The 69,167-nt window shown below is 47.5% G+C and overlaps 2 protein-coding genes across 10 annotated transcripts in view; both read left to right on the top strand.

The window, feature by feature from the left end:
• STK36 (serine/threonine kinase 36) overlaps positions 1 to 23,743 on the top strand; it is a 26,320-nt gene extending 2,577 nt beyond the window's left edge. For 3 of the 7 annotated variants that reach the window (XM_029933799.1, XM_029933797.1, XM_029933798.1), the window contains exons 5-27: positions 1,050 to 1,180; positions 1,394 to 1,643; positions 3,211 to 3,304; positions 3,605 to 3,774; positions 4,394 to 4,581; positions 5,095 to 5,194; positions 7,043 to 7,189; positions 11,864 to 12,043; positions 12,963 to 13,060; positions 13,471 to 13,576; positions 15,113 to 15,263; positions 15,457 to 15,584; positions 16,116 to 16,220; positions 16,542 to 16,640; positions 16,965 to 17,053; positions 17,338 to 17,401; positions 17,568 to 17,678; positions 19,358 to 19,441; positions 19,880 to 20,051; positions 20,267 to 20,414; positions 20,643 to 20,790; positions 21,338 to 22,084; positions 23,364 to 23,743. In XM_029933799.1, the coding sequence (XP_029789659.1) occupies positions 1,050 to 1,180; positions 1,394 to 1,643; positions 3,211 to 3,304; positions 3,605 to 3,774; positions 4,394 to 4,581; positions 5,095 to 5,194; positions 7,043 to 7,189; positions 11,864 to 12,043; positions 12,963 to 13,060; positions 13,471 to 13,576; positions 15,113 to 15,263; positions 15,457 to 15,584; positions 16,116 to 16,220; positions 16,542 to 16,640; positions 16,965 to 17,053; positions 17,338 to 17,401; positions 17,568 to 17,678; positions 19,358 to 19,441; positions 19,880 to 20,051; positions 20,267 to 20,414; positions 20,643 to 20,790; positions 21,338 to 22,084; positions 23,364 to 23,507 (3,654 nt within the window). In that variant the 3' untranslated portion in view covers positions 23,508 to 23,743. The remainder of the gene's footprint in view (positions 1 to 1,049; positions 1,181 to 1,393; positions 1,644 to 3,210; positions 3,305 to 3,604; positions 3,775 to 4,393; positions 4,582 to 5,094; positions 5,195 to 7,042; positions 7,190 to 11,863; positions 12,044 to 12,962; positions 13,061 to 13,470; positions 13,577 to 15,112; positions 15,264 to 15,456; positions 15,585 to 16,115; positions 16,221 to 16,541; positions 16,641 to 16,964; positions 17,054 to 17,337; positions 17,402 to 17,567; positions 17,679 to 19,357; positions 19,442 to 19,879; positions 20,052 to 20,266; positions 20,415 to 20,642; positions 20,791 to 21,337; positions 22,085 to 23,363) is intronic. The other 4 variants (XM_029933802.1, XM_029933800.1, XM_029933801.1 and 1 more) reach the window with 4 other exon arrangements.
• Positions 23,744 to 29,651: 5,908 nt separating this feature from the next.
• Positions 29,652 to 67,767, top strand: TTLL4 (tubulin tyrosine ligase like 4). 3 transcript variants are annotated; one of them, XM_029933795.1, is made up of 19 exons: positions 29,652 to 29,909; positions 47,493 to 49,083; positions 49,903 to 50,012; positions 50,368 to 50,431; positions 57,220 to 57,341; positions 57,781 to 57,891; positions 58,248 to 58,324; positions 59,025 to 59,189; positions 59,283 to 59,365; positions 59,585 to 59,713; positions 61,110 to 61,232; positions 61,513 to 61,611; positions 61,933 to 62,067; positions 62,467 to 62,652; positions 64,044 to 64,146; positions 64,803 to 65,013; positions 65,157 to 65,227; positions 65,631 to 65,722; positions 66,173 to 67,767. In XM_029933795.1, the coding sequence occupies exons 2-19, from the start codon at positions 47,594 to 47,596 to the stop codon at positions 66,429 to 66,431; spliced, it is 3,630 nt and encodes a 1,209-aa protein (XP_029789655.1). In that variant the 5' UTR covers positions 29,652 to 29,909; positions 47,493 to 47,593; the 3' UTR covers positions 66,432 to 67,767. The 3 variants fall into 3 exon arrangements, with proteins under 3 accessions (XP_029789655.1, XP_029789654.1, XP_029789656.1); XM_029933794.1 differs by having other exon boundaries at positions 58,998 to 59,189; XM_029933796.1 differs by having other exon boundaries at positions 29,653 to 29,909; positions 58,998 to 59,189; positions 62,497 to 62,652.
• The last annotated feature ends 1,400 nt before the right edge of the window (positions 67,768 to 69,167 follow it).

Raw genomic sequence — 69,167 nt, 5'->3', positions numbered from 1 at the left:
CCAGGTGCCCCTTATATAAAGCATTTAAAAGAATGCCTGATGTATAGTATTCAACATAGTTAGCTATTATTAGTGCTTTTGCTGTCACTAGACATGTTTAGGGGAAACAAGGCCCATGTGGTGGTACCAGAGAGGGCAGGAAGGAAATACGGTTGTTGTTAAGGCAGAATTCACCACCAAGACCTGCTGGATGGCAGTGGGATTTGGTGGAACACATTCCCCAGCCACATTCATTCTAGGGATTTCTCTGTACCCTAGCAAGTAGTCCCTCCCACCAACCCCCCTGACTTCCTATTGTAGCGATCCATTTCTTTCTAAACATTGTTGTTTGTAAGTCACCATCTTACTCATTTTGTCTAACTTATTTGTTGTCTGATCACTTGTCTTGAGAAAAAGGACTTTGTCTTGTTTAGTAACAGCTAAAGCATACTGAAGGCTTACTAAATGCCAGGCACCATTCTGAGCACGGCATGCTTTAACTTATTTAATCCTCACAAGAATCCTATAAGGGAGGGGGTGTTATTATCGTCAGCTCACAGATGATGGATCTGGGAGGCACGAGATGATTTGCCCATCCATGGTCATGCAGCTAGTGAGACTGGATACATGTTCCTTGAATGAGTGAATGAACAAATGAAAGAATGAGTGCATGGGAGGCAAGTGCTAAAGATGATGTCCTGGGAAGCTCTGGAAGAAAGAGAAAGAAGAGAAGATCTCATCGGGGGCGCCTGGGTGGCTCAGTCGGTTAAGTATCCGGCTTCAGCTCAGGTCATGATCTCATGGCTCATGGGTTCGAGTCCCGCGTCAGGCTCTGTGCTGACAACTAGCTCAGAGCCTGGAACCTGCTTCAGATTCTGTGTCTCCCTCTTTCTCTGACCCTCCCCTGCTCGTGCTGTCTCTCTCTGTCTCTCAAACATAAATAAAAACATTAAAAAAAAATTTTTTTTTAAAGAAGATCTCATCAGTAATTTAGGGAAGTGTCTTTGGGCTCATCAGTAGGCTTCTTCTTCTGACCTCTCCTTTCTTTCCCCTGCCTGTTTGATCTGTAGGTCCAGGCCATTGCAGCCCAGTTGGTGTCCGCTCTGTACTATCTGCATTCCCATCGCATTCTCCACCGAGACATGAAGCCTCAGAACATCCTCCTTGCCAAGGGTGGTGGCATCAAGCTCTGTGACTTTGGGTGAGGAGCCTGACCTTCCAGTTCTGCAGGGAGTCTTAGGCCATATGCTTGACTTACCTGGGCCTCATTTTAGAACCTGAGCTCAAGACTGGGGTTCCTGTTGGGTCTTTTGGAAGGTGTTCTCTGAGTCTGGAATATCTCACACCATGATAGGCCTGGCGTTTATTGAATATGTTTTCTCACTTCCCATCTTCGTTCTGTCATCTCCTGCAGGTTTGCCCGGGCGATGAGCACCAACACGATGGTGCTGACATCCATCAAAGGCACACCACTTTATATGTCTCCAGAGCTGGTGGAAGAGCGACCTTACGACCACACTGCAGACCTCTGGTCTGTGGGCTGCATCCTGTATGAGCTGGCTGTGGGTACCCCTCCCTTCTACACCACGAGCATCTTTGAGCTGGTCAGCCTCATTCTCAAGAACCCTGTGCGCTGGCCGACCACCATTAGCCCTTGCTTCAAGGTAATGAACTTGGAAAGGGAGATTACTTTTGCATCAGAAGCTTGTCTTCCTCTGCCCTGGTTCCCTTATCCAAAATATGGGGCAAGTCTCTGCAGTTACTGAACTAATGCAGGGGCTGAGCCATGCTGCCTTGCTTTTCCACGGCAGGGGCGTATTCTGGGAGGCTGTTCTACGCTCTGCCCCACTTGGGAATACCAGCCCCTCGTTGGGGTGGGCTATTCATATACATAACAAACTATTCATATATATATATATTTTTTTTTTGAAGTCTATTTGTTTTGAGAGAAAGCACACACATGTGCAGTGGGAATGGGCAGAGAGGTGGGGGGGAAGAGAGGAATCCCAAGCAGGCTCTGCACTGTCAATGCAGAGTCCAATGTGGGGCTTGAACTCACAAACCCTGAACTCGTGACCGGATCTGAAATCAAGTTTAACCCGCTGAGCCTCCCAGACGCCCCAGGGCAGGCAATTCTTTATCACAATGGAAAGGTAATTGCAAGCCATCAGAGACAGATACTGTCCTTTTACACATTCTCTCTTCCACTTACTTCTGATCAGATGCAAAGTCCAAATGATATCTGATTTGCCCACAGCTTTTAGTCTTCTTCCCGAAAGAAGGAATCCTCAGAAATCCAAAGGGCCAGAGCTAGTGGGGTGAAATCAGTGATTAGGGGCAAATGATAGAGGCAGTATCTGTGCCCTGCAGCTAAGTCTCAGAAGGGGAGGGAGGGAGAGTGAGGGTAAAGAGTTGACCCTTTTTATTTCTTATCTAGGGCAAAATTGGTGCCCTCAGTGGAATTTAAATTCATCCTTTTCCCAGAGTGCAGTCTCTTTATAATTTTCCCTTGCCCTGTCTAAGATGAAAAGGGACAAGTGTCTCCATAACCTATTTAGTTGAGGAGACTCAAGTAATTATCAAAAAGAATCTAAGCAAAAGAAATGTAAGTGGATAATCTCCATAGGAGGGTCATTCTCCCTTAGAGCAGACCAGCGGGTGTCTTCAGCAAGAGCCACAGTGCACTAATCACTTTGTTTTGGAACAGTGGTCATCATGATCGACTGGTACCTTCTATCCCCATTTTAGGCCCAACTGAGGATTTCCCCAAGGATACACCATAACAGATACACCCTATTCAGAGGCAGTCTCCCTTCCCTTCCACCATTTCAAGACTTGCTGAAAGATTTCTGTTTTCCTTCACACCATGACTTGTGTGTGAGTGTGCTTTTAACCACAAATGCTTCTGGTCCTACCTGCAAACAAACTTGCAAACAAAGGGAGGGCAGAGTGAGCAATTTGGACTCCTTTGAATGTTTGCTTTCTGAAGATGATTGTGAAGGTGACAATAAGTCTCTGGACAGGAATTAGGGCTCTCCAGGAGGTGAGGCAGGGAAGTCTGTCCTCAAAGCCAGGGAAATGAGGCCTAAGGATAGGGTTAGAGAGGGTGTGATCAAGACCAGCTAGTTCGCTGAAGGAACGGACTCAGGAGACTTGTTTCCTCTTTCTGCTGGTGACTTAGAGAGAGCCTATAGGAAAGCAATGACCCGTTGGTATTTTTTCTCTCCACAGAACTTCCTGCAGGGACTGCTCACCAAGGACCCCAGGCAGCGTCTGTCCTGGCCAGACCTTTTACATCACCCCTTTATAGCTGGTCGTGTCACCAGTGAGTCATTAGGGTTCCCAGGGCTTTTGCACATCCCTCATGCCCTTCCCAATCTACCGCCCTCTCCCAGTGTCTGGACGCAACATGTCTGCTTTGCCCTACCAGCCTGAACTTTCTTCCTAGCCCTTTGGCACTTCCCTGGCATTTGGCACTTCCCTGACAACCCCAGTCCCTCTTTGTCACGTTGTCAAAACAGCCTCCTCTCACGGAAGCCTGAGGACACTGACGTTGTCTCTGGCAGAGTGGAGATGATAGCGCAGCGCCAGTGTGATCGTGTATTCGCCATCTTCTTTCCTGCAGTAATAACCGAACCAGCAGCTCCAGATTTGGGCACCCCCTTCACCAGTCGCCTACCCCCAGAACTTCAGGTCCTAAAGGACCAACAGGCACATCAGCTGGCCCCCAAGGGCAATCGTTCTCGAATCTTGCAACAAGCCTGTAAGCGCATGGCTGAGGAGGCCAGGCAGAAGGTATGTGGGACAGAGGCGAATATGCGACATGACCAGTATAGTGATTGGGAGAATTGGAGAAGGATGGTTGAGAAAGGGCCATGAATAGGATTCATTCTGCCCTGTGGCAATCAAATAGTTTTTGTTTTGTTTTTATATTTATTCATTTTGAGAGAGAGAGAGGGCATGCGCAGGGGAGGGGCAGAGAGATAGAAAATCCCAAGCAGGCTTCAAGCTGTCAGTGAAAGTCTGATGCCGGGCTCAAACTCACAAATCATGAAATCATAACCTGAGTCAAGGCCAAGAGTTTTACGTTCAAATGACTAAGCCAAACAAATAATTAAAAAAAATTTTTTTAAGTTTATTTCTTTATTCTGAGAGAGAGACACAGAGAGGGGGGTGGGCACAAGCAAGGACACAAGCAGGGGAGGGGCAGGGAGAGGGAGAGAGATGAGAATCCCAAGCCAGCTCCACGCTGTCAGTGCAGAGCCTGAGGCAGGGCTCAAACTCACTGAACCTGTGACAAGATTATGACCTGAGCTGAAACCAAGAGCAAGACGTTATCCAACTGAGCCACCCAGGCACCCCTGCTCCCCAACCAGACAGTTTTGATTCAGTGTCTCCTGCCCATTTCCCACAGAAACACCCGAACACAGGACCTGCCCTTGAGCAAGAGGATGGGACCAGTAAGATGGCTTCTGGCACAGCCCCTCTGCCCCGACTAAGAGCCACTCCTCAGGAACCAGGCCTCTTGGCTGGGATCTTGGCCTCAGAAATGAAGAACAGCTGGGCTGAGTGGGGGGCTGGAGAGCCCCCCCCCATACCTCGGTGAGGAGGGGCTAGCCAGGGATTTATAGACTGAGGCACCTTAAAGATCTTTGGTTTTAGTGAAAACAAATACAACATGGCGCCTGTCACTAGCCACCACCTAAGTGTGGACGGGGCCCTTGGAGTCCAAGTCCCGTGTTCTTGAATTCCGATTCCGGATACTTTCCTGATTCATCAGTGGTCATGGGGATTTTCCTTTCTCTATGCCTCAGTTGTACATTAACTGAGAAGGAAAGAATTGTCTCCGTGTAAAAGGGAAGATATTTGAGTTGAGAACTACAGGTGCAAACCGCCAAGGTAGCCTTGAGAGGAAGATCCACAGTGGAAGGGCAGCCAGGGATATGTGTAGTGGCCCACATCCTGTCCCGGCCGTATCCTAGAAGAAAGCTCTCTCCTATCCAGTCCTGTATGGCTCGTTCTTCATTCTTATCTTGGGCTTAGAGAGAGGAGTATGTAGATGAACCCTAAGCCTCACAGGTCTGGAACTCTTCTTATTACCTGTTCCTCCGGCAGGGAAAACCAGGTCAGCCAGGATTCTGACCCTGCTCTCCCAGAGCAGAGGCCGGAGGTGGTGGGCCAGCAGAGCATTGATGCAGTGGACCTAGAAAATGAGGTGAGCCATGGGGGCCCTCTTGGCCTTGACCTTGCCATGGGATGTTGGGTGTGGGTAGATGTGTTTCTAGAACAGTGATTCCAAGCCATCCAAGAAACAGCCTCCCTGGTGTTAAAAATCTCTTTCTTACTATTAATTTATAGATTTTAATTGCATAGTATCTAAACATGTAATTATCAAAAATTGGAACACATGGGTAAAAATGAAAGTCCCTCTTGTGTCCTGCCCCAGTTCCAGAGGTGTCTGCTGTTATGAGTTTAGTCTTCCTTTTTCCAAACCTTTGCATTTTTACATATATGTAGAGACACATAGAAACCTGCAGTGTTTGGCTGCTTTTCTGTTACTGAGTTCATGCTATATGTACTGTTTTGCATCACGCCTCTCTTCCCAGATGATCTGTTTTGGAGGTCTTTCTACATCTGAACATATCATTCTACCTTAATCTTTTCTGGCTTTTTTTTGAGGGGGTGGGATTAACTTTTTATTTTGAAATAGTTTCAAGCTTCAAGAATAATTGTGAGGATACCACAAAGAATTCCTGTATGCCCTTCATCCAGATTCGTCAACTCTTAGAATTCTGCCACATTGGCTTCATGATTTTCTCTCTGTATATGTCCACATATGGTATATCCTCTTTCTTGAGTCGTTTTAGGGTAAGATGCAATCATGTCCCTTTACCCGTAAGTACGTTAGTGCATGTTTGTTAAGAACAAGATCCTTTTTTTTTTTGAATGTCTTATTTATTTTCGATACAGAGAGAGACAGAGCATGAGAGGGGGAGGGGCAGAGAGAGAGAGCTAGCTGTCAGTACAGAGCCGGACGTGGGGCTCGAACCCACGAACGTAAGATCTGACCTGAGCCGGTTGGAGGCTTAACTGACTGAGCCACCCAGGCGCCCCAAGAACAAGATCCTTGACCTTCTCTATTATAGTATAATTGCAGAAGTTAGAAAATTTTTTTTAATTTTTTTTTAATGTTTTATTAATTTTTGATACAGGAGAGACAGAGCATGAGAGGGGGAGGGTCAGAGAGAGAAGGAGACACAGAACTGGAAGCAGGCTTCAGGCTCTGAGCTAGCTGTCAGCACAGAGCCTGACGCAGGGCTCGAACCCACGAACGTGAGATCTGACCTGAGCCGAAGTTGGAGGCTTAACCGACTGAGCCACCCAGGCGCCCCTAGAAATTTAACCTTGATATAATTCTGCTACTTCATCTATGATCCATATTCAAAGTTTGCCGGTTGGTCCAATACTGTTCCTTAGAGCAAAAAATTTATTTCCTGGTCCATGATCCAATCCAGTGTTGTGCACTGCTTTAGTTGTTATACCTCATTAGTTTCCTTTAATCTGGAATAGTTCCTAGTCTTTGTCTTTCGTGATTGATAGTTTTGAGGTACACAGGCCAGTTACTTTGTAGAATGTTCCTCAATTGATCTTTTCTCATGATTAGATTCATGTGTGCAGTTTTGGTCGGAATACTACATAAGTGATACCTCAGGACTACAATCTTTTTAATAACGTCATCATATTTCCTACTATGGATATGCCATGATTTATTATTCCATTACCAATTGCCTTTATGACATTGCCAATTTTTTAAATTATAAAGCATGCTGCTGGGGACATATTTGTAGGTATCTCTATGAACGTGTGCCAGTATTCTCCAAGAGACTTTTCAAGACCCCTCACCTAGCGCCAAACTATACCTTTTTAATCTGGCGGTTGAAGCAAACACATCTGTGTCGAAGGATTCACTGGTTCTTGCATTTACTCCATGATCCTGCAGGTTGAGAACTACAACCCTTGAACCTCACACACTCCTGACCTCTTTCACTCCCCTGTGCCTCAGGAGCCCGACAGTGATGATGACGAGTGGCAGCACCTGCTGGAGACCGCCAGCCCGGTGCCCGTCCAGCTGAAGGCCCCTCTCACTCTGCTCTGCAATCCTGACTTCTGCCAGCGCATCCAGGGCCAGCTGCGTGAGGCCGGAGGGCAGGTGACGGGCAAAAGGGTACTGTGGATGGGGTTTTAGACCATTTTACTCACAGATGAGCCTTAAAAAACATAAGGAGAAAAAGAAAGTTTGTCCCTTTCCAATTCTCTTTCAATCCATCTAATTCAAGGAGATTTGCTAACCTCCTTTAGTAAGAGAGAAAGAACAGACCTCAGGTTTCTCTTTTTTTCTTTCTTCTTTTTAATGTTTATTTATTTTGGAGAGAGACAAAGACAGAGTGCTAGTGGGGGAGGGGCAGAGAAAAGGAGAAACAGAACTCTAAGCAGGTTCCAGGCTCTGAGCTGTCAGCAGAGCCTGACGTGGGACTCAAACTCATGAACCATGAGATCATGACCTGAGCCAAAGTCGGACGCTTAGCCAGCTGAGCCACCCAGGTGCCCCTCCTCGGGTTTCTCTTTCTGAAGGGAAAAAGCATTCAATCTAGAGCAGGGGTCCACAGACTCTGATGGTAAAGGTTGCAGGCATTGAAGAGCAAGGGGCAAAAATGGAGGGTATTAAGTACTTCCATAGTAAGAAAAGCATTTTCCACAGAATTTTTCTTGATTAAATTAAAATTTTAATTAAGTTAGAAATGGAATTTTTAAAGTAGATTAAATTAAAAATAAGTGCACAGTATTTTCTGATATAGACACGCTGATGAGAAAAATGAAATTCTTTTTTAAAGGATAGTATTTTGCTTAATTGGTATTCATAATGTTCGGTCTTACAAAGCCTTCCCTTTTATGAAACACTGTGATCTTCCTTCCTGGGAACTCACCAAGTTTAAAGTTTTTTTAATGATTTTTAGGAAATTTACCGAGTTGTGAAACCATCACTATAATCCAGTTTTAGAACATTTTTATCTTCCTCATACCCATTTACAGGTTATGATCATTCCCAGCCCTGGTCCCAGGCCACGACTAATCAACTTAAGTTCTCGTAGATTTGCCTGTTCCAGGTAGTTCATATAAATGTAACCATACAATATATAGTTTGGTTTTTTTTCTTTGTTTTTTTTTTAATTTTTTTAATGTTTTTTTTATTTTTGATACAGAGAGAGATAGAGCATGAGAGGGGAAGGGGCAGAGAGAGAAGGAGACACAGAACTGGAAGCAGGCTCCAGGCTCTGAGCTAGCTGTCAGCACAGAGCCTGACGCGGGGCTCGAACCCACGAACGTGAGCTCTGACCTGAGCCGAAGTCGGAGGCTTAACCGACTGAGCTACCCAGGCGCCCCTGTTGTTTTTTTTTTAATGTTTATTTTTGAGAGAGAGAATATACATGCGTGCACGTGTGCTCGTGTCAGTGGGGGACAGGCAGAGAGAGGGAGACAGAGGATCCAAAGTGGGCTCCACACTGACAGCAGAGCCTGATGTGGGGCTCAAACTAATGGAATCACAAGATCACAACCTGACCTGAAGTCAGATGCTCAACTGACTGAGCCACTCAGGCTCCCCAATCCACCGTTTTTACATCTGGTTCCTTTCACTTAGCGGAATGTTTTTGAGGTTCATTCTTCTTATGATGTGTATCATTACTTCATTCCTTTTTATTGCTCATTCTCATTAGCATTCTATCATATGGCTGTATCACGTTTTGTTTATTCATTCATCAATTGATGGACATTTGAATTGTCTCTACTTTTTGGCTTTTTTGAATAATGTTGCTATGAAGATTCATATGGAAGTCTTTTTGTGGATATATGTTTTCTTTTTTGTTCTGTGGATACCTAGGACTGCTGGTTGGATGTTAATTTATATTCAATATTTTAACAAGCTACTAAATTATTTTCCAAAGTGGCTGGATCATTTAACTTTCCCACCAGCAATGTATGAGGGTTCCCATTTCTCCTTATTCTTGCCAGCTTGTATTATTGTCTTTTTATCAAGGCCATTCTATTAAATGTGAAATAATGGCTTTTAACTTGCATTTTAACTTGCATTTTGCTAATGACTGAGTGGAGCATCTTTTCATGTGCTTATTAGCCATTTGTATATCTTCTTTAGTGAACTAGCTCTTCAATACTGTTGCTCATTTTCAAATTGGGTTCTGTCTACTTGAGTTGTAAGAATTCTTTGTATATTCTGGATAGGAGACTGTATCAGATGTGGTTTGCAAATATTTTTTTTCCAGTCTATGATTTATCTTTTTATTTTCATAAGAGTGTATTTTGAAGCACAAAGGTTTTGAATTTTGATGACCTCCATTTACCATTTTTTCTTTTTGTGTATGATGCTTTTCGTGTTACATGGAAGAAATCCAAACCCAACGTCTGGAATATTTCCTTCTATGTTTTTTCTAAAAGTTTTTTTAATGTTTATTTTATTTTGAGAGAGAGAGAGAGCGCGCACGCGCGCACCAGCGAGCGCCGGGGCGGGGGTGAGAGAGAGAGAATCCCAAGCAGGCTGTGCGCTGTCAGCACAGAGCCAGATATGGGGCTCCATCTCACCGGTGTGAGACCATGACCTGAGCCAAAATCAAGAGTCAGATACTCAACCGGTTGAGCCACCCACACGCCCCTGTCTGAACTACTCTTTAGCTGTGTGACCATTGTCTCCTTACTTAACCTGTCTAGAGGCTTTAGTTTTCTCATCTGTAAAATGGGTATTGCATTTCCTGCACAGTGTCATTGTGAAGAGGAAATGACCAAATAAGTGAAAAGATTTAGAAACACTGAATGGCATGTGATAAAGCACTTGATATAAAGCGTTACTCTCTTTTGAAGAGTATCCTTTTATATTTTTATTAATGTTTATTTATTTTTGAGGTGGGACAGAGAGAGAAGAAAGAGAGAATCCCAAGCAAGCTCTGTGCTGTCAGTGCAGAGCCCGACGCGGGGCTCAGTCTCACGACAATGTGAGATTGTGCCCTGAGCTGAAATCAAAAGTCAAATGCCTAACTGACTGAGCCACCCAGGCATCCCCTTTTAAAGAATAGCCATTTAAGGGGCGCCTGGGTGGCTCAGTCGGTTAAGCCTCCGACTTCGGCTCAGGTCAGATCTCACATTTGTGGGTTCAAGCCCCGCGTCGGGCTCTGTGCTGACAGCTAGCTCAGAGCCTGGAGCCTGCTTCCAGTTCTGTGTCTCCTTCTCTCTCTGCCCCTCCCCCTCTCATGCTTTGTCTCTCTCTGTATCAAAAATAAATAAAACATTAAAAAAAATTTAAAGAATAGCCATTTAAAAGTGTCATACTGGGACGCCTGGGTGGCTCAGTCGGTTAAGCACCCGATTTTCAGCTCAGGTCATGATCTCACTGTTTGTGGGTTCGAGCCCCGTGTCAGGCTCTGGGCTGTCAGCGTCAGCCCAGAGCCTGGAACCTGTGTCGGATTCTGTATCTCCCTCTCTCTCTCTGCCCCTCCCTTGTTCGCACTATCTCTGTCTCAAAAATAAACAAACATTAAAAAAAATTTTTTTCAAATTATAAAAAATAAAAAAAGTATCATACTGACCCTACTTTGTAGGCTGTATGAAAATAAGTGGCAGGCTAGATTTGACCTATAGGTCATACATAGTCAAGTCCTGATCTAGAGTTGGATGATATTGTTTTATCTGTCTAGAGTTGAATGACACTGTTTTGTGTCCATTGTTTTTAATCTTTGGAAGTGTATGTGTGCACATGCATGTATTTTTAAATTTTTTTTTTAATGTTTTATTTATTTTTGATACAGAGAGAGACAGAGCATGAGAGGGGCAGGGGCAGAGAGAGAGAAGGAGACACAGAACCAGAAGCAGGCTCCAGGCTCTGAGCTAACTGTCAGCACAGAGCCTGACGCGGGGCTCGAACCCACGAATGTGAGATCTGACCTGAGCCGAAGTCGGAGGCCCAACCAACTGAGCCACCCAGGCGCCCCTTAAATTTTTATTATTTATTTATTTATTTGCTTTTAAATTTTTTATTTTTATTATTTTTTTTAATTTGTTTTAATGTTTTATTTATTTTTGATACAGAGAGAGACAGAGCACAAGAGGGGGAGGGGCAGAGAGAGAAGGAGACACAGAACCGGAAGCAGGCTCCAGGCTCTGAGCTAGCTGTCAGCACAGAGCCTGACGCGGGGCTTGAGCCCACGAACGTGAGATCTGACCTGAGCGGAAGTCGGAGGCTTAACAGACTGAGCCACCCAGGCACCCCTGCTTTTAAATTTTTTAAATGTTTATTCATTTTTGTAGGAGAGACAGAACACAAGCAGAGGAGGGGCAGAGACAGAGAGGGAGACACAGTTATCTGAAACAGGCTCTAGGCTTTGAGCTGTCAGCACAGAGCCTTACATGGGGCTCGAACCTGGGAACAGTGAGATCATGACCTGAGCCGAAGTTCAGCACCCAACCAACTTAGCCACCCAGGCACCCCAGCATGTATTTTTTTTTTTAAAGTGAAAAGCCCTTTTTTAAAGGGCTGAAGAAGGGAGGGAACAAATAGGAATGGCACTGGGCCTGACAGAGATTCTGAGGGGAGGTCCTCTGTCCCTTGGTCACCATTGTTGTAAGTCAGGTGACCTGACCATCTATATTCTTCTGCTACTACTTCCCTTTTCCTTTGTTCTCCTTTGGGTTTCAGAGTCCCAAAGAAAGGAATGAGAACAGTTGGTTTGCTTTGCCAACTCCTTAGGGACTCTTAGTATTTGTGACTCTCCTTTTCCCTCTGGTAATATCGATTACTTTTTCTTTCCCTCGTGTCACCCAGATCCTGAAAGGCATGCTGGAGGGGGCTTCCCATATCCTTCCGGCACTCCGGGTCCTGAGCAGTCTTTTGTCTAGCTGCAGCGACTCTGTTCCCTTGTATTCCTTCTGTTGCGACACAGGGATCCCCGGGCTGCTGCTCAACCTGCTCAGACACAGCCAGGACAGCAGCAGTATCCAGCAGGTGAGCACGGGGCCAGGAGCCTTGAAAGACTCATAGGAATTTCTGCTCCTTGGTTTCTCTTCTTCAAAGTGCCATGTCTATTCGGCCCACTGCCTTTTATTTTCTTTCCTCCTCTCTGGTTAGTAGACCATGGATTGCATATTCCATTGCCTTCTGAGGCCACGCAGATCACATCAGTCCTTGAGGTAGACTCTGTGTGATTGTAGGAGTCGTGGAGAAGATGATAGACCAGAGATCTTGTGCCTAATCTGAACAGGACATGCCCTCAGCTTCAGCTCAGTGTTATCCCATGAGAACCTGGGCCTAGCGTTGCCAAGTCTTCCGGTTTTCTAAGAGAAGCTAGAGATCCAGATTTTTATGCACAATATTTAGAGCACTGTGGTTTGGAATATTAAATCCCAGGCTTCAATTGACCTGCTTGTATAGAACAGAGTACTGAAATTCAGGGATTAATAAACTTAATGGGCATTGGCTTGTCAGTGGCCACAGGGACAATAAATGGAGGAGGCAGGATAAACGGAGGAGGTAGGCGTGAGGCTCATTGTGTCCCAGGCCGGACCTCCGCTTGTCCACGCTCTGTTGTGCTGTGGCTGAGTGGAGGGGACAGAACACTGAAATGTGTAACAGGAAGCTGCATCCTGCTGGTGAGTGTTAACCTTATGTGTTTTTAAGGAATTTAGAAAAGAACTCGAGCTATTTTGAAAAACAGAGCCTCTCAGACTCCTAGATGCTATTCCAGCCAAGCAAGACACATTTTCAGGCTGTTGACAGCCCCCTGGCTGCCCCTTTGTTACCTCTAGACTTCCTTTTCCTGTCCAGAAGCCACCCTGTTTGGTCAGCCTGGCTGGATATCTGACACCTTTTTCACTGCTTTTTCTCTTCGCCTACATCGCCCTTACTCCGTCCTCTTCCCTGGCAGCAATGTTGGTATGGAACCTTCCTGCGGGACCTGCTGGCTGTGATCCAGGCCTACTTTGCTTGCACCTTCAATCTGGAGAGGAGCCAGACAGGTGACAGGTGGGATGAGAGCCAGTTTTGTTCTGTTGGCCACTTTTTTTTTTTCCATTTCTACTCCCATTTCTTCCCCCTCTATTAGGAGGAGGCTAAGTAAGGAGAAGCCAATAGGTTCGGATCCCCAGATTGTCTAGCTAATCCTCTTAAGGACCCTGAGATCACTCTACGTTCACCCCAAGACTTTGAGGTTCTAAGGGTCACCATACACTATACACACACCATACATACTACATTGAATAACATAGAGAAAATGCAAAGAAAGGCCTTGGAGGGTGTGTAAGACTGTGTGTGTGCTAGCAGGGAAGATGAGGGGGGAGCATTCTGATGTGTTCCCCTGCACAAATCTTCCTGTCTGCCCAGAACTGATGTTTACCACATGTGGACTTTTAGAGAGATGGGCTATTTTTTCCCAGCCTACAGGTGTTTCAGGAGGCCGCCAACCTCTTTTTGGATCTGTTGGGGAAACTGCTGGCCCAACCAGAAGACTCTGAGCAGACTTTAAGGAGGGATACCCTTATGGTAATGTGCTCCCTTGTCCAGATTTCTGTCTCTGATGTCTCTCCATGTTTCTCCCTTTCCCTTTCTTATAACTATACAGGGTTAGATAAGGTAATAGAACAAACATTTATTAATACTGACTATGTGCTATATGCCACATGAGTATGGGAAAGTCCTCATTGTCAAAGGACTAGTAGTCTAGTAGGAGAGATGGAAAAGTCTAGTAGGAGAGATGAAAAAGTCTAGTAGGAGAGATGAAAAATGAACAAGGAAAATGGCATGAAAAGTCCATTAGAACTTGTATAAAACTTGTATAAAGCACAGAAGCACCACTGAAGAAGATAATGAATAATACCCCTTGGTGGGGGCGTCATAGAAGAAGTCTCAAAGGAAATCATCTTTGCTAGGATTTGAAGAATGCATAGAACTTTGCCAGGTAGGTGAGGCAGAAAGTAGGGAGGACCTTCTATGTAGAAAGAGCAGCATGGACAAAGGCCCAGAGACATTAAGCACTGTGGCCTATTTCAGGGAGCCACAAGTAGAAGTAGCTCTTCTTTTTTTTTAATTTTTTTTTAATGTTTTATTTTTGATACAGAGAGAGACAGAGCTTAGAGGGGGAGGGGCAGAGAGAGAAGGAGACACAGAACTGGAAGCAGGCTCCAGGCTCTGAGCTAGCTGTCAGCACAGAGCCTGATGCGGGGCTCGAACCCACGAACATGAGATCTGACCTGAGCTGAAGTTGGAGGCTTAACCGACTGAGCCACCCAGGCGCCCCAGAAGTATCTCTTCTTGAAGAGACTTGCGGATAGACTAATATTTCCCAAACTTATTTGTCCTACGACTAGAAAACTCTAGTGGGTTCTAGCCCCCGGACTCTGGAAGTGAGGGACGGGAGAATGAAGGATTGAACGAGAAGATAGCTGAGTTCTGACTGATCTCCAGGGAGATACTTAGGGAGGAACATGAGCATGGAAATAAACAATTGCCTCCTCATTGTTCAGACTGGCAATTGGGAACATGGACCTGGGCTATATTGCTCTTCCAGCGAGCAGTCCGTTCAAACTCTTCTAGTCTGAGAGCCCATTTTCACCTCCCTCATCCTTTCAATTCAGAAAGTTTCAACATCTAACCTAAACTTTGGCCATTGGTGACTCACGTTATTGGCTAGCATTTATCATATGTCACTGTGCAGTGAGTGCATAGGAGGTTTGGAATTAACACCCCACCTCCTGAAATTCTGAATCAGTAGGGCTGGGTTGGAAGGGACCCAGGAATCCCCAGGAATTCTCATACTCATCGACTACAGGTAACACGTTCAGAAGCATCATCTAGGAGGCAGCTGGACAGAGAATAGGATTGATACCTAAAATTGCCATCCTGGAGATGTGAAGGCAGTTATAATGCATTTCTGTGCGAGGAGTACTTAGGATGGTCCACAGCCGGGTCCCCTGGATTTTCTCCTTTATTCTCGGGTTCTCTGAGGGATTCTTGCTCCTTACCCTAAACCCAGTCAGTTTTCTGCCACCCTAATGTTAACGCCGCCCTTATCTCCCTTAGTGCTTTACTGTTCTGTGTGAAGCCATGGATGGGAACAGCCGGACCATCTCCAAAGCCTTTTACTCCAGCCTGCTGACTACGCGGCGAGCTGTGCTGGACGGGCTCCTTCATGGCCTGACCGTTCCCCAGCTCCCTTTCCACACACCCCCAGGTAACCAGAGTAGGGAGCAGAGGTTCTCTTGACCTCTGAGTAACTCTGGCTCTACCCTCCCGACTGCCATTGCCTCGAAGAGTGGCTGGCATTTAGTGAGTGCTCAGTAACTAACTGTGTGCACTGAAAGAACAAATGGGGATCTGAGAGAAACAATCGGAGCCCACCCTGTGTTCTTTGCTTTTCTCCATAGGAGCCCCCCAAGTGAGCCAGCCACCACGGGAGCCGAGTGAGGACCTGGCTGGAGCCGTGTCCTCTGCGCTGGCAGCCATCTGCACTGCTCCTGTGGGACTGCCCAGCTGCTGGGACGCCAAGGAGCAGGTCTGAGCTGCGTTTTCCATTCCTGTCCTCCTTGTTGCAGGAGACAAGGAGGCTGGCCTCAGCTTCTCAGAAAGGCAGAAAAACAAGCAATTATGCTGCCCCTTACTCTGTACTTCCAGAAACAAGATGCTTCCACCCTGGGTCTGGGCCACTTGCAGAACATGGTGTTGCCAAAATCCCAGAGCCCTTGGCCAGCTGGCCAGAGAGCTCAGGGACAAACCACCCTTGTGGTAGGGTAGCTGACTCGAAGCCACCCATGATGCGGCTTAAGGGCCCGGGATTTAGATTTCCTGCTCCTTTTTGGCCAGCAGCACTTTCCTCTATACCTGTCTCCACTAGGGCTAAACTAGGCCATGACTTTCGGTTCTTCACTGGCCATGAAGACTGGGAATGGAATGGGGTCTGAGGTTCCTGGTGAACCTGAGGAAGAGTGGCTAGCAAGGAGTCGAAAGCCCTGAGCAGTTGGGACATGTGAGAGGAATAGCATTGGAATATGGGAATGGGATTGAGGCTTCAGGTATGTCCCTACAGATCTCTCGGCATTTGGCGAATCAGCTCATCGAGGACAACAACCACCTGAGGCTGTCCCTTGTCTCTGGCTTGCAGCATCCTGTCCTGTGCCTACACTTTCTCAAGGTACTGCCCTTCCAGAACTCTCAGCACTTCAGGTTTCTTTGTAACCCCCCAAAACCAAGAGAGAAAGACACTGAGAGAGATGAGAGCCCCCAGAGGGTCCCTTTCTGCTTTGAACCTGAGATGGCCTCACTGTTAGCCAGTCCTCACTGGAGCAGAGCAGTAGCCCCATCTCACCGCCTTATAGCAAGAAGAGGTGGAAGTGGCCTGAACCTCTCGAATCGAGATCTGCAGAGAGGCTAGCCTGCTTCTCAGAGGAGCCTTCCTGTCTAGGAACCCAGAGGCTGCTTGGCCTCACTGACAGACTGCTTTCTGCTCCCTCAGGTTCTCTACTCATGCTGCCACGTCAGTGAGTGCCTGTGCCATCTTCTAGGGCAAGAGCCCCTGGCCTTGGAGTCACTGTTGATGTTGGTCCAGGGCAAGGTAGGCCAGCAACACAGGCAGGCGTATCGTGGTGGTCCTACTGTCTCAATCAGAAGTCGGTCTGATAGGGGCGCCTGGGTGGCTCAGTTGGTTAAGCGTCCGGCTTCGGCCCAGGTCATGATCTCACGGTTTGTGGGTTTGAGCCCCACATTGGGCTCTGTGCTGACAGCTAGCTCAGAGCCTGGAACCTGCTTCAGATTCTGTATCTCCCTGTCTCTCTGACCCTCCCCTGCTCACACACTCTCTCTCTGTCTCTCAAAAATAAATTTTAAAAAACTAAAAAAAAAAAAAAAGTTGCTTTGATATCTTAGGTTTCCTTTGTAGGTAAAGGTAGTAGATTGGGAAGAGTCTGCTGAGGTGGCACTCTACCTTCTCTCCCTTCTTGTCCTTCGGCTGCAAGATCTGCCTTCTGGGTAAGCCGTAAAGTAGGGTCTCTCCACTGGAATCTTCCCTCATGATAGCTCACTCTGACGTAGAATATGGGGAATGGCAGCTTACAGCCAATCCTCGGAAGGGATGGGGATAGAGAGGGGGAAGTGTTCTCTGCAAAGAACAGAACAGACCTGGATTCCCACCAACATTGTGCCTCGGCTCAGCGATCATCCAGCCATGTGGAGAGTGCCATCCAGCAGGGAGGGAGGCCACTCCCTAGCCTCCTTTCATTTGGCTGCACCCTTTGATGTATCTTCTTTTCTAGAATGGAGAAGCTAGGCAATGAGACTGCTACTCTCTTTACCCATTCACACATCGTCTCTCTCGTGGTAAGTTTTCAGCTTTTCCTTTCTTCCCCTTTTCACCCTGCCACCCAGGCCTGCGGGGTCACGGGCGTCACGGTCTCATCAGGAACTGTCATAAGGCATTCTTCTCTGCCTGTTGTGACTACTGTGCAGATTCAGACATTCCTTCTTTTCCTCTAACTCCCCCCAGAGTGCAGCAGCCTGCCTGTTGGGTCAGCTTGGTCAGCAAGGGGTGACCTTTGACCTTCAGCCTGCTGAGTGGATTGCTGCAGCCTCACACGCCCTGTCTGCCCCTGCAGAGGTGAGATACACCGCAGAGGGCCCAGACCATGTTTTCTCTGAGTCAGATCCAGGACCTCACTCAGGGGGGAAAGACTGAAGTGCCAGCATGCCTGGGGCAAACTAAGGAGTGGGAAAGAGCCAGAGTCTTTCCTTTCCTCCCTGTCCTGACCCCTACCCCCACCCCCCGGTGACAGCTTCTCTGAGCCCAGACTGGGCAGACACTCCAAAGAGGGACAGAGGAAGGGGGATCCGAGTTACCTCCTGGAGGGTGAGATCTTCCGGCCTACTTAAGTCTCCTCCCCCAGAAGCTCCTGTTCCTGTTGTTAGGTCACTTCCCAAGCTGCCTCTCCTCCTCTCTGACTGCAGTTTGCCCTCCCTATCCCCACTCCTCCTTCACTGAGATGGAAAAGGTGGCTGGCATTCTGAGAACTCTTGAGGAACCCTGTCCATTGTATAGCCCCCTTCCTGCTTTCTCCTCTTCTGGGCTTTCTTCCCCCCTCTCCTTTTTAGATACTCTGGAACCCCTCTTTCTCTCATTTTGGAATAAGAAGGATAGACATCACATGCAAATGATCGTCATCCTTATAGATGCAGAATTCTTTATAATTTGGAAAGCCCTTCCCATCTCATCTCACAGCACACTTGAAAGACGTGCATGAAATGTAATGAGACTCAGGCTCATCTGCTTTTTCTAGATAAAGTTACACTTCAGAGAGCTGGCACCGGTAGTGATGACACTCACATTCATCCAGGAACCCCAGTCAGAAATCTGGGAGTCATCATAAACTGTGTCCTCTGCTCCATTATTCCCCCATCTAGACGGTTCCCCCAGGCCCCATGTGTTCCACCTTCTACCTGGCACTGTCACTGCCCTGCCTTTGTTTGCGTGCACACCATCTATCTTGCACTGTGGCACTTGCCCGCTGAAGGCTGTCTCTTCTAGGCTCTCTCCTCTCCAGTCCATTCTCTTCACTGCCACCAGGGAGAGCTTTCTTGATGGTCTAGTCATTTGTTCAACGCATAAGTATTTAGCACAGAAAAATCTGTTGAGTACTGAACACTATTCTGGGTTCTGATACTACAGCAGTGAATCACAGAGATGAAAATCTTGTCCACGTGGAGTTTGTGGAGCTCAGTGGCTTCCCACTGCTTCTGGGATAAAGTCCAAACTCCTTTACCTTCTTCTCAAAACTCATCTGTTACCTCCATGCTCTATAATCCTGCTATACCAGGAGTTACCACTTCCAAACTTCATGGATCAGTTTTCATGACCTGCCTTTATTTATGCCATGAGGAATGTTGTCCCTTCCTACAACCTCCTTTTCTTAACTGCCTTTCGAACTTTTAATTCATTGGTGTTCCACCTCCAGAAGGCAGAGTTAGGTGCTCTCAACTGTGTCTTGAACCCCAGCCTCTTCTCTAGCAAGTGTCTTCCGACCCAACAGACAAGGTGTCTTTAGGGCAGAGGCAGTCGTTGAATGAATAGTCAGGAGCCAGGACTCGTGTAGGTCCAGGAGAGCTCTCTCCACTACACCAGGCTGAGGACGAGCTCTTCACCCTGACCAGGAGTTGTAGGCATGGGTTGATGAGGCCCCCTTTTCTCTCTCTCTCTCTCTGTCTCTCTCTCTGTCTCTCTCTCTGTCTCTCTCTCTCTCTCTCTCTCTCTCGGGCATCTGCATTCTTCCTGCCTCTCTCCAGCAGGTGCGGCTGACTCCACCAGGTGGCTCTGGATTCTATGACGGCCTCCTCATCCTGCTGCTGCAGCTCCTTACCCAGGTTCAGGTGATCTGAGGTTGGATGGAGAAGCAGGAGAGAGAAACTAGGCATTTTGATGAACCACTAGACAATAGGAATGAAGAAGCCACACCAACTTGCCTCTTTGTCAAATATGGTGGCTGTGATAGCCTTTGAACGTCCCCCTCCCCCCGCCACCGCCCTCAGCGTGGACCCTTTCTGGGGAATCACAGCTGCATCCCTCAAGATTCAGTGGGGAGGAGAGCTGTAATTCCCTGGCTTCCAGCAGACACCCATGTGGGTTAAGATGTAATCAGAAAGGCAGCTAAGATAACAGGGAAATCCCAGGGTGTTGGGAAAACAGAGGAGTTATTTCTGCGACTCCCTTTCCTTAAAGGTCAGGGATAAGAGTGAAAAAAAGAGAAAAAGGCATTTTGAAATCTGACTTTGACCTCCCTATCCACCCTCTTTCAATTTCATCTCCAGCCAGGGAAAGGCAGCCTGATAAGGGACGTGGCAAACTCCGAAATGTGGACCGTTCTGTGGCACCGCTTCTCCATGGCTCTAAGACTCCACGAGGAGGTGTCTCCACAGGAAGAGCTGTCTCTGTCCAGCCCACAAAGCCCGGAGCCAGACTGGACGCTGATCTCACCCCAAGGTATCTTTCCATCAGCATGGCCTCCTTTGTTCCCTTCTCATAGGACGTGGCCTAAAACCAGATTAGCCCACAGTGACTGCAGCTGCTGCCACCCGAGGGGAGATGGCACAGCGTAGGCTGGATGGGAAAGGGACTAGATAGGTGGGGGCCCTGGAGAAGCTGGAGCATCCAGGCCCCTTCCTGCACCACTGGCTCTCCATTCTCGGTGTTTCCAGGCATGGCAGCCCTGCTAAGCCTGGCCATGGCCACCTTCACCCAGGAGCCCCAGTTATGCCTGAGCCACCTGTCTCAACGTGGAAGTATCCTCATGTCCACCCTGAAGCATCTGCTTTCCCCCAGCTTCCTGCACCAGCTGGGCCAGGCGTGAGTTCGAGCTAGAGGAGGGGGACCCGACAGTCCAGACAAGTCTGTGGTGGGGGATGGGGCGGGGTGGCAGGAGAGCAGTAGCTGACAGCTTGAGCTATGGGGCCACAAATGGGACTGGTGAGGCTGGGGAAGTGGGGCTGGACTGGGGGATTTGAGAAGCGGGCAGAGAATGATAAAGGGCAGATGAGTAAGACTGAGTAAATCCTTCCACACTGCCCTACTTAGGCCTCACGGGTCTGAGTTTCTGCCTGTCGTGGTGCTCTCTGTCTGCCAGCTCCTCTGCTTCCCCTTCGCCCTGGATGTGGATGCCGACGTCCTTGGAGGTGTGTTGGCTGACTTCGTGGACTCAGAAGTCACGGCCCACCTGCTGCAGGTATTTGGGAAAGCTACCAGGCGTGAAGGTGGAGAAGGAAGATGGCCGGCCTTGTGTATCGTAATTCACTTCCCAACAGCTCCAGGGCTCCCCTGGGCCCCTGGAAGGGTGCAGCATCTGGCTTGATGTAAGCGTTGGAGTGGAGAAAGCATTCAGGCCTGAGCGGAGGCACTGGTTGGAGCTGGGCCTGGCGCCTCCCGTCTCCATCAGTCCCTCGTCTGGATCTGTTGGAGCTCTGTGGGGAGGACATCCCAGTCTGGGCATGGAGACTCAGCTCCTCAGCCAGGGGTCACTTCTCTGCAGTCCTTGACCTTGAAGGCAGAGAGCCTGAGTCCTTGCAGAGCAAGGAGTGATCCTGCACCTGTTCTCTCGGGCTCTACAGCCTCACGTGGAGAGCTTGGGGCAGGTCTTACAGCTCTCTGCGGTATTTCTCAGCATAGCTTGGCTTTTCTCTCGGCCAGAGCTTGGGTCCCTTCTAGCTACCTTGCTATAGTCAATCCTCCCTCTCCCTGAACCACTTTGCTTGCTCCCCCCCGCTTTCTCCCAGGTCTGCTGCCACCATCTTCCATTGACGCAAGTTGAGTTGCCCATCAGCCTCCTCACACACCTGGCCCTCATGGATTCCACGTCTCTCAACCAGTTTGTGGACACGGTGGCTGCCTCCCCCAGAACCATCATCTCCTTCCTCTCGGTTGCCCTCTTGGGTGACCAGCCACTGCTGACCTCCGACATTCTCTCCCTGCTGGCCCACACAGCCCGGGTACTGTCTCCCAGCCACTTGTCCTTCATCCAGGAACTCCTGGCCGGCTCCGATGAATCCTATCGGCCCCTGCGCAGCCTCCTGGGCCATCTGGAGAATTCCGTGCGGGCCCGCACGTACGGGCTCCTGGGCCACTTGCTGCAGCACAGCATGGCTGTGCGTGGGGCACTGCAGAGCCAGGCTGGGCTGCTCAGCCTTCTGCTGCGGGGGCTTGGAGACAAGGACCCTGCTGTGCGGCGTGGTGCCAGCTTTGCTGTGGGCAATGCAGCCTACCAAGCTGGACCCCTGGGACCTGCCTTGGCAGCCGCAATACCCAGTATGACCCAGCTCCTTGGAGATCCTCAGGCTGGTATCCGGCGCAATGCCGCCTCAGCTCTGGGCAACCTGGGCCCCGAGGGGCTGGGGGAGGAGCTGTTACAGTGCCAAGTACCCCAACGGCTCCTAGAGGTGGCGTGCAGAGACCCCCAGCTAAATGTGAAGGAGGCCGCCCTCATTGCCCTCCGGAGCCTCCGGCGGGAGCCCTGCATCCATCAGGTACACCCCTGGGGACTTCTGGACCATGATGATGGGGCTGTATCTCATGACAGTTTTCTGAGATAGCCTTTAAGGAACCGGGACACTAGGAAACCCATGGGCGGTGTCTTGGAGATGAGAGTGCCATCTACCATCTCCCACCCTGGAAAAGGGAAGGAATGTGGGAGAGGGTTCCGATGAATGGCAAATTCCCAGGATCTCAAGGCCCAGGGTTTCTCCCCTCTTGAGGCTGTGTGGGAAGGAGGTGAGGCCAGATGACGTGATGTTGAGCTCTAGAGAGATTTCATTCTGGGCAGGGGCTATCTTTTTTATTTTTATTTTGTAGCACTTACCACGTGAAAAGCACCACACTAAGCATTTTACCTTTATTACTTGATTTAAGCTATTAGAGTCCTCATTTTGCAGGTGAGGAAACTGAGGTACTAAGAATTTAATAACTTGCCCAAGTTAGAAAGCTAGTTTGGGGGACTGGACTTCTGAGCTCAAGGGTCTGAGTCCTGAGCTCGTACCTTAACCACTGCTTTATTCTGCTTTTTCTGCTTGGGACATAAGTAGCCTAATGGGAATCACACATCTACCTACCGAAATATAATAAAGCAGTGTGGTAGCATTGGATGGTTCATGCAGAACAGAAATTCTGACAGCATCGTGATGATGTAAATTATAGGATTTTCTGGCAATCCATGTGGGGAAATAATAAATGAGACTCTTGGTGGTACTGAGGTGAAGACTCACTGGTCAAGACCCATGACTAGGAGTCGCACTTTCTGACTTACTGTCACTGCTGCATTGTGCATTGTCACTGCCCCTTCCTGGGACAAATTTATGGATCCCTTGGTGCCTCAGTTTGATGGTGTGTAACCAAAGAGAATGGCAGTAGAGCTCTGGTCCCGATGAGCCCTATCTCCAAAGTTTCTCCTTCCCCACATAATCTATATTGAGTCACCAAGAGCCCATTTTCTTTTTCTTTCTTTCCTTTTTTTTTTTAATGTTTTTTTAATTTGTTTTTGAGAGGCAGAGAGAGACAGTGTGAGCAGGGGAGGGTCAGAGAGAGAGGGAGACACAGAATCTGAAGCAGGCTCCAGGCTCTGAGCTAGCTGTCAGCACAGAGCTCAACGCAGGGCTCCAACCCACAAACAGATCATGACCTGAGCCGAAGTCAGATGCTTAACCAACTGAACCACCCAGGCGCCCCTCTTTCTTTCCTAGAGTGGGAACTGCTAGGCCAAACGAGAGTCTTCTGCATGTCATGTTCTGTCATCTGCTCTCTGTCCCACAGGTGCTGGTGTCCCTGGGGGCCAGCGAGCAATTAGCCATGCTCTCTCTGGGGAATCAGCTATTGCCGCCCAGCAGCCCGAGGCCGGCCTCTGCCAAACACTGCAGGAAACTCATTCATCTCCTGAGGCCGCCCCACAGCACGTGATCTCAGATTCCTGCCCTCCATCCACCCACCTTCATTCCCCCGCTATTGCCAACTTGTTCTTTTTTTACTATTCAAGCCACCAACTCAACCCAGAGCTAGAGACTACAAAAAGAGAGATAAGCTACAAGTCAAATGATTTAAGAATGAGAAACTAGAAGAGATTTATGTATTAAGCTCCCTCCTCCCCCCAGATTCAGGATGATTTCAATCAGTAAACTTCATTGCTGTTGGTGCCAGAGAAGATTCCTTCCTTTTCTACACCCGGGGGTCTTTCTCCAATAATGTGCCTTAAACCCCGGGAGCATGCCTTCAAGATCTCAGGGAGGTACCTTCTACCTGAGAGATCTCTTCCTTCCTAGAGCTCGTATAATCCTCCCTACAGCTTCTTGCTTTTGTGTACTGGCCCTAGGACAGTGACGAAGAGAGCCTGTCTCAGCTTTAGGCTGTGGGGACAAATGCTGCTGTGGATGTTTTCCTGACCCGTCGCCCCTATTCCCATCCATGTGTTAGGGTAGAGAGTCATCTTTTTTTTCTTTTGCCTTTTGCCTTTCCCTTCCCCTCCCCCCCACTCCTTTCCTCTTTCTGACTTCCTTTTTAGTCTTTCTTGTCTGGCTGTTGTTTTTTGTTTTTCCTTTCTTTCCTCTCCTCTCTCCATCCCTCCTTCCCTTCTTTACTTCCTTCCTTCCTCCCTTGCTCCCTTCCTCCCATCCACCCATCCTTCCACTGTAAACTCTTGTGGTAAAAGGTGTACCTCACCTCATGTGGAGATGCCAGGGTAAGAGCTCAGGGGCACAGCCCCTCTCTCTGCTGTTTGGTGCCGGCAGCTCTTGTGTCCTGTTCACGTGAGATCCTGGTTCGGGAGTTTATTTATCCTGTCTTTTCCTGTAGTCCAGCGTCCTCCATCCCAGATGAGCTACATGTGGTCACGTACTTCCAAGCCAAGACCAGTGGAGCTGAAATAGGGAGGGATAGGATTAAACAGAGTGGTACATTGGGTTGCTTTGTGATCCAGCCTTGGTGATGAGTTTTGATGTCTGATGGCATTTCAGTGTATAGGGAAACCCAGCTGCTTGAGAAGGGCAGCTGCTTAGGACGTCGTGCATGTCACCAGAAGAGATGGTTGGCAGATCCATAAGAATTGTGATCCAGCTGGAAATATACTACAAAGTTCCAATCCTGACTCACCGGATGGCTTGCAACAAGCGTCCCGGAGCCTTGGTTTCTCCACCAATAAAGTGGGGATATTACTTTTTGTCCTTTAAATTCCAACTGTTTTTGAAATGAAAGATGAATAAAGTGCCTTAGTTTTATAAGGAATTTTTTTTAGCCTTCATCTTCATTGTCCATCATCTATGTTTATACTTTAGCAAAAATAACATTTTTTTTCTAGAGACCACTAGAATTTGCTCCTATTCATGGGGCGCCTGGGTGGATCAATCAGTTAAGCAGCCAACTTCGGCTTGGGTCATGATCTCACAATTCGTGGGTTCAAGCCCCGCATCAGGCTCTGTGCTGACAGATCAGAGCCTGGAGCCTGCTTCAGATTCTGTGTCTCCTTCTCTCTCTGCCCCTCCCCCACTCATTTTCTGTTTCTCTCTGTCTCAATAATAAATAAAAACATTTAAAAAAAAAAATTTGCTCCTAACCAGATTGTGGCCAGGTACTGTTGTCGGCACTGGGGATAAAGCAGGTGCTTGTTTGTCATCGAGTTTCCTTTCTAGTTGCAGAGACAATGAACTTACTAAAATAAGGGCCTTCTGTATAGCATGCAGAGGGCCGATAAAAGCTCTGGAGAGCAATGTAACAGAGAAAGAGGGTGAAGAGTCTGAGTTGGAGGTTAGGGTAGGCCTCACCGGGATGACCTTTGAGCACAGACTTGATGGAGATGAGGGAATGAGCAGTGTAGCTATCTGAGGCAGAGAGAATAATCACTTCAGAGGCCTTAGATGAAAACATGCCTGGTGGGCTTGAGGAGGTGTGGTGAGGCCAGTTTGGATGGCAGAAGTGAAGAAGGGGGAGAATAGTAGGAAATAGGACAGAAAGGTAGTGGCGACCAGATGTAAGCCTGTAATAGACCTTGTACTTTGAGTAAAGTAGGAATGTGTTGGAGAGTTTTGACAGAAGAAGTGATGTAATCTACCTTATGTTCTGAAAGATGACTCTTCTGGGGTTGTGCATGGACTGTGAGGAGTGGAGGAGGCTGGGAAGCTGGGTGAGGGCTTAGGAGGCTGTGGTGGTACCAACGGAATGGTGAAAAGTAGTCAGATGTTGAATATATTTTGAACATGAAGCAAATAAGATGTCTTAGCTGATTGGATGTGGGGGTGGGAACAAAGGAAAGCAGACAGGATATGACTCCAAGGTTCTTGGCCTAAGTACTTGGAAGAATGGAATTGCCATTAACGAAAATGGAGGAAGCTATCAGTGGAGTGGTGGTGGGCGGGAGAATTCAAGTTCAGTTTTGAACATATTAAGTCTATTAGTTGGAAATTTTTATACACAAAAGTAGAGATATTAGTTCAGTGAACTCTATTACTGTTCCAACAGCTACCATATCTATTATTTAAAAACACACCTTGGGAAACATATGATGTTACCCACAGTACTTTGCTGTTTAACAGATCAGCACTTCTGTTTTTGTTTTTAACAAAGCCACAGCTGGGGCGCCTGGGTGGCTCTGTTCGTTGAGTGTCCAACTCTTGATTTCAGCTCAGGTCATGATCCCAGGGTCATGGGAGGCTCCAGCATGGAGCCTGCTTGAGATTCTCTCTCCCTCTGCCTCTCTCCCCCACTTGAGCTCTCTCTCTATAAAAAAATAAATAAATAAAAAGCAAAAACAAAGAAACCCACAAAGCTACAGTACTTCACTAAGACTTGTCTGGATTTAGAGAAATAACTATTGTGTTTTAAAATCTAGGTTTTCCCCCAAAAAAGATAAACTAGGAAGAATTACCTTAGGAAAGTATCCTTCTTTAGGAAATAATTATTCCTTCCCCCCCCCAATAATTCATAGCTAGAGATATCATTACTAGACTGGAATATAAAAAACTTGATGTAGAGAAATTAAGTATACCAACTTTTTAGGTTATCCCAGAAAGCAATAGTTAATCGTTTATTGAGGAAGCATAATAAGAAAATGTGTTTCCATCCTTGGGAGCATATAATCTAGAAATCTGTAAACAATTTTATATCGTTGCACAAAATATTGAGAGGATTTGAAGTGAATGGTGTGAGAAGTGCCTGGAATTCACAGACCGTCTGGAAGGTTTGTGCCTGTACTTCATTCTGCGTATGTATGAGTGCATGTATGTTTTAACTCTTTTGGTGGGAGAGGGAGGTTAACATTTTCAAACATAAAAATAGAATATCATAATAAGCTCCCAAACTCCGATCCCACAGATTCAGCTATTACAAACATTTTGCCACACTGGTTCTACCCATTCCATTAAAATTTTTTAAAAATGTTATTTATTTTTGAGAGAAGTGACAGAGAGAGAGAGACAAAGCACAAGCCAGGGAGGGGCAGAGAGAAAGGGAGACACAGAATCCGAAGCAGATTCCAGGCTCTGAGCTGTCAGCACAGAGCCCGACGCAGGGGCTTAAACCCATGAACCACCGTGAGATCATGACCTGAACTGAAATCAAGAGTTGGATGCTGAACCGACTGAGACACACAGGCGCCCTAAAATATAAGGGTATTTCCTTAAATAAGCAAAATATCAAAGAGTCCTGTGGCTGCCACAATAAAGTACCTCAAATTTAGTGGCTTAAAAACAAGAGAAATTTATTCTTTCACAGTTCTGGAGGCCAGAAATCTGAAATCATGCTGTCCTAAGGACCACATTCCCTCAGAAGGCCCTATGGAAGAGTCCATTTCTCACCTCTTCTGCCTCCTGGTGGCTCCAGGCATTCCTTGGCTTGTATCCACATCACTCCAGTTTCTTCCTCCTCAGTCACAACATCTCCTCCTCTTTGTCTTCTCTGTGTCTCTCATATCTCCCTCTGCTCCATGAAGGCCACTTGTTAAGGGATTTGGGGCCTCTCAGATAATCCAGAAAAATCCCTTAATTCTTCTAAAATCCTTCTGCCATATAATATTCGCAGGTTCGTGGAATTAGGATGTGGATATATCTTTTTTGCAGGGGGCACCATTCAGCTAACTGCCATAATAAAATTAATAATGGTTTCTTCTTTTTTTTAAAGTTTATTTATTTTGAGAGAGAGAGAGAGAAGGAGAGAAAGAGAGAATCCCAAGCAGGTTCCTTGCTGTCAGCTCAAAACCCAATGAGAGGCTTGAACTCAAGAGACCATGACCTGAGCGAAGTCAGACTCTTAACCAACAGAGACACCCAGGTGCCCCAATAATGGTTTTTAAAAAATGTTTTATTTATTTTTGAGACAGAGAGAGACATAGCATGAGTGGGGAGGGGCAGAGAGAGAGGGAGACACAGAATCTGAAGCAGGTTCCAGGCTCTGAGCTGCAGGCACAGAGCCCAACACAGGGCTTGGATCCACACACTGCAAGATCATGACCTGAGCAAAGTTGGGCACTTAACGAGCTGAGCCACCCAGGTGTTCCCACATCTGTCTTTGTTCTTAATGTCCCCAGTCCATATTCAGATTTCTCCATTGTCTCAAAAATATCTTGTACAGTTGGTTTGTTTGACTCAGGATCCAAACAAAATCCACTCATTGCATTTAATGATGTCTCTTAAGTCTCTTACAGTCTAGAGCGCTTCACTTTTTTTTTAATCCTCTGAAATTGTTGCAGAAATGAGGTCATTTGTCTGTACATTGGCCCACATTCTGGATTTGTTGGTTTGCTTTCTTGCAGTGTCATTATTTCTCTTTATTTCCTATGAACTGGAAGTTAGAGACAAAAGCTTGATTGGATTCAGATTCAACTTTTAAAAAAATGTTTATTTATTTATTTTGAGAGAGAGTGTGTGAGGAGGGGAGGGGCAGAGAAAGAGAATCCCAAGTGGGCTCCACACTGATTTGGGCTTGATTTCACCACCCATGAGCCAAAATTAAGAGTCTGACGCTCAACTGACTGAGCCACCAGGCACCCCAGATTCAACAATTTACTGACAAAAATACACTACTTCCAAAATATTGTCTAGTTCAAATTGCATCACATTAAGAGACATAATTATAGCTGTCCCAAAATACATGATATGAGATTGGTTAAAATCTATAGGAGATCCCTCCAGTATAAAATTCCCTCAATCAGTCCTCTAATGGTTTTAGCACTCATCAATACTGTTGCTGAAATCAATTATTTACTGTGCCTCCTTGCTCTGGTCCAGATTGTTTTCATTAGGGTAGTCTCACCTTTTATTGTGCCCTTTACTTTTGTAGCCTACTGTTTAGAGAAGATCTTTTCACCCTCTAGCTTTCTTTCGATTTTCAAATCCATTAAGTCTAGGGACATCTGAGACTGAGGACAACCCGGGCCATGGTCTGCCTTGCCAAGGGAGATAGTGAATTGAGTCGGTGTTTCCTAACGTTTGTACCTGAAACCTATAAAGCAGGAGGTTATAATAGTACTCTGAGTGGACTGGAGTTAGGGGAAAGTGGATTGGAGGGAAATAAGGGATGTATTGGTGTTTTCTTTCCTGGGGTCAAACTCAAAAGGCTTTTGCTGAGACTAAGAAAAAAAAATTTTTTTTAAGAAAAATTTTTAATAAAGCCTTAATTCTTTGATTTTAGAGAAGCGAATTTTCTTTTAAGTTTTTCTAAATGTTTTTTTAAAAAATTTATTTCTGATACAGAGACAGACAGAGCATGAGAGGGGCAGAGAGAGAAGGAGACACAGAACCGGAAGCAGGCTCCAGGCTCTGAGCTGTCAGCAGAGAGCCCGATGCTAGGCTTGAACCTACGAACTGTGAGATCTGATCTGAGCCGAAGTCTGAGGCTTAACCGATTGAGCCACCCAGGCGCCCCTAGAGGAGTGAATTAAGACACAGCCAAAGGGAGTCCATGGAGGTGAAGTGAAATCAGGGCCCAGAGAGGAGAGAATGTTGGAATCCCAGAAGGTAGTCATTCAGGGACTCAATCTCGGAACTACAACTCCCAGATTCCTTCTCGCCGGGGCTCACGCGCACCGAAGCGACTGCGCGTGCGCGAGGCTGCCTGCCTTCCCAGGTCTCACAGCCCCCGAGATTCCGCGCGCCAGCCCTCCTCCCGCCGGCAGAGATCGCCCCTTCCAAGCCCTCCATCCGTCCGCTGGGGGCGCGCGCAGTGCGTGGCAGGCGACAGCGGCGCCGGCGGCTGGGAGCGCGGGTCGCTTGGCAATGCGTGGTTGCTAGGGGCGTCCGAGGCCGCCCGATCGCCCCAGCAGGCCTAGGGAGGGAGCAGCGCTGAGCCGGCGCTGAGCCGGGGTGAAGCTGGGTCCGCTAGGTGAGTGTGGCGGGGAAGCCGGGGGGAATGACCGCCGCCGACCCGGCTCTCCCGCTCCTCCGTCTGCCCCCGGTCCTTTCGCGCGGGTCCCTAGCCCCCCGGCGGCTCCCGCCGCAGCCCCGCTTCCTGTCCGCCAGCTCTCCATCTCTGCGGGTGGACGAGGGGGCCACGGCCTTCCACCCGGCCAGCTCTTCGCGCGTCCTCTGGACCCTGCTCCCCCTCCGCCACGCCCCGTGAACTTAGTCCCGCCTCTGGGCGACCGAACCCTGCAGCATCCCCTCGCCCTGGGCCTCAGTGCTTCTTTCCCGCCGCGCTGTGGTTTAAATTCTCCTCGCCTGTGTGTGAGCCCAAGCCACTCTCAGGCTTCGTAGGTGACTTGAACATGAATATCCACTTTCTTAGTTCCCCACCTTCAGTAGGTATAGAGAGAGACTGTTCCTAAGCTGTAGAGTTTCAAATAGGATTTGAGATCCTGTAGATTTAACTCTTCGTTTATCCACCCTTTTATTTAATCCTTCATTCAACAATCTCGTACGTAATGAGCCCGGGACTGTGGGAGGCGCTGGAGAGGAATAGTGGTGAACAAGGCAGGCGTGTCTTCGCGGAGCTTGTAGTCTAGAGATTTTAATCAAGTAAACTAGCATTTGCCATACTGTGTGGTGTGTGCTCCGATAGAACATGAGAAAGATATTTAACCCAGACTTGCTTGGAAAATTATATTATCCCCCTTCCCTGGTCTTCACATTCTCTTTCTGGATCTAGGCAGTGTTTTCGTCCTTTTTCTTTGTTGAGTAATTCTTGCTCCCTCAGATACTCCAGATCCCTTCCTCAACTTTATCATCTGTTGATTTAGCTGATCAACCAGTAGCTGGGGGACCCTTTGGTACAGTGTTCCCTCCATCCTTCGTGTCTTGCAGTAAATATTGAGGCGCTGTCTGCATAAAATCCACCCCCTTGGCGCCCAGAAAGCAACCAGCTGCTTATTGATTGGTGGAATGGAACCTTGAAAAGTTATCAAATGTTTTTTGGGAGCAAAGAAGTGGAACACATTCCAGATACAAAATAGCTTTAGAGTAAATACAGCAAGGCCACAAAAGAGAACTGGAAGCAGTTTGACAGGGCTGAGGTGCGTTTGTAGGTAGCTCTCCAGGGACAGATAGGAAAAGGAAAATTAATAGGGGTTAGATCACAAAGGGCCGTGGATGTTTTGTTAAGGGGAACAGTATCAAGATTAGTGGTTTTTCAAACAGGGTAATTGGGGCCCAAGGCTTCCAAAGGATATACCTGCATATACAGCTTTAGAAGGATCCGTTTCCAGATCCTCAGCTTCCAAATGAACTCACCTGAAACTGATTTTACAGGAAAAGGCCAGGGTGGAGGCTGTCATATCCTTCGCACTTCCCTGTGTCATCCAAGTGTAAAAACCTCGGGCTGCCAAACAGTATTTGGAAATACTGATTTCAGGAAGGCCTCTTTTGGTGATTAAATTACCTTGAAAACCCAGAATGCTTCCTCTCTTCCCCTAATAACACATTGGTGTTAGGGTGAAGTTTGTTCCTGGTTGTGATATTCTGAATTCAGAAGACCCAACAGTTAAATGTGATTAGAATGTTTTTTGGAACCATGGGTTTTTCAAGCTATAGATAAAACTTGCATAAAAACTTTTAGAGATTTCTTTTCATTTAGGTGTGTGTTATTCATTAAGCTAATTAAAACTTATTTTATCAAATCATGAAATGCTTATTCCAATTACAGTTAATTTAGTTCTTTTTATAAAATGTTTAGTAGTTTGTGTGTTTTTTTTTTTAAAGTTTATTTATTTTGAGAGAGAGAGAGAATCCCAAGCAGGTTTCTCACTGTCAGCATAGAGCCCAAAGCACCAGCTCCATTCCATGAACTGCGAGGTCATGACCTGAGGCTATGCCAAAAGTTGGATGGCTAACCTACTGAGCCACCCAGGCTCCCCTCTACCTCCTTTTAACAAAAAGAATAAGCTTGTTTAAACTTGTGATGAAAACTTTTAGCATTAAACTTTATTTTTTAAATGTTTGTTTATGTATTTTTGAGAGAGACAGAGCAGGGGAAGGGCAGACAGCGAGCAGGCTCCAGGCTCTAAGCTGTCAGCACAGAGCTGGATGCAGGGATTGAACCCACAAACTGAAATCATGACCTGAGCCGAAGTCAGACGCTTAACCGACTGAACCACCCAGGTGCCCCTAGAATTAACCTTTAAGACCTGCCAGGGATATGTGATTTAAATTCTTTTGTGATACATGAGTAAAACCATTTCAGGTGTTTGTTGCAGGAAACCATGGAAAGATAATTAGAAGGTAACATTAGATTTGTCTTTGAGGTTACTGTATCGTTAGTGTGTATGTTGAATAGGGAGAATTTTAGACTGGAGGCAGGGAGCCCGTGAGAAAACTGTAGACCCAGACTAGAGATGATGAGGGCTGTGTGTTGGTTGTTAGACCTTTCCTTCCTGAAGCGAGTCACTGAGAGTGAAACCCACGAACACAAACGGAGATGGTGAATGGGTTTTATTTTAGCTCAGCCGAACGGCCCCTCTCGAGTGTTGGCAAGGCTTTAGGAGAGAGCGCCACCGAGCAGGAGCTGAGGGTTTTTAAGGGCTTTGGCAAGACAAAATAAGTCATCAATCATAGTTTTCAGCATTCTATTGTTATCAATCACATTTCGACATACAAACATAAGATTTGGCAGAGATCTATCAATTTTAGAGTTCTCTGTCTTAGGAGAAATTTGAAGTGATCAATCATAGGTCTGAGGAGGAGGTGAAGCAGGTACACAGAAGCAAGAACTTTGCAGTTAAAGAGTAGGATCCAGCAACAGTATCTTAGAACCTAGCAACAGTAGCTTAGAAAACAAGTTAACCTTTAAGTTATAGTTTATGGGTTACAATTTAGGACTTCCAGAGCCTGATTGCCCAACCATTAATTGTCCACCAGGAAGAGGGTTAGAGAGTGAAACAATGGTTGGTATTTTTTCATTAGGGTCAGCCTGGTCTGAGGAGGGTCTTACAGGCTACAGTGGGAATGGAGAAGGTTTAGAGAGATGTTAAAGATAGTAGAGCGGACAAGACCTGGTGGTAAATATATATAGAGAGAGAGTGGGACAAGGAGCAGTCTGGAATGGTCCTAGGTTCCGACTTTAGTGACCAGGTGGGTGGTGATGCAGGAGAAACCATTAGGAGAAAGGATTCCTTCAAGGAGAAAGATAGAAGCGTTCAATCTGGACAGGTCCAGTTGAGGTTCCTGCCATACATCGAGGTAGAAAGGCCCAGAAGGTCATTCCATAGGCCTGGAGCTCCTGGCAGAGGTCTTGGTGATGATAGAAAGTTGAGAATGGAGGAGGTGGCTGAGGTCATGGGATAGAAGAGATTGCTCTGGGAGAGTTTATTGAGCGCTTGCTGTGTGCCAGGCAAAGTGGGAAGACTGAACCCATGGGAGTACCATCGTTGAAAGAGTGGGCAGAGGAAAAGGGATGGGAGAAGGGGGCAGAGAATTTATAACCAAATACAAAAATGAGTGTGTAAATGAGAAGTCACATGCTGAAAAACTGTATCTGGATGAAACCTTAACTTTAGGATCTGATACTCATGATCTGGGGTTGGGTTTAGCTTCCCCACTACATTCCCTGTGTGACCTTGGAATTGTGTGATTATAGGCTCCTTAGATTTTAGCATGGGATCAGAAGCTTTGACCTATCAGTGGAGTGCCGAGAAAAATTTTCTTAAATGCTCCAAACTTCTTCCCCTCTCCCCTGGCAGAACTGGGAAACCAGACCGTGCATTTTGGTACAGGTAGAGAGAGTGCTAATTCCTCTTAGGCCCTGAAATACAAAGAGCTTTGTCTTTTTTTTTTTAATATAAAAAATTGTAAATGTTTATTGTTGAGCGAAACAGAGTGTGAGCAGGGGAGGGGCAGAGAGAGAGAAGGAGACACAGAATCCGAGGCAGACTCCAGGCTGTGAGCTGTCAGCACAGAGCCTGATGCGGGGCTCAAACCCACAAACTTGTAAGATCATGACCTGAGCTGAAGTCAGACACTTAACCTACTGAGCCACCCAGGCGCCCCAAAGAACTTTGTCTTGGGAGCCCTGATGGATATTCTGGGCAGACAGTGGTATTCTAGACCAGAGTGCTCAGACATTGCTCTTAGGACTTCTTTATACCCTTCAACGGGGTCTTCAATATATTTTTTAATGTGGGACACATAATCTTGATATTTACCATGTTAGAAATTGAAATATGTATTAATTCACTTAGAAATAGAAAGCCGTTACAAGTTAACATAAGTAGAATTTTTAAAATGAGGGAAGGGGGTGATGGTCATGGTGGGGGCACTTGTGGGGAGAAGCACTGGTTATATGGAAACCAATTTGACAATAAACTATTAAATAAAAAAAATAAAATGAAAAATGATATTTCAAAAAGATTAGAAGAGTGACATTTTCCCCAGTCTCTTTAATGTCTGGCTTCATAGAGGACAGTTGGATTTTCGTCTCTCTTTTTGTGTTCAGTCGGCTGTGATTCGTCGTTTTGGTTGAATTATTAAGAAAATCCAGCCTCATATGGACATTTAGTTGGAAGAGGAAAAGTATTTAAAAAAATTTTTTTTAATGTTTTATTTATTTCTGATACAGAGACAGACAGAGCATGAGAGGGGGAGGGGCAGAGAGAGAAGGAGACACAGAACCGGAAGCAGGCTCCAGGCTCTGAGCTGTCAGCACAGAGCCTGATGCTGGGCTTGAACCTACGAACTGTGAGATCTGATCTGAGCCGAAGTCTGAGGCTTAACCGACTGAGTCACCCAGGCGCCCCAGGAAAAGTATTTTTAACAGCCTTTTCAGATCATTGTGGATATTCTTCTTTGGTATTACAAGTTAACAAGGCATGTTTTTATGTAGGCTATTACAATGTGGCATCTGAACTTTTCTTACTTTGTTACATTAAAACCCATTGGTCTGTCTCTCTCACTTTGACTGGGTCTTTGACCTAGATGGGATTCTGTAGCATCGTGTGATAGGTATCTGGAAAACATTGGTTTCACTGAGCTGTGTGGCTCTTCCAAACGTTGCCACATTTTATTAATGGTATCAGAAAAATCATTCATATCATTACCACCCTCTGATGAGAAAAAGGGTTAAGTGTTGGGAGGCCGTCAAGCTCATGGGAGCACATATAGTTTTGCCAAAATTCTAATTTTCTTTTGGAAGCTCAAATTTCATCGTTGGCAACACTGTCAGTTGTTTTTCTTGAATTGCCAGGCTCACTTGGTTTTATTTTCTAGAAAATGTTTGCCAAATGCCGAAGTCTGAATAACCCATCACTTTTGTATCATTTATTCTTCCAAGTGAATGTGATGTTCCACAGAAAAATTTTGCAATTCAGACGCGCAGTGCTTTCCTTAGAGGCAGCCATCCGTATGCCACACAAGCGCTGGATCTGTGCTCCTCGCTTTGTCACACAGAATATTAAAAAGATACATTCCAGAACTGAGATTTAATAGGAGTTTCACTCTGTCATGAAGGACATTGTTGGGCAAAGCCGACATTCACTGTGTGGCGAGGAAGCGGGTGGTGGGGTAGGACCGGACTTGGGTGCTGCTGTCTCGGCTCTTGCTCAGACGCCGGATGTTTGTCCCACCATGGCTTTTGCACCGTCGGTGGAAAGGCCAACACAGTTAAAAAGGCAATTTCACATCTAAGTTTTGTGAGGAAAATAGTTTCACCAGCAGAACCTGTGGACCGACCCCTGACGGCCACTGTCCCCCCTCAGGAGGAGGAAAGAGGTTCCTTTCTGGTGATAAAAGCCAAGGTTTCTTAAAAATATGTTAAGCTTCTGGTGGTTTTCACTTTTCAATAATTTGTAGACCTATTCCCTCAGCTCTAGGTGCTGTCAGCTAGATTTTTCTCTCAGGTTTGCCAGCTCCTTTTGCATTACTGAACTGTGTTCTAGAAAAGCCATCTGTCCTAACTTGTGGTGCTGACCCTCCCTTCTCACGGGGCCCATATTGACCTTCCTTTCTTAGGAGGCCTGCAAGAAGTTCATTGCTCCTCCACCTTTTTTTAGGGAGATATAGCTTGGGATTGATCTCACAAGAGAAAATGAGTCTGATTCCTATATTCCTCCCCATTCAGCTTGGGTCCAGGTAAGTCCGTTCTGTCTTCTAACATAACTACTGAGCGATTAAAGCAGTCTCATTAGAGAGCTCTCGAATTGTAGGCTCTGAACCATTTTCTGGCGTCCTGAGTTCCCCTGGTGACCATGAGAGACAACCTAGGTGGAGGAGGAAAAGGAAACTGCAGGGCTGCACACACCCCTGTCACTTAGGAGAGTGATCTGGTCACTGGGAAATGAATAATTGCTTTCTGTGGAAGTTGATACCTTGTCCAAGTGGGTCTGCACCTGGCCCCTGAGCCTTGGTGGTTTCAAACAACAGCCGTAGATGTTCTAGCATAGGTTGCTCACAGAGCCTGACGTGGGGCTGGAACTCATAAACTGCAAGATCCTGACCTGAGCTGAAGTGGGATACTTAACCGACTAAGCCACCCAGGCGCCCCTGATTGATGCATTCTTATCTCAGCCCTGCTCCCTTTGTCCTTAGCATGACTTTATTGAAATCTGACATTCCTATCTGATTTCAAGAAGATTAACAGAAAACACGTTCCCTTCTTGAATAACAGTGGTCATAAGAAAAAACCCTGAAGCTTTCCATGTTGTCCCTGTGGTCTCTCAGCCTCTAGGTTCTTGTTTCTCAACTGGTGCTGGCAGCAGCTGCTTTTCAGTTGAAGTCAGGGCAAGGCCTTGCATTTTGTTGGGCAGTCAGATTTTCGCTTAGAATCAGGTCTAAATGGCATTTCTCCCCTAAAAATCGGAGACCTCCCCCTACATGGTGTGTGGATGGGCCCTGGCGAAAGTGCTTTTGAACTTCATCTGCCAGGCTCTGGTGTTTGCCTTCTTCCTTTTCCTCCCCTTAAGCCAGAGTTGGCAAATTCACTGGCAGGTTAGAGCGGAGTATGCTGGGTGGCAAGTGCATCGTAAGGTGGCTCCCAGTGGCTTCACCAAAAAGGCTTGTATACTGGGGGGGCCCTTCTTTAAGGCATGCGACCTCAGTTCTTGCACCTTAGTGATGGGTCCCCAGTCAAGGCAGCTTCAGGGAAGGGAGCAAGGAGTGAGCCTTACTTCATTGGCTGGAATCATTCCCTGGTAAAATCCATTCCTACTAGTCTAATTTCAAACAAAAATTGAAGTTGACCGTGTGCTGCCTGCCTCCTGGTCTGAGGACAACCAAGCGTCCCTTTAAGTAGTGATAACTTTTTTTTAAGTTAATTTTTTATTTTGAGAGAGACAGAGAGATATTTTTGTGTGCAAGCAAGGAAGGGGCAGAGAGATAGGGAGAGAGAGAATCCCAACCAAGCTCCATGCTCTTAGCTTGGAGCCTGATGTCTGATGTGGGGTTTGAACTCACAAACCGTGATATCATGTCCTGAGCCGAAATCAAGAGTCAGATGCTCAACAGATTGAGCCACCCAGGTGCTCCCAGATGTTTTGCCTATTTAAAAAGTTTTAAATTAAGTTGGTTTTCACCCTTTTTATTTATTTATTTATTAAAAAAATTTTTTTTAATGTTTTATTTATTTTTGAGACAGAGAGAGACAGAGCATGAGAGGGGGAGGGGCAGAGAGAGAAGGAGACACAGAACCGGAAGCAGGCTCCAGGCTCTGAGCTAACTGTCAGCGCAGAGCCTGACGCGGGGCTCGAATCCACTAACGTGAGGTCTGACCTGAGCCGAAGTTGGAGGTTTAACCCACTGAGCCACCCAGGCGCCCCGGTTTTCACCCTTTTTAAAGATTATTTATTTTGTGGGGCACCTGGGTGGCTCAGCCGGTTAAGCGTCTGACTTCGGCTCAGGTCATGATCTCACAGTCCGTGGGTTCAAGCCCCGCGTCAGGCTGTGTGCTGAAGCTCAGAGCCTGGAGTCTGCTTCAGATTCTGTGTCTCCTTCTCTCTCTGCCCCTCCCCTGCTCACTCTCTGTCTCTGTCTCTGTCTCTGTCTATCAAAATAAAGACATTAAATTTTTTTTCAATTATTTATTTTGAGAGAGAGAGAGGAAGGGCGAGTGCATGCATGTGCACATGCATGCACGCATGAGTGAGCAGAGGAGGGGCAGAGGGAAAGGGAGAATCTCACGCGGGCTCCGCACTGTCAGCTCAGAACCCCGCTCAGGGCTTGATCCTACAGACTGTGAGATCATGATCTGAGCAGAAATCAAGAGTCAGAAGCTTAACCAACCGAGCCACCCAGGTGCCTCTCATCTTGTCAGAGTTCTTAGTATATTCTAGATATAAGTCCTTTATAATTGCCGATATTTCCTCCCAGTTTGTAGATTTTTCTTTTTCATTCTCTCAGTAGTGTTTTTCTAAGTTCTTTTTATATATGTGTGTATGTGTAGCGCTTTTTTTAAGTTTATTTATTTATTTTGAGAGAGTATGGGTGAGCAGGAAAGGGACAGAGAGAGGGGGAGATGTAGTATCACGCGCTCAGGGTTGCGTTCCTTCACTGAGCCCCGTGTTGAGGCGCCAATTGTCGTAACCCGCTGGCTGGGGCCGCTCTTCCCTGGGCGTTCTGCGGTACCTGTTTCGTCGCCCCGACTGGCAGGGCGGAGAATCCGGAGAATCGTCACAGGTCCTTCTCCTGAGGGAGGGAGAGAAAAAGGGGGCAGGAGAGGGAGACGCAGAGAGTAAAGACAGATCTCTGATCAGGGGAAAGAGAGAGCTTTATTCAGAAAACTGTCTTTTATATAGGTTTCCAGGCGGGAAAACAAAGCAGCTGACCAAAGTCAGTTACCAGGTAAACAGAGTCAAATGAATATCAAAAGAAACGCCCAGATTTGCCTCAGCAATGCTGGGAAGGGGGAAGTTAGCACTGAATAATCCAAAATACGATTTTGATCTTTTGTGCACCTTGGCCACTCACATCTGGCCCAGCATGACAGACACTAAAGTTATTTTGACCAGGAAATGGCAGTCTCCAGCCTCTAGATGCAAATCTTGTTTGCTGGTTCACTCTCCGGGAGAGTGATAATCCTTGCCTGAGGCAGACAGAAAACTTGGCGGCCCGAGAGAGAGAGAGAGAGAGAGAGAGAGAGAGAGAGAGAGAGAGAGAGAGAGAAAGAGAAAATCCCAAGTAGGCTCCATGCTGTCATCACACAGCACAACGCAGGGCTCAGTCTCAAGAACTGTGAGATCATGACCTGAGCCGAAACTAGAGTTGGACACTTAATGGACTGAGCCACCTAGGTGCCCCTTTCTAACTTCTTAGTTGTGATATAATCTAGCTAACAGCTGAACTGTAACCACATTTTCTTTTATAAACTTTTAGCCATGATTTTTGTATCATATCTAATAAATCTTTACCTCGCCCAAGGTCATAAACAATTTCTCCTATGTTTCCTGCCAGAAGTTCTATGTTTTAGTTCTTATATTTAACTCTCTGATCCATTTTGAGTCAATTTATGGTCTAAGGTAAGAGTCTAAGTTCATTTTTTGTACATGGATACCCCTTTGTTCCGTCTTCATTTGTTAAAGATTATCCTTTTCCTTATTGAGTTGCATAGGCAACTTTATTGAAAATTATTTGACCATAAATGTAAGGATTTATTTCTAGACTGTTTGGTTCCATTTATTTATATGTCTGTTATGCCAAGAGTGCATTGCGTTGATTACTGTAGTTTTATACTATCTTTCTAAATCAGGTTGTGTAAATTCAACTTTGTTGGGTTTTTTTTCTTTTGTTTTTGGCTGTCCTAGGTCTTTTTCATTTCCATATAAATTTTAGGATCAGCTCGTCAATTTCTCCAGGAAAGCCTGCTGGGATTTTGATAGGAATTGCATTTACTCCATAGATCAGTAGTTTGGGAAGAATCACCCTCTTGACAATATTGAGTCTTCCAGTTCATGAACATGTTATATGCCTCCATTTATTTAAGTTTTAAGTTTCTCTTGGCAGTGTTTTGTAGTTTTCAGTGTACTTCTTTTGTTAAGTTGTTTCTTCTTTTTTTTTTTTTTAAAGAATTGTTTGCTTTATTTTTTATTTTTATTTTTTTATGTTTTTATTTATTTTTGAGAGACAGAGACTGCACGAGCAGGGGAGGGTCAGAGAGAGAGGGAGATACAGAATCTGAAGCAGGCTCCAGGCTCTTAGCTAGCAGTCAGCACAGAACCCGATGCGGGGCTCGAACCCATGAACTGTGAGATCATGACCTGAGCTTAGTCAGAAGCTTAACTGACTGAGCCACCCAGGTGCCCCAAGTTTATTCTTTAAGAAAATTTTTTTTATCTTTATTTTTGAGAGGGAGACACAGCGAGAGGCAGAGAGAGAGGGAGACCCAGAACCTGAAGCAGGTTCCAGGCTCTGAGCTATCAGCACTGAGCCCAACGTGGGACTTGAACTCATGAACCGTGAGCTCAGGACCTGAGCTGAAGTTGGACACTTAACCAACTGAGCCACCCAGGTGCCTCAAGTTTATTCTTTTTTTAAAACACTCATTTATTTTGAGACAGCACATGCATGATTTGGGGAGGGGCAGAGAGAGGGAGAATAAATATCAAGCATACTCCACGTTTAGCACAGAGCACAATGTGGGGCTGGATCTCAGTCGTGAGATCATGACCTGAGCTAAAAGCAAGAGTTGGACACTTAACCAAGTGAGCCACCCCGACACCTCTTGTTAACTTTATTCTTAAGTATTTTATTCTTTCTAATGCTTTTGTGAATGGATATATTTCTTTTATTTCATTTTTTCTTGTTAGTATATAGAAGTAAATCAATTTTTGTATTTGATTTTATATCCTGTTATCTTGCTAAATTTACTTATTGAGTAGTGTTTTTTTGTAGAGTTCTTAGGGTTTTCAATGTACAAGATTATGTCCCCTGCAAATAAGTATAGTTTTATTTCTTCTTTGCAGTCTGCATGCGTTTAATTTCTTTTTCTTGCCTTATTGACTGGTTAGCATTTCTAGTGCAGTGTTGAATAGAAATGAGGAAAGTAGATATCCTTGTCTTATTTTCAATCTTAGAGGGAAAGCATTTAGTGTTTTACTATTAAGTACGGTGTGAGCTGTTTCTTATGGTATGTCTCTATCAAACTTAGAGTATTTCTGTAGTTTTTGCAGCATAAAAGATAGTCTGGGCTCATCTGATGCTTTCCTGCCCCAACTGTTTTCCAAGGAGCTCTAGTTTCTTGGTTCTTTTTATTGACAAATGGTATATAGTGATCAGGGTCTGGGCACTAAGTGAGTAACAATCACTTTTTAACTCTTAGCCCAATGTTTTCAGAAATCTCAACAATCTAGTTATATAAAAATTGTAAGGGTATCCCAAAGCATTTTTTAAAAGTTTATTTATTTATTTTGAGAGAGAGAGAGAGAGAGAGAATATGAATGAATGAATATAAATCCTAAGCAGGCTCCACACTGTGAGTGTGGAGTCCGACGCAGGTCAAATTCCCGAACTATGAGGTCATGACTTGGGCCAAAATCAAGTCAGAAGCTTAACTGGGTGCGCCACCCAGGCACCCCGCCAACCCAAAGCACTTTTCACTTGTTTTTTAGTTCCAAGTCATACCTGCAGGTGAAGAACCTAGTTACCAGTAATATAATAAACTGCACAGAAGTTTCCAAATGACCAGACTACTACGTCTTTTTATAAAAGAGCATTGTTTGTAGTAGCTAAAATTTTGCAACAGAATACTTGCTGCCCTCTCCATGTGTGTCTCCCCCTTCCACCTGCCCCTCCCCTTCATTGATACTTGAGAAAAGAGGTGAGGGAAGAAGGTTAGAGCATTTGGTGCCAGTAATAATGAGCATGACAACTGCCACCCGCCCTTTGAATGTTTAGTGTGGACTGTGCTTTATGTGAATTTTCTAATTTGATCTCACTGCTACCCAGTGGGGGTTATGGTACTTCCTCTCTTGTCTTTTCCCAAACATCCCAGCTGTGTGGTTTCAGTCGTGAATGAATTCCCTATTCATCAGAGCTCTGTTTGACGTGAGTTATGAAGGGGTGGTAACTGCTGACCCAGCGTGTCTGTGAGGGATCGGAGTGCCCTGGAGACGCTTGGAATACTTGACACGAGTCACATGTGGTTGGTTGGTGGTGTTTTGTTTTGAAAGATTAAACAATACAGATGCCTGTGAAATAAACTGGAACAGTGTCCCCCTCCCGCCCCCTCCCCTGCCCCATCCTTCATTCCACCCTTCTCCCCAAGACACCTGCCTTGATAGTTTAGTGTACATTCTTCCAGACCTTTGTTTCTGCGTAAACATATTCAGGCATCCTGAGAGCTGTTTCCGAGGGGCTTTTCTTCCCCAGAACTCACTCCTTAGCTGCTCTGCCCTGAACTCACCTTTCTTTTCAGCTGGGCATTTTCCTGTTTGGACCTTGACTGAGGAACCGAATCAGAAACAGGCTTGTTTGCTTCTAAACTTGAATCCCTCGAGCAATAGCATAGTGTTTGTATCCCCTGTTCACCCCTTAAGGTCTCCCATCCCCCAGGGATAATACATAGGAGCAGGAAAGGTGTGAGATGAATAGCTCTGTGAAATACTGTTTCCCAGATCAGGTCAGTTTATCGGTTCCTAAAGTAAGCTCCTCACAAGCTCTTGATTGGAGGGTCAACTGATGGTGGACCCTTGAGAGACAGTAAGTATGAATGCCTTTGCTTTTCTTTTAACTAGTGGATATATGTGGCTAAAAAAATGTATGTAAATCGAATGAAAATCATGAGACTGGGGAATCTTCTTAATTTATGTAATCACCAATTACTCCTAGGTTTAAATTTGTTTGGGTTGGGTGCTCTTGCGTTTTGTTGTTGTAGAAACAGACTTGTTTTTTTAATGTTTATTTTGAGAGAGCATGCGCTCACGAGAGCAATGCTCATGTGCCCATGCACAAGTGGGGGAGGGACAGAGACAGAGGGAGAGAGAATCCCAAGCAGACTCTGATGTCAGGGGAGGGAAGAAGGGAGGGGCTCCATCTCAGGAACTGTGAGATCATGACCTGAGCTGAAAGCAAGAGTTGGATGCTTAGCTGACTGAGCCACCCAGGCCCCCCCAGTTGGGCGTTTTTGAAACAAGGCTTCCACCAGTAGCCTTTGTGAGGCTTCCTATATATATAAATACCTTTCCTTCTTATTCTTGCCTTCAATGTCTCATCCTATAGTGTTTCCTGGGAGATGCGCAGCCTGTTTCTGAGATTCTAAAGGCGCACACACATAGACACATTAGCGTGTATCATCACAGTGCACTTAGAAATTTGAGGGAAACTGGGGGGGGGGGTTGGGGGGCTGGAGGAGGGTCTCCTGGACATTATGTCGGGAGCCCAGGGTGTACTACAAGGGTCAGGTTTTATGACCTCATGGGAAAACGGCCTTCTGAGTGTATGTTTTCTCTGGGGTCTAGGTACCAGACATTATTTGCCCATCTAGACTTTGACTTTATGGCAGAAACCACTATTGCCATGTGTTAGATTTTGAAACTATTTTCTCACTTCCTCTACTTCTTATATATTTGGGGCGCCTGGGTGGCTCAGTCGGTTAAGCCTCTACTTCTTATATTTTAGGCCTTTGAAGGCTTTTTTTTTTTAATGTTTATTTTTGAGAGAGGGACAGAGAGTGGAGAAGGGGCAGAGAGAGAAAGGGAGACACAGAATCTGAAGCAGGCTCCAGGCTCTGAGGTGTTAGCACAGAGCCCAATGTGGGGCTCAAACTCAACAAACTGCGAGATCATGACCTGAGCCAAAGTCGGCCACATAACCGACTGACCACCCCTCGAAGGCTTTTTAAAGTTTGTCACTCTCTGTTCCTGTAGTCAGGCGGGGTCATTCCCTGGGACTAGAGTGGCAGTGCTGTTGGGGGCAGCATGTGGGAAAGGTGACCTGTAACCAGCAGTCAGAGGTTCCTAAGACCCAGGTTACCTGAATTTTCTAGCTAGGTCTCTCCTTCCCCATCACATGGGGCTTTGATTTCATTAATAATCTCTGTAAAGAGAAGGAAGGAGGTTGGTTGTAGCATCATTTTCTTGTCTAAACCAGACACGACTTCTGAACCAAAGACTATGATACCAGGTCAGAACATCTGTACGTGGTACTGTGGTGAGTGATACTGTTTACTTCATGTTCTTGAAGCTACTCTGGGTAGGTTATCTGACGTGCCAGATTGGTTTTGCTTGGCAGTTCCTGACCCAGTCCTCTTAGCCAATCCTGGTTTTCTCTTACTAGCCAAGGAGCTGTTTCCCCAAAAGGGACTTTCAGAACCCCCTTCGAATCTGTTTGGCCCCTGTGTCCATATAATGCTTCCTTACGAAGACAGGTGACTCTTTTCTAAATTGCCATCCTACACATCACGGCGCCCACAAGAGGAAAGGAGGAGTGGGAAATAGCCACTGCAGAGACATATGAGATCTGGAATCCTGTTAGTCAGAGAGCAGGGAATCCACTTTACTCTGGCACTTGCCCAGCTGGCCTGCTTCACCACCTGCCCGGCAGCAGGCTGCCCGCAGCATCTGAAGAGGGCACAAGTGGTTTTTTTGCTTCCTTCTTCCTCATTTGGGTTAGAAGTCAAGTCAGCCAGATGCCAGGCCACTTGCATTCAGTATTCCTAGTACTGAGGAGTCACGTGACATGATGCAGAGCGGCAGACATTGCGTGGTGTGTGAAGAGGGGAGGAAGGAGGTTCCCTTCACCCAGCCCTGGGGTAGGGTGCAGTGGGCATCCGTGGCTACAGGGGGGAAGTGGGGTGGGCCAGGTACTGAGGAGAACACATGCGCCCACAAGCCTCGGCCATGAAGGGGCTCAATATAAACAGTGGGAGAGCGTTTCCAGCCTGGGTTTTGTCTTGAACCTGAAGCTTAAGGATAATTGAGGAGACAGAAAGTAAGTTTGTGCTTCATTCCTATTTAAGAGGCATTCACCTCGAGGGTATCATGCTAAGCGAAATCAGTCAGGCAGAGAAGGACAGATACCATATGTTTGCACTCATAGGTGTTACAGACCAGGAGAAACCTAATGGAGGACACGGGGAGGGGAAGAGGGAAAGAGAATGGGGGAGAGAGAGGGACACAGAACTTGAGAGACTACTGAATACTGAAAACAAACTGAGGGTTGAAGGGGGAAGGGGAAAGAGGTGGTGGTGATGGAGGGCACTTGTGGGGAAGAGCACTGGGTATTGTATGGAAACTAATTTGACAATAAACTACTTAAAAAAAAAAGGAAAGGAAACAAACAAAAAAAAAGAGGCATTCAGAGTCAGACAAACTCTAATTTTAATCTAGGCCCTGCTCATTATTGGTTTAATTATAGAAGAGTCACTTAGCTTTTCTGATTTTCAGATTCATCATCAGTAGATTGATTAAGGTTTTTGTGAGGCTTAAATAAGATAGTAGAGCTCAAACGCCTAGCACAGTAACTGGCATTTGTTAGATGCCGAATGAGTCTGCAGCACTGCTGCTGTGTTCACCTCCGTTTACTGAACTTTTTCAGTGTATTCATTCAGCAGAATATTGGGCACTTAACTGTGTTCCAGGCACTGCTGAGGACACGAGCTAAAGCAAAGCATGCTTGTCGCTCCTGGTCAGATGAGCAGTGCCTCGTTGAAGTTCAGCATAATAGGAGCAGTGACGGTGGCATGCGTGCAGATGAGGCGTCCTTTCAAAGAGGAGAGGCCAGGATGGCTCCCAGGAGAAGGAGGTCTTCTAGCTGATTACCTCTCAGTCTAGTGAAAAGGAAAAGGCTCCAGGGAGTGGCACTTGCAAAGGCATGAAAGTCTGAGACAGTGCGATGCCCATGAGGAGCCACAGGTAGGGTATTTTTCAGACATACCAGTGACGTTTCATTTCCTTAGCCCTTTTCTCCAGTCACTTTGGCGGGTCTCTCCACTTGCATTGGCAGGGCAAGACCTGAGGACTTGCAAGGACTCCGTGAGTTGGGACTGTGCATCTGCTGAGTGTACACAACACACACGTGTGTGTGGCCTTGTAAAGTCCACGGCAGGCTTTGACTCTTCCCTTGTGTCTGCCTCTCTGCCATATGCGCACACTGTGGGACTGTCCCCTGTGCAGATTTCCATGGTCTGGACTTGGTGGAGGTCTGTTTTTGCCTCCTTAATATGAGGTTACTGGTATCAAAATCTAGTTTTAGAACTTAGGCTGTTTTTAGCCCACTGTCATTTTGAATACTGGCAGTAATGAGTTGTGTTTTTGTACTCTATCTCCTTGAGAAAGAATCCACACAGGTCAGCCTTTGTAGGAAAAGAAGGTGATATCACATGGCTTCAGCAGGCTTTCTGTTGGGAGACAACACCAACAGTTCCTAGAGATGTAGACGGGAATCATGGATCTTCCTTGGCCATTAGTCTCTTACCAAAATACAAGGACCTCTCTCTGTTGAAGTTTGTGTTTTAGAACTAACTCAAGCAAAAAAAATTCTCTGCTAATTCTTTCCCTCTAGCCCTTGCAAAAGCACTTCCTTGGGCAGGATGCCAGGATTCCATTCAGAATTATCCCAGATGAACGATTTCTTATAGAAGGGTCTTATTTTTTTCCCCTTTGGATGCTGTCATTTGGAAAACTGGAGATTATTTTGTGACTTTGATTTAGAATGTAAGTGACTGCGCTTAACAGACTGTTTGGGACTCAGAATTACCGGCTGGTTCAGAGGTTTTGCTTGAGAGGAAACCTTGAATGAGGGAACGTCTGAGACAGGCCCTCCCTCCCTGAGATCAACCCCAACTGACACCTGGGGTCTGATGTAAAGAGAGCTCCTTCTTTCTCTGTATTCTCCACCCTGACCTCTCCTGTCCCACTGCAGCTGCTGGAAATGAGGTCACTTGAAGTAAAAATAATGTTGATGTCCAGTTCCATTTTGTTGCTACTTTTTCCCACCAACACCTGGCATTGGATTTAAGTCCATATAGTTGGCAAGATGCTCAAAGAACTGAAGTCACTGTCTCAGCGTCTGAGCCAACTGCAGAGGTCAGCCCGGGAATTCTCTGCTTATGTCTCAACTTGTCACACTTAACTATACAAAAGCAGGCCACACCAGGGATGACCGAGAGTGGGTCAGGGACTCATAGATGAAAAATCTGTTCCTCGAGTGACCTTTGATCTTTCAGAATTTTGAATATTGGTTTCTCTACCACCCTCAGACTTTCCTTTCTCCGAGCCACACCAGGGTTAGGTGAGGGAAGGAAGCCACTCAGTGAAGTGGATGGTGACACAGAGAGCTGTATTTTACTTTGGAGAGAGAGGAAAGAGCTCCTGGGGAGTGGGAACACGGGAGCAGACTCACGGGTGGAGTCTTAAAGCCCAAATCCTTGCCAAGGCCGGCTTCGATTGCATGAGGGCCTCGGGAGGACCACTGGGGGCCCCTGGAATCCAGTGCTCTTCTCCCAGCATCCTAAGTGACAGCCATGGCTGGGCGCCCAGGAAGAGCTGAGGGAGGCTCTGTTGCACGGTGTCTGAACCCCTGGGACCATAACGTTCCCTGTGGCTTCTCTCCCCTACAGCCTGACGGACTTCAAGGATGCAGCCGCTACTACTGGGGGTGTGTGGCACCTTTTCCGAGTTGGGCCATGAGGCCGTGCGGCCATGATGTGGTGGGCCCCTCATGGCCTCAGCAGGAACAGAGCACTACAGTATTGGCCTCCGCCAGGGAAACAGCTTCCAGCAGAGTGGCCCCTCGGGCACAGTGCCTGCCCCGCCACCAGAGAAGCCCTTTGAGGGCAAAGCCTGGGCTCAGGCTCATCAGCAGGTGAAGCCAGTGTGGAAGCTGGAGAGGAAGCACGTGGGGACACTGTCAGCAGGGTTGAGCCCAGGCCTCTTGGGGGTCCCACGCCAGCCAGCGTACCTCTTTTGCCCCGGCACTTTATGTAGCTCGGGGTGCACGGCCGTTGTCACAGCTGCCAGCAGCTCCTGCTACCTGTGCACCCTCCCAGATCTGTTTGGCGGCACCCTCCTGTACCGCCGCTCCGGCTGCGGGCACAAGCCCTACCAACAGCTGGAGTCTTTCTGCTTGCGCTCGAGCCTGCCCGAGAAAAGACCTTCTTCTCTCCCTCAGAAGAGCCTCCCTGTCAGACTCACTGCCAACAAGGCCCCTTCTTACCCAGTCTCCCCCATGGCTCAGCCCGTGGCATCCTCGTCCACAGATCCATACCTCTCACTGGGAGCGGCTGGGGAAAACCCTTCGGGGAAGAGCCTGGCCTCTGCCATCTCAGGGAAGATCCCATCTCCACTCTCCTCCTCCTCCTCCTCCTACAAGCCCGTGCTGAATAACAACTCCTTCATGCGGCCAAATAGCACTAAAGTGCCTTTATCGCAGGCCATGGAGGGCCTGAAGCCAGTATCCTCACCCAAGATCCATCTCATCTCCTGGCACCATTCGGGGGGCACTGGAGACTATGCATCGCAGCCTTTTGAACACAAGGTCCCCAAGAGCTCCGGCACTATCTTAGATGATGCCCCTGCCTCTAGCACCCTGTCTGCCCCCCGCTCCTTAGACGCGTCTGCCACCAGTGTTGCCTCTCCCCAGTATAACTGGAATAACTTAACCCCGAGAGCAGAGCCACGTCCTTGTGGTCTGGATGGTGACTTTGTTTCTCAGGCTCTGACTAAGGAGGTTCCGTTCACTGAGGCCGTGAGGAAGTTGACTGCAAAAGGCTTTGAGAAGAAGCCAAGGCATGGCTGCCAGTTTGGACAGGCTTGTCTCATGAACCCCAGCTTGCAGAGTGATCTGTTCAACAGGAGCAGGCGGTGGAAAGCTCCTGTGGTAGGCCCGCAGGTCCCTCAGGAGGAGGTGGGAGCAGACAGCGGCATTCTCCCTAGAGTCCGGGACACGTTGGAGTTGGACAGCACCGTCTTCTGTACTAAACGCATCAGCATTCACCTCCTTGCCTCACATGCCAGTGCACTCAGCCACAGCCCTGCCTGTGGGTCTATGATGGACTCCCCACCACTTGGAGAAGACAAGACTCCCGTTCTGCCTTCTCCCCCTCAGCCCCTTGGCGTCGTGGATGTGGCTACCCATCTCTCTTCCATCCAGCTTGGGACAGAGGGGCCCAAGGAAGCCAGGGAGCTGGACTCATCTGCTAGGGATATCAGGTAAATTGGAGAACGATTTTGATTGATTTAGAGCAGTAGAATATGTACACCATAATTTAATGGCACCGAACCTATGTCTCTGAAGGTGGTTTTATTTTTTGGCTGCCCTAGAGTTTTCGTTTTCACTTTAGGGCAGAGGTTGGCAAACTAGACCAGTATTCTTGCCCACTGTCTGCTTTTATAAATAAAGTTTTATTGGAACACAGCCTGGCCCATTCATGAACTGCTGTGTATGGCTGCTTTCCTGTCACAGTGGTGAGTTTGAATAGTTGCAACAAACTGTATGGCCCACAAAACTGAAAAGATTTACTGTCTGGCCCTTCAGAGGAAGAGCTTGCTTTAGGTTAAATCCAGGGAGAAATAATATCAAACATCATGTGTTGGGGCCTGTGACCTTTCTACTTAATTCCAAACCAGATCGGGCTCTCTGCCATTCCTGGTATGACAGCCATTTTAGACTTAGGGCATATACATACTTGGCATTACTTCTCTGGAATCTTGGCCCATCAAGGCCTTGTTCTGAATTCCCAGAAGTCTAGTGACCTTTGAAGTCAATCACCAGGCATTTGTTGATGGTGTTTTTGATGCAGAGTTGTGTACTATGAGGGACTTCAGAGAAGATAGGACACACAGTACCTCTATACCACAGGGGCTATGGGCTTGAGGGACTGTGGCTAGACCTAAGCTCTCAGGGTAAGAGAAATAAGCAAGAGACAGTAGGTTGGTGAGTGGAGAGAAGCACTGGGAGATGATGAAGGAATGAGAATCTAAGTGTGACCTCTCTCACGGACTGGGCTGGCGCATGCTTCTTTCTTACAGTTCAGCTACAGACCTCCAGGTAGACCTGGGTGAGACTGAAGATCTAGAAGAAGAGGTAGTAGATGGTTTGGAAGACAGCTGCAGCCAGGATGAGAATGAAGAGGAGGAGGGTGAGTAAGGGACCCTCTTGCCTCCCACTGGCAAGTGGTCACCACCCTAAAGGGAAGGGGGCTGACAGTTGTATGCTGCGTCCTTGACTCCCTTTTTCACCTATACTAATCATTTGCCTCGGGGGTCTGAGGGTGGCGGTGGCCTCTGGGGAATCGGTTTCCTAGCCCTCCCATCCCACCAGGCTTGCTTTCTCTGTGGTGCTGCCAAGCTCACAGAAGGCCCCGCAGGGCAGCAGGGCGGTGTTTGTGGCTCTGCAGGAAGGCTGAGCCAACGTGCCCAAGGAAGAGCTGTCTAGGCGTGGGGAGTCTGCGTAGCAAACTCGCCTAGTGGAACTTGTCTCTTCCTCGCCCCCAGGAGACTCAGAGTGCTCCTCGTTCAGTGCTGTCTCCACCAGCGAATCAGTGGCAGTGATCTCTCGGTGAGTATTGTGTTGACCATTGGCAGAGGCTCATTTGCTATCTCTTTAAGTTTATAAGGAGGTTAATCACCTATGTCATCAATGGCCCTGTGAACCGTAACTCAGTTTTCACCAGAGTTTTACCTTTGGGACTTTAGTTTCCAAACAAGGACCAATGGAAGGGACCCGAAGCATATTTTACCATTTGGGCTTGAAAATAGTACCATGTTTTGTAGGCTACAGGTTGGTCTTCCAAGAAATTGTTCAAGTAAAAAGAAAATGATTTCAAGAAGTGCTTAGAAAATTGGAGCACCTGGGTGGCTCAGTCACTTAAGTGTCTGACTCTTGATCTCAGCTCAGGTCATGGTCTCATGGTCATGGGATCAAGCTCCGAGTTTGTCTCCACACTGATTATGGAGTGTGCTTAAGTTTCTCTCTCTCCCTCTGCCCCTCCCCCACTTGCACAGGCATGTGCTCTCTCGTGCTCTCTCTCTCTCTTTCTTTTTCTTCCCTGAAAAAGAAAAAAATCTTCTAGCCTAAATCTAGGTTATTTTATGGACTGCCCTTGGTGGAGTCTGAGCAATATCCATGTCTGACTAGGAAACCAAAAATCAGTCTCTTCACATAGGCTCTTCTTTTACAAAACTGGTTGTTGGAGGGTGCTGGGTGACCGAGATGCGGGTCCGGGAAAGGAAGGAGCGCCGGACTGTGAGGAAGTTATTATAAATGAGGGCGGACTTTGTGCTGAAGGTTTTCGAAGGACTTGCTAAAAAGGGTCCCATACGCCACCTTTCTGGGTAGAAAGTTAACACCTTCACCATAACCTCACTTGTTCCCCTCACCACTTCCAGCCTTGCGTTGTTACATTGGATTATTAAGTATTTTAAAGAACCCCCCCCAAAGTGTTAAACATTAGAGTGTTCTTTTTTTAATTTTAATTTCTTTTAATATTTATTTTTGAGAGAGTGTGAGAGGGGGAGGGAAACACAGAATCCGAAGCAAGCTCCAGGCTCTGTCAGCACAGAGCCCAATGCAGGGCTCCAACTCATCGGCTGCAGGATCCCTGAGCCAAAGTCGGACGCTTAACTGACTGAGCCACTGAGGCGCCCCTAGAGTGTTTTTCTCTTTAAAAATAACTTCTACTGAAAATGTAAAATAAACAAAATATAAGTATTGACAACTGGTGTTTTGTTTTGTTTTTTTGTGTAAACTTTCTCTTCTAATTTTAATGAATTAAAGGCTAACGTACACCTACTGTACGGAGCGCCCACACTTGGCTTGCTTCGTCTGTGTCTGCTGGGCCACAGAGGAAGCACAGGGAACAAGGACCTTCCAGGCCTTGGTTGGTGCTGACCAGGCATGCCGCAGCCCTGTGAGTGGGATGGTGGCAGCACCAGCACCACTTTGGAAGCTGCAAACTAGCAGAGAGGAGAGAGCTGTTTGTACAGTGGAGACACAGACTAGGACTTTCTCTGAAGGTGGATAGAAATCCTGTCCTGGGTACCCTGAGTCTGGTGTTCCTCGAAGCCTAACTGGTCCTGCTTTCCAGAAAAACAAGGCCACATCTGGCTATTGACTGAGAACCCCTGCTCTCCATAAGAGAAGGGTATTTAACGTGATTGGCTTGGACTCCCACCTTTTCCATCCTTAAGGGTGACCTAGGTTTGTCGTCAGGCCTACTTTGAGACAACTGTGCAGCCCTTTACTTAACCTTTCTGGATTTTATGATAAAATTCACAAAAATTGTGTGCTCGTAATTTGTTCACTGGTTAATTTAACTTCTACATGATGGACAGACCTTCTTACCTATTTAAGGCTGAAAACATGGATTTTCAGGGGCATCTGAGGGGCTCAGTCGGTTGAGCGACTGACTTCGGCTCAGGTCATGATCTCATGGTTCGAGGGTTCGGGCCCCTTGTCGGGCTCTCTGCTGACAGTCTGGAGCCTGCTTGGGATTCTGTGTCTCCTTCTCTCTCTGCCCCTATCCCGTTCGTGCTCTGTCTCTCTCTGTCTCTCAATAATAAATAAATGTTAAAAAAATAATAATAAATAAAAAACATGGTTTTTCAAACAAATGGAGGTTGAGGAATTCCAAACCACTTTGCATTTTCAGAATGACTAAAATCAGAAATACTTTGGGATTGCTAAAATTGTTTTTTCCAAGTTGTGAGAGATTTATTTTATTATAGAAAAGTTGACAATTATAGAAAGGTCATTGAAGACACTCTCTCTGTTTCTCTACCTAACAATAGTTTATTGCCCTTTCTGTTTCATTTTTTTCTAATAATTTAATTAAAAATTTTTTAAATATCCACTTATTCTGAGAGCAAGAGAGTGCACGTTGGTGGAGGAGCAGAGAGAGAGGAGAGAGAGAGAATCCCAAGCACACTTGCACCAGTGCAGAGCCCAACATGGGGTCCACTCCCACGAACCACAAGACCATGACCTGAGCTAAAATAAAGAGTCTGATGCCCAACTGACTTAGCCAACTGCCACAAGAATCACTTAAAAATTTTTTTTTTAATGTTTATTTATTTTTGAGAGAGAGAGAGGCAGACTGCAAGTGGGGGAGGAACAGAGAGAGAGGGAGACAGAGTTGGAAGCAGGCTCTAGGCTCTGAGCTGTCAGCACAGAGCCTGATGTGGGGCTCAAACCCATAAACTGTGAAATCATGACCCAAGCCAAAGTCAGACACTTAACCAACAGAGCCACCCAAGCGCTCCAGGAACCACTTAATTTTAGAGCTGGAGGTCATTAAGTCCAGTCTCTCTCCTTTTTTTTTTTTAATATAGTTTATTACCAAGTTGGTTTCCATATTACACCCAGTGCTCTTCCCTACAAGTGCCCCTCTCCATGACCATCACCCCCCCGTCCCCTCCCCCCCTTCAGCCCTCAGTTTGTGCTCAGCCTTAAAAAATCTCTCATGATTTGTCTCACTCCCTCTCCCCAACTCTTTTCCCCGCCTTTCCCATTCCCATGGTCTCCTATTAGGTTTCTCCTGTAAGACCTGAGTGACAACATATGGTATCTGTCCTTCTCTGCCTGACTTATTTCGCTTAGCATGACTCCCTCTAGGTCCATCCATTTTGCTACAAATGGCCAGATTTCATTTTTTCTTATTGCCATGTAGTATTCCATTGTCTGTGTGTGTGTGTGTGTGTGTGTGTGTGTGTGTGTGTGTATACACACACACACACACACACACTACATCTTCTTGATCCATTCATCAGTTGATGGACATTTAGGCTCCTTCCATAATTTGGCTATTGTTGAAAGTGCCGCTATGAACACTGGGGTAAATGTGCCCCTATGCATCAGCACTTCTGTATCCCTTGGGTAGATCCCCAGCAGTGCTATTGCTGGGTCATAGGGGTGATCTGTTGATAGTTTTTTGAGGAACCTCCACACTGTTTTCCAGAGTGACTGCACCAGTTTACATTCCCACCAACAGTGTAGGAGGGTGCCCGTCTCTCCACACCCTCGCCAGCATCTATAGTCTCTTGATCTGTTCATTTTAGCCACTCTGTCCAGTGTGAAGTGGTATCATAGTTTGGTTTTGATTTGTGTTTCCCTGATGATGAGTGATGCTGAGCATCATTTCATGTGCCTGTTGGCCGTCTGGATGTCCTCTTTAAAGAAGTGTCTGTTCAAGTCTTTTGCCCATTTCATCACTGGATTGTTTGTTTTTCGGGTGTGGAGTTTGATGAGTTCCTTGTAGATTTTGGATACTAGCCCTTTATCCAATATGCCATTTGCCACTATCTTTTCCCATTCGGTCAGTTGCCTATTAGTTTTTTTTATTGTTTCCTTTGTGGTACAGAAGCTTTTTATCTTGATAAGGTCCCAGTAGTTCATTTTTGTTCTTGATTCCCTTGCTTTTGGGGATGTGTTGAGTAGGAAATTGCTGCAATAGAGGTCAAGGAGGCTATTTCCTGCTTTCTCCTCTAGGATTTTGATGGTTTCCTGTCTCACATTCAGGTCCTTTATCCATTATGAGTTTATTTTTGTGAATGGTGTAAGAAAGTGGTCTAGTTTCATTCTTCTGCATGTTGCTGTCCAGCTCTCCCAGCACCATCTGTTAAAGAGGCTGTCTTTTTTCCATTGGATGCTCTTTGCTATTTTGTCAAAGATTAATTGGCCATACACTTGTGGGTCCAGTTCTGGGCTCTCTATTCTATTCCATTGGTCTATGTGTCTGTTTTTGTGCCAATACCATACTGTCTTGATGATGACAGCTTTGTAGTAGAGGCTAAAGTCTGGGATTGTGATGCCTCCCGTTTTGGTTTTCTTCTTCAATATTACTTTGGCTATTCAGGGTTTTTGTGGTTCCATACGAATTTTAAGATAATTTGTTCTAGCTTTGAGAAGAATGCTGGTACAATTTTGATGGGGATTGCACTGAATGTGTAGATTTCTTTGGGTAATAATGACATTTTCACAATGTTTATTCTTCTGATCTATGAGCACAGAATATTTTTCTGTTTCTTTGTGTCTTCTTCAATTTCTTTCATAAGCTTTCTATAGTTTTCATCATACAGGTGCCCAACACGGGCTGGAACCTATGAACTGTGAGATCATAACCTGAGCCAAAGTTGGATGCTTAACCTATTGAGCCACTCAGGTGCCCCCTCCAGTCTGTTTTTTTTTTCAGATGTGAATATTGAGGACCAGAGAAGTAAGTAATGTAGCCTTCTGGCTTACTGCTTGACCAGAAGCCAGGTCTCTCGAGGATGATAAATCCAGTACTTCTGAAAGGCAGCTAACAAAGATTTTCTGTCTTTTTTTTTAAATCAAGCTTTTGATTTGAGGACAATTATAGATTCACATGGAGTTGTAAGAAATAATACAGAGAGATCCCCTGAAGTCTGTACTCGTTTTCCCCAGTGGTAATATTTGGCAAAGCTAGTACCATAGAGTACAACCAAGATATTAACATTAGTGAAGGCACAAGTATTTCCATCACTGCAGAAATCCCTCCTGTTGCCCTAAGAGCCAGACCTCCCTCCTATAGCCTATTTCCTCCTTAATGCTTGGCAACCACTAATTTGCTCTATAACTTTTTCATTTCCAGAATATCATAAAATGAGATGATTACCATATGTAACTTTTGGGGATGGGTTTTTTTTTTTAACTCCACATCTTCTCTGCAGATTTATCCAAGTTGTTGTATACATCAAGGTTGTTCATTCCCTTTTATTGCTGAGTCTTGTTCCGTGGTAAGGATGTGCCACAGTACATCTGCCCATTGAAGGATATTTGCACTTGCGTGATTTCCAGTTTGGGCTATTAGGAATAAAGCTGCTGGAAACCATCACGTACATGTATTTTTAAAAATTATTTACTTATTTTAAAAATTTATTCATTGGGGCCACCTGGGTTTTCAACAATCCTAAATTCTGATACTCAGTAAATTCAAAGCCTTTCAAGTAGAATATTTTGGAAATGAGGAATTAAGAGTTGAATTCACTGGCATTATTTCACTGAGAATTAGTATTTAACTTGACCCATTAACATTCCTTCAAAACCCTTCAGATTTAGGGGTGCCTGGGTGGCTCAGTCGGTTAAGCCTCCGGCTTCAGCTCAGGTCAGATCTCACATTCGTGGGTTCGAGCCCCGCGTCGGGCTCTGTGCTGACAGCTAGCTCAGAGCCTGGAGCCTGCTTCCGATTCTGTATCTCCCTCTCTCTCTGACCCTCCCCCTTTCATGCTCTGTCTCTCTCTGTATTAAAAAAAAAAAACAAAAAACCCTTCAGATTTAAAACACTGAAATGTCTTCCATAGAATGCCAATTTCTGGTGTGCTGTAAAATAACGGGCAGAATGGCTCTTTAGAAGCTAACGTTCAATCTGAAATGTAATGTTTGTGGATCATACCAACTTAGCAGAGAGAATAAGAACTATTATTTTCATCCCCAATGCTATTTAAGGAAATGGTCTGGGGGTGTCAGCTTGCGCCAATCCATGGTGGAGGTGTTGGCATATTGGAGATTCCTTGAGATAGCCTTGGAGGGCTTGGCTAGATGCTGTTGGAACAGCAGTAGGGACTTGGTGGCCCACTGCCCCAGATTCCCAGACCTGTGTTACCAGAGTGTCACATAAAAATCTGATATCGCAAATCATTTCCTTAACCTACATATAAAATGAGTTAGAAGTATCACTCTTTTCTTTCTTTGGCTTTTTTTTTTCCTTTTTCTTGTTAAAACTCTGTTTTTCTTCTTAGGTCTTTCCCGCTCTTCTTCCTTTTTAATTTTTCATATTGACTTTTTTATCTCCTCTTCGTCTCCGTGTAGCATATGCCTCTCACACGCACCCAGACCCATCACCTGCTCTCAGAGTCACTCTTTTCAGGGTCACTGGAAATTTTGGAGCTGTGTCACAGAAGGAAGTATTGGAAAATCTGGTCTTTAGGTGACATTTAATAGTGTGGCTGTATATGGGTTAGCCCTGGCACTTTATGGATTAATATTTGCAAAATAATTACTGAGTACTTTTTTTTCAAGAATCACAATTTAAAAGACAGCATCCCCAGGGCACGTGAGTGGCTCAGTCTGTCAAGCACCTGACTCTTGATTTTGGCTCTGGTCATGATCTCACGGTTTCTGAGCTCAAGCTCACATGCCTCAAGCACAAAGTCTGCTTGGGATTCTCTCTCTCTCTCTCTCTCTCTCTCTCTCTCTGTGCCCCTCCTCTGCGCATGCGCTCTCGCTCACTAGCTCTCTCAAAAAAAACAAAAGAAATGATATGTTCTAGTAATAGCATTTCAGGGTTGTGGCCTTCCTTTTCTCCACTGTGTGTCTTTTTTTCATCCTAGGAGCTGCGCTGAGATTCTGACCAAACCCCTTTCCAGTGAGAAAGTTGTCCGACCAGCCCTCATCTACAGTCTCTTCCCTAATGTGCCCCCTACCATCTATTTTGGCACCCAGGATGAGAGAGGTAAACCTGGCCAAGTGGCCAAGGCCATAAGCACCCCCAGGAGAAGGATGCTAGCAGCGTTGGGAGGAGGTGGCAATAAGGTGGAAAGGGTTTTCCAGAATGGCTTTTATGGCCCTCAGTTCCCCACCTGGTTCACCGATATGGGGAACTTTTCCCTGTCTGTCCCTGAGCCGACCCTGTCAGCCCCATGATCTCAGGCCTGTGATCTCATTCTTGCCCTCCAGCTTTGTTTCTTCTCCCTTGCATCCTCCCTCCTTTCTGTGTTCCTCAACCCTGTACAGCACCCCCTTTCTCCCGCAAAGGAGGCTTCTCTGAAACTCGGGCCTGGAGCAATACTTAGTGGCTTGTCTACCTAGGTAAGGTTGAGCAACAGTGCCACCTTTTTCCTCTTCTCTTCCTGACTCTTGTGCTCTTCTGCACCCATATCCCCTTTCCCCAGTGGAGAAGCTTCCCTGGGAGCAGAGGAAGCTGCTCCGGTGGAAGATGAGCACAGTGACCCCCAACATTGTCAAGCAGACCATTGGACGGTCCCACTTCAAAATCAGCAAAAGTGAGTCACCTGCCTTACTGCGAGCCAGTCCTCTGCCCCAACAGATGGTCTTGGGTAGGAGGAGAGCCCTCGACACCTCCTGATATGTGGGGACCCTGGCCTGAAGTTTCTGCCCTCAGAGGAAGACCTAGCTCTGAACTCCCTCTGGGCTGGAGCCTGTTCCTCAAAATTAGAAGACAAGGAGCCATTGTTCTATTTCTGACCCCAAATCCTCATGCAGGACGGCTCCATGGCGACTCTCAGAAAACTGGGTCTGGGAGCTGTGCCCAGGCCCAGTGGTATTTCTGGGGCCTCTGAGCCTCTCCATCCCACGGACTGAGCTGCTAGCCTGACCGACTCTGATGTGCCTTCTGTAGGAAACGATGACTGGCTGGGCTGCTGGGGTCATCACATGAAGTCTCCTAGTTTCCGATCGATTCGGGAGCATCAGAAGGTAAGCGTCCTTTCTGGGAAGCAGACAGGAGGAGGTCGGTGTGGGGAGCGAGGAAAGAGAGAGGGTGGCTGTGGGGAAGCCAGGCAGGTGTCGGGAGGAGTGGAGCCCGTGCCGGAGGAGGGTGTGGTGGGACCCTCGCAGACCGTACCCCTCTGGCGGGGCAGGGGCGGTATTCCGGGCAGTTGTTCTTGCTGTTGATGGTGTTTCTCCTGTAACTGCTGCGCATCACGTCCACTCCCCCAAGCTGAATATGCTTAAAGAGGACGCTGGTCTCGTGTTGCAACAACGAGTCCCTTGCCTCCAGACCTAACGAAGGCCAGGTGCTCTCCTGTCTTTGTCCTCCAGGCTGTCATGGCGAAAGACCTAAAACAGCTTTTTCTTTCCACTTATCTGACTTAATCACTGTTGTACGGCTGTTCCTGTGCTATCGACTCCTCGAGAGCACGACATTTTGGTGTGTTTTGTTTGTGCTTTCATCGTCTTTTGGTGAGTGCTCAGCAATTGAGTACTCAAGTACTCTCGTAACTGAGTACTTACCATCAGACGATGACGGTAAGGTGGGTGGAGGCCTCATGGTGTCACTAAGGAAGCTGGAATGGCACTGTGAGTCTTGCTCTTCCTCGTGGCCTCACCGGGGCTATCCCCCTGCTCTCACCCTTTGTCCCTTCTGTAGCTAAACCACTTCCCAGGTTCATTCCAGATTGGGCGCAAGGACCGACTGTGGCGGAACCTGTCTCGCATGCAGAGCCGCTTTGGCAAGAAGGAATTCAGCTTCTTCCCCCAGTCCTTCATCCTGCCTCAGGATGCCAAGCTCCTGCGCAAAGCCTGGGAGAGCAGCAGCCGCCAGAAGTGGATTGTTAAGCCGGTGAGTGGATCACAGTGGCTGGTAGGAGACAGTGGAGGACAGTGGTCTGTTGGGCTGGGAGCTCATCTTGTCTCCTTTCCATTTGACTTCTAGCCAGCGTCAGCTCGGGGCATCGGCATCCAGGTCATTCACAAGTGGAGTCAGCTCCCCAAGCGAAGGCCTCTCCTGGTCCAGAGGTGAGCCTGTCTCAGGCTCCCAACCTGCTCCCCATCTTCCTGTCTCCTCCGCCTGGATGTTCCCTGTTTATCATGTTCTTCTGTCGTGTGTCCTCCCAGCCAAACACCTCCTGCGCTTTAAGGTCTTTATCCCCGGGGCTGTTCGCTGGTTTTTGCCATTTTACCCACTGAGCCCTGTCTCGTCGGCTCTGCCCCTGAAGCTGGCCTTCCCTCATGTAGGTATCTACACAAACCCTACCTCATCAGCGGCAGCAAGTTTGATCTGCGCATCTATGTTTACGTCACCTCCTATGATCCTCTGCGGATTTACCTCTTTTCAGATGGACTCGTCCGCTTTGCCAGTTGCAAGTATGTGGTAGTGGAGAGGCCTCGCCCTGACGGCTCTGGGGGGTTGTTTTCCTGAAAGAGAGGAAGCTCTGGAGGACGCCGAGCAGAAAAAATACGGTTTGGTAGTTTGGGTTAACAAAAGAGAAGGAGGGGGGGTGTTTGGAAAACCTAGTCTTCTTTCCTCCCGTGTGTCTCCTTTAACATGGAACGCTTCACTTCTGACACTTATGGTCACCAGATGCATGGGGCTTTTTCCAAACCACCTGAGGCAGTTCTCCGTGACACCGGCTGGGTGTCCTGCAGTTTAACTCCTGCCACTGACTAGCCCCCAGAGCGTCCAGTCCGCCAGGTTGGGGCTCATTCTCACAAGGTTGCCCCTTCCTCCTGCTTCAGACGCCGGTCCTAAGTCCACGCGCTACCTGTGCATCTGACGCCCCGTCTGCTCCTGTTAGAGGTTCCCAGGCCCGCCTTCTCAGGTTCTGTTAATTTGCCAGAGCAGCTTACCATAACAGGAGATGATAAAGTTTACTCACAGACTAATATGCCGATGGAAGAGACAAAGTCAGGTATCAGAGGAGACAAGGCACAGAGTCTCCCTGCCGTCTCTGGACAGCGCTGTCCCAGCACGCCTGCATGCTCACCCGCCCAGACCCTGAGCCCCTTACTTTGGGGATTTTATGGAGGCTTCACCACGTACACATGATTAATCATTCATTCTGTTTTTAGCCTTTCTCCTTCTTAAGAGAATGGGGGGGGGCCCCCGTCATGGCTTGGTTTCTCTGGTGATCAGACCCTATCCAGGAACCCGCCCAAAGTCACCTCATTAGAACAAAAGACACTCCTGTCGCCTAGGAAATTATAAGGGGTTCAGGAGCTGTGTGTCAGGAACTGGGGTCAGAAACCAAATATGAGGACAAAGATGCTTCGAATGCTCTTATCACTGAGGAGTTCGTAAGGGTTTTGGTAGCTCTGTGCCCGGAAGCAGGGGCAGGGCCACAGAGGTCAGTTTCTTATTCTAAATCACACTGTCACCTGGGGACTGGGAAATGAGAAGGTCCCCTACCTCACTGACTGTGCGGGGGGGTCTTCCTGCAGGACTGAGGTGGGGGATGCAGCCCCACGTCCCCTGCCCTGTGCTTCTCTTCCACTTGGCTCTTCTTCTGTACCCTTTGTCATCTCCTTTTATGAGAAACTAGTCAACACAAGTAAACTGTTTACCCAAGTTGCGTGAGCTGCTCATGATTAAAGCTGTGGTATTCTAGAAACCGTGCTGACAGATACACTTCTCAGACTTGTGCGTCTGAAAAGATCTAGTCACTTGTCCTTTACCTCCTCAGGATCTGGGAAAATGTTCAGACCGTTGTCCACCTGCCATCTCCCTGTCTTACCTCTGTCTTACCTTTCTCCTCACTTCCAGGTACTCCCCCTCCATGAAGAGCCTTGGCAACAAGTTCATGCACCTGACCAACTACAGCGTCAATAAAAAGAATGCCGAGTACCAGGCCAATGCAGATGAAACGGCCTGCCAGGGCCACAAATGGTACCCAGACTGGGTCCCCATCAGGGGCACAGGGTGCTGGCCTTCGGGGAGGGTCAGGGGAATGGTGAGCAGAGTACTAATGTAAAGCCCAAAGGTTATATAAACAGCGGGCAGTTCAGAATTGGTCTGTTTGCATCCATCCTCCTCTCCCTCTTAATTGAAAACCCCAAAAGGGATGTAGAGAAAACATCTTTGGGCTTCTTACTCCTTTTTCTCTCTCTTCTTGATCACCCATTCATAGAATATAACCTCACATTCCGCCCCCCTCCCTTCCTTGCAGGGCACTGAAGGCTTTATGGAACTACCTGAGCCAGAAGGGAATCAATAGTGATGCCATCTGGGAGAAGATAAAGGATGTGGTTGTCAAAACCATCATCTCGTGAGTCACACTGCCACCCTGGGTGCGGCACTGCCACTGGGTCCCCTTTGCTCATGGGCCTCCACACTGTCGTGTCCCAGACAGTGACCATGCTGTGTGTCAGTTTGTGAGGACGGGCAATAGGAGGGAGTGGTTAGAGTTCTGTTCTCCTACTGAACTTCCTCTCTCTTGGAGCTGGCTCCAGATCGGAGGCGTCTCTTGGGAGTTGCTTTTCCTGGGTTCCTTCTCTTCTTCCATCTCCGGGCAACCCCCCTGGCAGGGCAGCCCCAGGAGGGCCCTCTGGGGAGAGTGAGGCTGAATACCTGGTCTCCCCTGTGACAGGTCAGAACCCTACGTGACCAGCCTGCTAAAGATGTACGTGCGGCGGCCCTCCAGCTGCCACGAGCTCTTCGGCTTTGACGTCATGTTGGACGAGAACCTCAAGCCCTGGGTGCTGGAGGTCAACATTTCCCCGAGGTGAGTGGGTTTCCCAGGGCCCTCAGAGGAGAACTCTTCCTGTATCCTTGTGCTCCTCCTCCCCCCGTGCCTTGCTGACTTTGGGAAGCCCTCTCCCTCACTAGAACTTGTGTTTTCCCTTCATGGTCTAGTTTTTTTGGGTTTTTTTTCATTCACTCATCCTTTGCCATCATCTCAAGATTCTTTGAGGATGGAGAGAAATTATTGAAAGTTGTTCTTTTCGACTTGATCCCTACTGCATGCTTTTCCCCTAGCAGACGAAGGTCATGATCAGGAGCCACCCTGAGTGAGGTTATTCACTGTCTGTGGGGCAGGAAGTCCCCCATGATGGTGCTCATAAGTTGGGGAGGCAGGGAGTAAATGGGGCTAGCCCGAACTTGGGTGCATAACCGGCAACAGTTTTCTTGCTCTTTGTCCCCTTTCCCGAAGCCTCCACTCCAACTCTCCCCTGGACATCAGCATCAAAGGCCAGATGATCCGTGACCTTCTGAATCTGGCAGGCTTTGTTCTGCCCAGTACAGAGGATGTCGCCTCCGGCTCCAGCAGCTCCGGCGGCTCCAGCAGCTCCGGCGGCTCCAGCACCAGGTCAGCTTCCCTGCGAGGCTGTGGCTTGCCTGGCAGCATGGACAGCCTCACGGGGACCTCGGCAAGGAGTGGTGTGTGGGCGCCCCCTCCTGTTCAGTCTCCCTTACGGCTCAGTCTGCCCCCACGGACTGTCTGCCCACCTCTCCCACGTCAGTGCCCCTCACGAGCATGCCTGGTTATATTGTTCCCAGCTCAGGAATCTCCAACAGGGTCTGGGGAATTAGCTTGGAACTCCTCACAGGGACACTGGAGGCCACAGCCTCCTTTTCCCAGGTGCCCCTCCTTCACCTCCTCCCCCTGGCTCCTGTGCTTTGACAAATCTGTTGTTCATGGGACCTCAAAGTTGAGAGGACCCTTAAGGATCAGTGAATTGAGTCTCCTGCCCTGAAATGTGTGTGCCTTCCCACTTCCTTCCATCGTGTACCCTCCTCTGCTTATTGGGTTGTTTCCTCCTGAGGTTCCCCTCAGTCAGACCCCCCTTGTGACCTCATCCATCCATGAGAGCCTAGCCGAGGGCAGCATCTTCATGGAGCCAGCTCTACGTGGGCTCTCTCCACCATAGCCCCCCACCACTCGGAACCACTCTTGAGAGAAGGGAGCTAGTATTTAGTTGCTACCTGCTGTATATAAGGAGAATCCTGTAACTTCTCCCCACAACAACCCCATGAGGTTGGTATTAAGTATCCTCAGTTTACAGACGAGGAAACTGAAAATCACTGCGATTCAGTAGCCTACCCATGGTTATTCGGCTACAAAGCGGGAGAGCTGGGATTCCAATCCTGATTTGCTCGGAACAAAGCTTCCTGTCCCCACCATGCCTCGCAGACTCCGGTTTGGCTCTGTGCTGTGGTTGTCATTTGACACCTGCCATCTTGTGAGCATTTTGGAGCCCATCAGTGTGTCTCTCAGCAGTAATCCTGGTAATGGGGAAGAGGAAACTGTGGTGCGGGAAGATCATGTGATTTTCCCAGGATCGCACAGCCAGTAGGGCTGAGCGGGGTACTCAGAAGTGTCCACCAAATTAAACTGAAGTATACAATAGCTATTTGGGGCTGTCTTTTTTTTTTTTTTTAAACCACTGAAATGCAACCTAATGAGGTGCCTTGTACTCTTTCAGTTATTCCATGGCACTTGATCTTCTGATGCTCGGACAGGCATTGCAGTGTGATCTATTCAAGTAACAAATACCTGTCTAACCTTTGTCTTCTCTTCGAAAGGCTGTGACTCCATCCAACAATCCACTTAATCTTGGTGCCCCAGTGAGTCCCCTGACCCTGACCAAGAGTGTCTTCTCCAGTTAAGCTAAGGGTCCTCGGATGGACGCTGTCTCCTCATGTCTTCAGGATGTGAAGCTGCTGACCTTACCCTTTCTTTTCTATCCACTGCCTTAGCCTGCCTGGCTCCCCCAGGGGCAAATGTCAAATGACCCCAGAACACTTCATTGCACAGAAGATGAAGAAAGCCTATTATCTGACCCAGAAAATTCCCGATCAGGTAGGAGATTACCCCCTGGCCCCTGAGTGCCAACAGAAAATTTCCTCAGTCAAACTTTTGGGGCCCTAGGGCAACCAGTTTTCCCTTTTCCTAAGACAGGGCTTCCTAACCCTGGTCTGTGATCCCTTGGTGTGCAGAGATCTGGTGGCATGTGTGTCGTTCCAGGAGAGAGTTGACGGCCTCTATCCCATGGTCAAGAACCACTGCTCTTAGCAGAATGCTATAGTAGCCAGCCCTTGATGTCAGAGCCATAGATCCTTTGGGATTCTTTCCTTGAGGTGCATTGAGCCCCTAGAGGGTTGACGTCTTCTCCACGCAGATGAGGGAGCCGGATATGAGGATAGTAGACAAAAGGCTACCACCAAATCAGAGTTGCTGGATTCTGTTCTTGACTCCAGCCAGCAAACCTCTTAAAATCTCTGTGCCCCAGAGGTTCCCCTACCTGGACCAAGGACATCTTCCCCGGACAGCAAAGCTCTGTAGACTTGGGAACAGATGAGTTCAGAGATGACCCACTAGTCAGCCTTGGTACTGCCTTGGGACTCCTGGAGCCTAGGGCCTTAGAGCTGTGCTCACTGTCCCCCAGCTTCTGGATTCTCCGCCTCTAGCTCACACTCTCTGTCACACCCTCTTCCTCTCTGTTCCTTGGGCCTTAGGACTTTTATGCATCTGTGCTGGATGTCCTGACGCCAGATGACGTTCGGATTCTGGTGGAGATGGAGGATGAGTTTTCTCGCCGTGGTCAATTTGAACGAATTTTTCCTTCTCGAATCTCCTCTCGCTATCTCCGCTTTTTTGAGCAGCCACGATATTTCAACATTCTCACCACCCAGTGGGAACAGAAGTACCATGGCAACAAGCTCAAAGGTGATGTGTCCTCCCTGCCCACAGAAGGCCATGTTTAGTGAGCGATTAAATCCCAGTAGACCAAGAAATGGGCCTCCCTGGCAAGAAGAATTGACCAGTTGATTCCACCCTCTTAAGTCCCACCTCTGCCAATCTTGTCCTAGGAGTAGATCTGCTTCGGAGTTGGTGCTACAAAGGGTTCCACACAGGCGTCGTCTCTGATTCTGCTCCAGTGGTGAGTGACACCATTGTGAGGGAGGGGACAAGCGTGGTCAGTCCCTCAGGCCACCTGAAGAGTGCAGCGAGGGTTGGATGGAGGTCCAGACCTTCTCACTTTTCCCCTGGGCCCTGTCTCTGTGTCTCATGACCCTTCCCTTCCAAGGGAGTAGTGGCCTCCGGGATCCCCTGGGTGCCTTTCATTCAAGGGTCAAGAGTGCTTTGTAGCCTCAACTTCTTGTCTGAATCTGGAGAGAACAGAGATTTTTGTCCCAGATGGGCCCATGCCTGAAGGGTAGGGAAGAGGAGAGCCCCATGGTCACTCAGTGCTCCGTAGAGCTGGGAGGGAGTCCCAAGACCCCAAATATTCTGCTCTGACTTCTGCCGAGCCCTTTTGGCATCACCGCTTCCTTTGCTTTTAGTGGACTCTTCCGACATCATTTCTGACTGTCCCAAAGGGTGATGTGGCGCTGGCGCTCAGTGCTTCCAGCAAATCAGAGACTGGCAAGCTGGGGTGAGTGCAGTCTGGGCAAAGGAAGGGTGCTGGGTGTGAGTTCAAGGAGTTCTCTTCTCTTCCCAGATTATGAGGAGATTAGCATTCTCCACTCTGGGGCTAGAGGGATATGCAGCCACACACGGGCTGTGCGTATCACAGCAGGCAGCCAGTGTCGTCTGCCCGGCAAGCTGGGCTGGAGCGTGGGGTTGGCTGCGGACGCTGTTCCTCTCAGCTGTGCTTTCCTACCACGGGCTCCTTGAGCCCTCCTCCTCTCCCATGTTCACGTTTGCACCAAGCTATCTAGCCTTCAGATAAAAAAGGTGTATTTTATGGTTATGTATATGTTCATATAAGTATGATCCATAGCACCATAATGTTATGAATGCCTGGTCCAGACTCTGAAGGCAGGTAGTAGGATGAAGTCTCAGCTACACGGCCATCTCTTTCTTTTCCCACCTGTTCCTTCAGAAGACACAGCTTCTCTGAGGGAAGCCTACCACCCTCTGAAGATGGGACCATGCCCAAGCCCAAGAAGACCCAAGCTGGCCTTTCTTCTTTTCCTGGGAAACCCAGTTCTTCCAGGGACAGTGAGGACACCAGCAAAGAGCCCAGCCTCTCCACCCAGACGTTACCTCTGATCAAGTACTCTGGGCAGACTTTGAGACTCTCTGCTTCCCCCACCTCCCAGTCAACCGGCGACTCGTTCCTCGCTGCTGTGAGCCCATGACTGGCCCCTCTCCACTAGCCCCTGTCTAGGCGCACTGGTGTTAGCTACCTCATGGGAACTGGCTGGCTGGCCGGCCAGCCTGCACCCCGGCCCCTTCCTCAGAGTATTTTTTTTTGAAGTGGGTGCATTGCAGAGATGGGTATCTGAAGGGCTGGAGGGGTGGTGGGAGTGGGGAGAAGGTGAGGAAGGTTCACTGGCTGGTACCTCATATCTTGGCAGAGAAGCCACTGATGGCCACTCAGCCTTATAAAACAGGGTTTGGTTTCTAACTTCAGAGAGCCATGTGTGGTTTGTGTGAGGCCGTGGGGCCGTGATTGAGTTACAGCTCTAGCAGAAAAAACACACTGAGCATATTTGGGCCTAAAGTTCTTTGCCTGTAATTGCAGAGGTCCCTCCAAAGGTGCTCATCTCCTCAGGTCTCCCGCTGCCCTCCCCCCACCCCACGCCTCCCCATATCGAGTCCTGAGGAACCACTCTGAGAAAACTTTCAGCTCCCTCAGTAGACAGGCAAGGAGAGGCCATACATGATGAACCCATTTCCTGTCATCCTAGTCTTATCCCTTCATATACCCACAGCCAGTAGCCCTGAGCCCGTTCTGACCTCACATCATCACCTGTTCAACCTTCTAGACTTCTTTCTCATGAATGTTAGCTCTGTGCGGTCTATGAGGTAGAGGTCTTGGAGCTTTGTGGATTTCCTGTGGCCCCAGTGAAGAGCCCAGATGATCCCAGTTACCGTTATCTGTGTCCACGCATCCAACGACACAACCCAGGGGCAGGGGTGAGGGAGCTGCGATTTCCCCACAACACGGAGAAGTCTCGGGTTCTTACCTCCTTCGCTGTCCGATTCGGGTGGGGGGGGGGGTCCTTGCTCACAGGTCACCAGCGAGCAGAGTCTGGAGGCGCGGCAGGTGGCTTGTAGGAGCAGTCACCATTGTAGGATGGCCTTCTGGTCAGACCGCTGACGAAACTCTTGTACTCTTTGCTGAATCTACCTCCCTCCCCAGGACTCCGTAAACAGTGATGTTCCGTAAACGTTGACTGAGTGAACTACGCATACAAAGAACACTAGCACCTGAACCGGAAGTTCTCCTCTCTCTGCTGGGGCACAGCGATGCCCCAGGAAAGCGCGCGGTGGGACTGTCGGTCAGAAAGGTGGTTTTTCACCTGAACCATGTTCCTCCTCAACCCAGCGCTTGCTGGTAGCTGCTCGCTCCCTCCTGGGCCCCGGGGTCCCTTCACTTGAGTTGTCTAGCAGCCATGCCCAACAAGAAGCCACCTGACCCCAGGCTCTCTGCCTTATTCTCTCTGTGTTTCATAAAGATGATTACCCTGCTTTGTGGCTCCTGGAGTTCTAAGTGGGGAGCTGGGATGGAGCCATGGAAAAGTCACTGAGAGGCCGACTGGGTTCAAGGCCACGTAGTAGATGGCTGAGCTGGTCAGTCTGAAGGCCATGTTGACAATGGTGAAGAAAGCTTGGTGGCAAAGTCCGAAGGTATTATCAGCTGCTCCGTAGCAGGGACTTCAAAGTCAGGCCCAGTGGGGGAGGCCCTGGTGGCTCTTAAATCTGTTCCGACAGAATTGAAGCCGACTCTATCCTGTGCCACCTGAATGCTGTCCCGCTGCAGTGTCAGAACCTCGTGACGAAGGCCGTCGGCAGCCTTTCTAAGAAAGCTGGCCCCTGCGTCAGAACTTTGGTGGTGGCCGGTCTGGTGCAAGGGCTTGGGGTGGAGACCGGGCTAAGCTGGTTTACTTTTTGGAAACTAGCATCAGTCCTGTGCCCTGCCAGCTGAGAATGCCCAGATGGCATAACCAGCCCCGCCACCCTTGTAACTAGAGATCAGACCAGCACTGCAGCATCGTGGGAATGCAGGATGGGCGCCCAGCTTACTCAGTTAAATCAGTAATGAAAATCAGTGTCCTTATATACTTGCATTATTTTTTTAATGTATTTATTTTTGAGAGACAGAACATGAGTGGGGAGGGGGCAGAGAGAGAGAGAGAGAGGGAGCTAGAATCTGAAGCAGGCTTCAGGCTCTGAGCTGTCAGCAAGCACAGAGCCTGATGCAGGGCTCGAACTCGTGAACCATGAGATCATGAATGAACCAAAGTTGGATGCTTAACTGACTGAGCCACCCAGGTGCCCCTATACACACGTTATTTTTAATTCCCATCCCATTACAACATCTGAAGGTGTGTTTTGCACATGGGACAAAGGAATGGGGATCATACTCCCCCTTCACCCTCGAGAGAAAATTAAATCCTGCTTAAGCATTCAGCACACATGTATAGCGATGAATACCTGTGTGAAGGTGTTCAGTTCAGTAAGGACTTTAGGAGAAGTAACAAGATTTTTTTTGAAAGCTTAAATCTGGAAGTATAGTAGGGTAAATGTCAGATCGAGGCCACTGTTTTTCTAAGTTGATAACAGTCCCTATTTGGAGATAGGGAAGCGAATGTTCCTGAGTCAAGGAATGAAATTCAAGCTATTTCTGGATCAGTGGAGTAGGGATTTGGGTGGGGGCATGGAGGGTGTCCACTATTCCGGTTTACTTCAGATTCACTCAGCATCGATCAGAAACTGATTTAGAATGAATACCAATGAGAAAAAGTGGTGGTGTGATGGGAAGAGAGCATGGCCTTGTAATCTGACCTTGGATTCTTTTTTTAAGTGTATTTGTGAGAGAGAGCACGAGCAGGGGAGGGGCGGAGAGAGAATACCAAGCAGGCTCTGCG

This window comes from Suricata suricatta, chromosome 3, assembly GCF_006229205.1.
Source record: "Suricata suricatta isolate VVHF042 chromosome 3, meerkat_22Aug2017_6uvM2_HiC, whole genome shotgun sequence".
Taxonomy (NCBI): Eukaryota; Metazoa; Chordata; class Mammalia; order Carnivora; family Herpestidae; genus Suricata; species Suricata suricatta.
Note: the sequence above shows the minus strand (reverse complement) of the source record. Positions and strands in the feature narration are given on the sequence as shown.

Excerpts from the sequence above, each read along its gene's own strand:
- TTLL4 (XM_029933794.1), top strand. The coding sequence starts at position 47,594 with ATGGCCTCAGCAGGAACAGAGCACTACAGTATTGGCCTCCGCCAGGGA. Across the intron at positions 57,892-58,247 it reads CCACTTCAAAATCAGCAAAA|GAAACGATGACTGGCTGGGC; the intron begins GTGAGTCACCTG and ends TGCCTTCTGTAG. Across the intron at positions 59,714-61,109 it reads GTCCGCTTTGCCAGTTGCAA|GTACTCCCCCTCCATGAAGA; the intron begins GTATGTGGTAGT and ends CCTCACTTCCAG.